General features: G+C 44.4%; 2 protein-coding genes across 3 annotated transcripts in view; both read left to right on the forward strand.

Moving 5' to 3' along the window:
- The window catches only part of LOC311136981 (WW domain-containing oxidoreductase-like), a gene marked incomplete at its 3' end in the record, with an annotated part of 25,659 nt that extends 15,251 nt beyond the window's left edge, over positions 1 to 10,408 (forward strand). The window contains exon 5 of the mRNA XM_084171314.1: positions 10,365 to 10,408. Coding sequence (XP_084027440.1) covers positions 10,365 to 10,408 — 44 coding nt within the window. The remainder of the gene's footprint in view (positions 1 to 10,364) is intronic.
- A 27,180-nt stretch (positions 10,409 to 37,588) lies between these two features.
- LOC311137232 (WW domain-containing oxidoreductase-like) lies at positions 37,589 to 51,805 on the forward strand. 2 transcript variants are annotated; one of them, XM_084171616.1, is made up of 3 exons: positions 37,589 to 37,664; positions 48,487 to 48,672; positions 51,656 to 51,805. In XM_084171616.1, exons 1-3 carry the CDS (start codon positions 37,597 to 37,599, stop codon positions 51,666 to 51,668), a joined length of 267 nt encoding a protein of 88 aa, XP_084027742.1. In that variant the 5' UTR covers positions 37,589 to 37,596; the 3' UTR covers positions 51,669 to 51,805. The 2 variants fall into 2 exon arrangements, with proteins under 2 accessions (XP_084027742.1, XP_084027741.1); XM_084171615.1 differs by lacking the exon at positions 51,656 to 51,805 and having other exon boundaries at positions 48,487 to 48,796.
- Positions 51,806 to 59,370: the final 7,565 nt, after the last annotated feature.

Below are 59,370 nucleotides of genomic sequence, written 5' to 3' on the forward strand. Positions count from 1 at the left end.
CCTGAGAATATAGCTGTAATATCTTAGCGCCTGTGACGCACCCCCAGATTTACGAGTGGGGGAAAATAAACAAGTGGGATGTGTCTGCTGGAGCAGAAAGAATAAGCCATTAGTACTGGGTTGAGGAGGGGGGGGGGGGGGGGGGGGGGGGGGGGAGCGCTCATTGCAGAAAGTGAGATAGACAGAACAAGAGGGAGAGGGATCATAGTGAGAGAAACTGAGAAGAGAGAGGGAGCACTGAGTAGAGAGAGCGAAAGACTGATAGCAGGATGTCAATGATAATAGACCTGCAGTTTCAACTCAACACAGATCTCTCTTCCTAAACAGCAATACCTTAGTTTGTTCTTAAATTAATTTGTTCTTAAATGTTTTTGAATCATTGGTATTAGATTTTAAGTGTAAATGGACAGTGATTTATCCATGGCCAACCATTGTCGGCGTGCTACAGTGTTGACATACACTCCCCTCCGTATGTATTTGGACAGTGAAGATGTCATTTTAATTTGACTCTATACGCTAGGATTTCAGATTTGAGATAAAATGTTTCATATGAGGCGACAGTACAGAATGTCACCTTTCGTTTGAGGATATTTTCATACATGTTTTACCGTTTAGAAATGAAAGCACTATGTATCTAGTCCCCCACATGTGAAGTCATATTTGGACAAATTCACTTATAGTGTATCAAATTAGGGGACCAAATGCTAAACTTTTGACTACTTTAATACACTATATGTGAATTTGTCCAAATACTTATGACTTCTTCAAATGGGGGGACTAGATGCATAAAGTGCTTTCATTTCTAAACGGTAAAACAGATATGTATGAAAATACCCTCAAATAAAAGCTGACATTCTGTGCTGTCGCCTAATATGAAACATTCTATCTCAAATATAAAACTCTGGAGAATATAGCCAAATAATAAAAAAATTGCTTAATTGTCCAAATACATATGGAGAGGAGTGTATACCATCACATTTATGTTTATTTAATATGTATGCTACCGGTCAAAAGTTTGGACACACCTACTCATTCAAGGGTTTTTCTTTATTTTTACTATTTTTTACATTGTAGAATAATAGTGAAGACATCAAAACTATGAAATAACACATATGGAATCATGTAGTAACCAAAAAAGTGTTAAACAAATCAAAATATATTTTATATTTGAGATTCTTCAAATAGCCACTCTTTGCCTTGATGACAGCTTTGCACACTCTTGGTATTCTCTTAACCAGCTTCATGAGGTAGTCACCTGGAATGCATTTCAATTAACAGGTGTGCCTTCTTAAGTTAATTTGTGGAATTTATTTCCTTCTTAATGCGTTTGAGCCAATCAGTTGTGTTGTGACAAGGTAGGGGGTGTATACAGAAGATAGCCCTATTTGGTAAAAGACCAAGTCCATATTATGGCAAGAACAGCTCAAATGAGCAAAGAGAAACGACAGTCCATCATTACATTAAGACATGAAGGTCAGTCAGTACGGAACATTTCAAGAACTTTGAACGTTTCTTCAAGTGCAGTCGCAAAAACCATCAAGCACTATGATGAAACTGGCTCTCATCAGGACCGCCACAGGAATGGAAGACCCAGAGTTACCTCTGCTGCAGAGGATACGTTCATTAGAGTTACCAGCCTCAGAAATTGCAGCCCAAATAAATGCTTCACAGAGTTCAAGTCACAGACACATCTCAACATCAACTGTTCAGACGGGACTGTGTGAATCAGGCCTTCATGGTCGAATTGCTGCAAAGAAACCACTACTAAAGGACACCAATAATAAGAAGAGACCTGCTTGGGCCAAGAAACACGAGGAATGGACATTAGACCGGTGGAAATTTGTCCTTTGATCTGGAGTACAAATTGGAGATTTTTGGTTCCAACCGCTGTGTCTTTGTGAGACGCAGTGTGGGTGAACGGATTATCTCCGCATGTGTAGTTCCCACTGTAAAGCATTCAGGAGGAGGTGTTATGGTGTGTGGGTGCTTTGCTGGTGACACTGTCTGTGATTTATTTAGAATTCAAGGCACACTTAACTGGCATGGCTAACACAGCATTCTGCAGCGATATGCCATCCCATCAGGTTTGGGCTTAGTGAGACTATCATTTGTTTTTCAACAGGACAATGACCCAATACACTTCCAGGCTGTGTAAGGGCTATTTTACCAAGAAGGAGAGTGATGGAGTGCTGCATCAGATGGCCTGGCCTCCACAATCCCCCGATCTCAACCCAATTTGAGATGGTTTGGGATGAGTTGGACCACAGAGTGAAGGAAATGCAGCCAACAAGTTCTCAGCATATGTGGGAACTCCTTCAAGACTGTTGGAAAATTATTCCAGGTGAAGCTGGTTGAGAGAATGCCAAGAGTGTGCAAAGCTGTCATTAAGGAAAAGGGTGGCTATTTGAAGAATCTAAAATCTAAAATATACTTTGATTTGTTTAACACTTTTTTGGTTACTACATGATTCCATATGTGTTATTTCATAGTTTTGATGTCTTCACTATTATTCTACAATGTAGAAAATAGTAAAAATAAAGAAAACCCCTTGCATGAGTAGGTGTGTCCAAACTTATGACTGGTACTGTACGTAAACCCTCATTCACAAAGGATTTTTTAGAATAGGTCAACGAATACTTGAATTTGCAGTCTAAACAAGCTCAGTCAATGTGCTGAGAATTTGCAGTAAAAAAACTAGAGTCCATATTCCTTGCTAAAAGGAAAGGCCCGTTATGCAGGTTAATGAATAAAAGTCACGATATCAGAATAAATCTTGGGAGCAAATTCTCCCCTCTGGCATCATTATTAATAGATGGAGCAGAAGAATGGAGAGGAGGATTAATCTGCCCTATGATGGATGTCTCTCCTCCTCTTCCCATGTACCCACGCTAAGGTCGTTGTGATAAGAGGATATTTTGGGGTCTTCTAGACAAAAGGTCATGAAAAGGTCATCTATTTCCTGAGTTCAGTCAGGGCTGGCAGGAGCTGAGCTGCTGTCCCGATAGCACCTGACCCCTGACCCCCCCACTACCTGCCTGGCCCGCCACACAGATTACAATAGGAGTCTCTGTCTCTCTCTCTCCCTCTTTCTCTCCCTCTCTCTCTTTCTCCCCCAACTCTCTCTTTCTCTCTCTGTTCGCTCAGAATGGGCTACTTTATCATAACCCCAGTGTAGTGGTAGCTGTGTGATGAGTGCTGTGTCATGGAATCCTGACAGTGGGTATAACAGTCAGGTGACAGAAGGATAATACCATGGGTCAAGACAGATAGGCTGGAACACAGGTCAGAGTTCAGGGGTCATATCCCGTTCAGGGAATCACACTCCTCTCTGCTATGCCTGCAAACACACCCACACCACTGGTTCTTGGAAGACAGGATTTGTGGAATTTTCTTTCTCTTTGTAATGTTTGGGACATACAGTATTCTGATGAAGGCCATGATATCCTAACAGTCAAAATGGTATCCGTTTTTGCACTTCAGTATTCTGCAATGCAGCTGTGACGTTTGTCTGCACCTTGACTGGTTGACGCACTGTCCACTCATCTCCTGTAAACTATACAGCTCCATACCACTGTGCCTCTGAAACAGAATCTGATATTCCGCTCACAGTAAAGCAGGTTAAGCTGCTGGTTAAACTGCGTTGGCCCAGTGATTTATTTTTCCTGATTGCCTCTAAAATTCTGCTTATCTTTGGTTCCGCCACCCCCCATGGAGAGGCGTAATGGACTCCCCTGAGATACCACCCTCTGATTGGTGGGCCTACCAAGGCCCATGGCCACTGTGCAGAATATCACTTACACACTTTCTCCTTCCCCTCTGTAGGAAATGCTAATGAGATGTTTTGTGAGGATGTTAATTAGTCAGCTAGCCACTGATTGTCCTGTTCTTGTTGTTTACAGAGTGTATTTTACAGACGGGTTTGTGTGTCGGGGCATTAACATGGCTGTTTGCGGCTGTGGAGGGTTGTGTCAGGGTTGTGCTCAGGAACCAATTAGGGTAAAGCCTACTGTCCACCGGGGCTTCTAGGAGAAGAAAGCCCTCTGCATGCAATGTCAAACAACCACATTAACACCGACCAGGGCCGGGGAGACAGGCAACAAAATAAGCAGACAGACAGAATAGTTAGTCACTGAGGCTGCTATTGTTGTCCTAGCCAAAGCAGTCCATTTTACAGAGCAGGTGTTCAGCCAGGCAGGCAAGGAAACAGAAGTCAGTCATCCACAGACGGAGGCAGATTGAGAGGTACAGAGACGAGGAGGCAGTGAGGTAGCAATAGGGTTGGGCGGTATCCAGATCTTCATACCGTCATCTCGTTTTTGTACCATACTGGGGTATACGGTATTACTGAATGTGCACACAACGGTATTTCGAAATACCCCGGTATACGGTATAAACAATATGTTGCCCAAGCCTAAGCAGAGCTCTCCAGTCCTCACACACAGCTTCACAAACTATATGGCAAAGTTCTACTGGAAAGTGTGTGTTTCTGTGTGTATGCGTGTGAGAGATCTTGTATGTGGTAATGTGAGGCTATACCTGTGGTCATTAGTGCATATGTACAGTATGCATGTGCTATAGGCCGGTGTATGCCACCTAAACTGTAATGCACTTTACTCTCAGCTAGACCCAAACTAGTTTGCAGAGAAATGTGTGTGTGTCTCCCAGTGTGGTAACCTGCTGTGTCAGTCTTTCCCGCTGGCGGCCCTAGTGCCAAGCTACGCTCCTGCCGCATTGGCCAACAGGAAGTGACACATATGAAATGCTGACCTTGACACACACACACACACACCACCCCACAGGGCCTCAGGATGCCTCTCTTTTAGTTAGCACTCCAAAGACTGTCACCTCTCCACTCTGTTCTCCTTGTGCCCCTCTGCTTTTGTATTTTCTTTTTAGTTAGTGCTCAAGACTTCCCCGTGTTCTCTCTCTCTCTCTCTCTCTCTCTCTCTCTCCCCCTCTCCCTCCCTCCCTTTGTTTTTTCTTCTTTCCTACCCAGAACTAGCGAGGAAATCGGCCCTCATTTCCCAGGTCAGTGAGCAGGCCCCTGTGCTCTCTCATTCTCTCTCTTTGTTCATCTTGTTTTATAATAATAATATGCCATTTAGCAGACGCTTTTATCCAAAGTGACTTACAGTCATGTGTGCATACATTTTTACGTATGGGTGGTCCCAGGGATCGAACCCACTACCCTGGCGTTACAAGCGCCATGCTATACCAATTGAGGTTATGCTTTTGCTTACAGGTGGTCTTTTTACTCATTTTATAATCATCAAATTATTGAAGAAAAACTATACTTTGTTCTAAACAGCCCTCTTGCACTTTGAAAAAGGTATTTTGTTGCCCATTCATAATTCATACACAGGGATAACAGTGTCTACTGTAGCTTTAGATGCATAAATCCAGCTCAGATTGCTGCCGGATGTTTAGGCTTGTACATAAGCTGGCTCAGAACCCCCTTTCAGATCCTCATAAACACCCCTCACATTAAAACACACTGTCTTACCTCCTCCTCCTCCCTCCTCTCACCTCTCCTCTCGTCTCAGCTACATGAGCAGAATCATTCATGGGCCTCTGTCCTATTCCCGGGGGCGACACGCGCTGCAAATTGGTCTGTTTCCTCACATATTAGTAGCATGTCTCCTGTTCTCCTGGGATACTTTCACATCTCTCACCTTATTTACTTCCTGTTTACCCTTCCTGCTCTGCCATAAACACCCCCCCGTCCCTGCATTAGTTTAGTGGAGACAGGGATGGAGAGAGGGAGGAGAGGCTTGGGGTGGCGTGATGTAAATGAGATGGGAGAACTCTCCTCGGCCCCTCAGCCCTCTTTCTCTCCCTGATCTCTCCTCAGAGCAGACACACACAGCAACTCACCTACACCAGCCTTACCACCGCACTCTGTAGGGGATTTCAGCAGGATATAACACAGGGGCATAATATGGAGGGATACTGTATAATATAACCAGGTTAGATATTATGGAGGGTTTTACAGAAGGCATTTGGATGACTGTGTGTGTGTGGACAAACATAACTGTGTGTGTGGCTGATGTGTACGTGTCTGTATTTGCGTGTGTTGTTGTATGTGTGTGTGATAGCGAGAGACTGTGGTGTTTGTTTAAATGCTTGATTATGCATTTCTCTTGGCTTGGGACATACATCATTCTCTCCAGACTGCTAATAGAGTGGCCAGGGAGAAGAGGAGTGCCTAAATGAAGCCTAAAGTGCCAAGCAAGCATTCTTCACTCACTCTCCCCACGCAGGAGCAGACTGGACTGCATAGTTATCACGCGTGCACACACACACACACACACACACACACACACACACACACACACACACACACACACACACACACACACACACACACACACACACACACACACACACACACACACACACACACAGTTTGCTGTCTTATGTCTGTCTAGTAAGAAGGAGCCCTCTGTCTTCTGAAGAGGAGAGGGCCAGGTTTTAATTGCACTGACCACACTGAGCTATAGGAACATTTTGTATGGAAAGAGCCGTAGAGGAATAATTTTGAATAAATCAAATAATAACCGGGCCTTATCTTGCTAGATATGCAGTATTTTTTAGGCCTGTCGTGAAGGTGTGTGTGTTAGAGTGATGGGTCACTAGCCAGGGGTCAGATGGGGAGAATATAGATGATTTAGATGACTGATGCTGTCACTGTGGGGCATGGCTCAGACGTTATGGGTATTACACCACCTTGTTGTCTGAACGATATTAGGACTTCAAACTCTCTCTCCATCTCTATCTGTGCTCTGTCTCTCTCCCTCACTTGTTCTCTCTGTCTTCCCCCTTTCTCACCCTGGGAGGGTGCTCCTAAAGACGTCTTAGGTGAAAGGTTACTCACATCTAGAGTAGGCTTTTAACTGCAGGGCCAGTCTTTACTAGTGCTGACCAGAGCAGTAAAGATCCAGCCTGTCTTTAGAACACTACAGAGTCTGCTTTAATCCAGGAGGTGTTGGGTTTAGCCTGGCTGCCAGTCTGTCTGCCTTTGTTGTAGTCAACGTAGGTAACAAGGTGCCAATGTAGTGTTGTGGAATATGGAGACAGTCACACACCCATGCCATATTTAGCTTTTTGTCTTCAATCATCAAATCTAATGGCACCACAACAATATTATTTAGATATCATCAAGGTCTCCAATGTAAATGGAAAGGTCCAGTAGCTTTATCAAAGGACCCAAGACAGACCATTGAATGTCTGACAAGGACTAACATTATGATGTGTCTACATGTGTTCCAAGCAGTAATTAGACCTAATGAGATGTTTGATGTTAGGATAGTGACTGACTGTCTCTCTGAGCTCCATCCAGTCTGACGTTGTCTCTCCTCATCTCCTATTACCAGCACTGAGTCCCTCCAGACACCACCCTCTTCTCTGTCCTCTACCCTGGGTTTTTATATAGAGGTAAAGAGGCTGTGTGTGTCAAATCAAATCACATTTTATTTGTCACATGCGCCAAATACAACTGGTGTAAACTTTACCGTGAAATGCTTGCTTACGAGCCCTTCCCAGCGATGAGCTAAAATATAATAATACAAATAAAATGGTAACACGAGGAATAAAATCAAATACACAAGAATGGAGCTACAGTTGAAGTCGGAAGTTTACATACACCTTAGCACGTTTCGTGTAGCCTTCCACAAGCTTCCCACAATAAGTTGGATGAATTTTGACCCATTCCTCCTGACAGAGCTGCTGTAACTGAATCAGGTTTGTAGGCCTCCTTGCTCGCACATGCTTTTTCAGTTCTGCCCACAAATTTTCTACAGGATTGAGGTCAGGGCTTTGTGATGGCCACTCCAATACCTTGACTTTGTTGTCCTTAAGCCATTTTGCCACAACTTTGGAAGTATGCTTGGGGTCATTGTCCATTTGGAAGACCCATTTGCGACCAAGCTTTAACTTCCTGACTGATGTCTTGATGTTGCTTCAATATATCCACATAATTTTCCTTCCTCATGATGCCATCTATTTTGTGAGGTGGACCAGTCCCTCCTGCAGCAAAGCACCCCCACAGCATGATGCTGCCACCCCCGTGCTTCACGGTTGGGATGGTGTTCTTCGGCTTGCAAGTCCCCCCTTTTTCCTCCAAACATAACGAAGGTCATTATGGCCAAACAGTTATATTTTTGTTTCATCAGACTAGAGGATATTTCTCCAAAAAGTACAATCTTTGTCCCCATGTGCAGTTGCACATATTGATATTGATACTTTTGTACCTGTTTCCTCCAGCATCTTCACAAGGTCCTTTGCTGTTGTTTGGGATTGATTTGCACTTTTCGCACCAAAGTACGTTCATCTCTAGGAGACAGAACGCGTCTCCTTCCTGAGCGGTTTGACGGCTGCGTGATCCCATGGTGTTTATACTTGCGTACTATTGTTTGTACAGATGAACGTGGTACCTTCAGGCGTTTGAAAATTGCTCCCAAGGATGAACCAGACTTGTGGAGGTCTACAATTATTTTTCTGAGGTCTTGGCTGATTTCTTTTGATTTTCCCATGATGTCAAGCAAAGAGGCACTGAGTTTGAAGGTAGGCCTTGAAATACATCCACAGGTACACCTCCAATTGACTCAAATTATGTCAATTAGCCTATCAGAAGCTTCGAAAGCCATGACATCATTTTCTGGAATTTTCCAAGCTGTCTAAAGGCACAGTCAACTTAGTGTATGTAAACTTCTGACCCACTGGAATTGTGATACAGTGAATTATAAGTGAAACAATTGTTGGAAAAATTACTTGTGTCATGCACAAAGTAGATGTCCTAACCGACTTGCCAAAACTATACTTTGTTAACATGAAATATGTGGAGTGGTTGAAAAACGAGTTTTAATGACTCCAACCTAAGTGTATGTAAACTTCCGACTTCAACTGTATATACAGGGTGTACCAGATCAATGTGCAGAGGTACCAGGTATTTGAAGTAGATATATACATGAAGGCAGGGTAAACTGATGTGTGTGTATTTAAACCTCCAGGATCACAGAATCACCAACACGCAGGCACACTCACCATCCGTACACACTAATCCACATTCATTAGGGAGGCCTAGCCAGCGAACAGTACATTAAAATACAATGTGTTTTTTACAGCTCTATAAATCAAACGTGGGGAGGGGGTATTAATATAGACAACACCAGGGTGGAGGTGTGCTTGGTGTCACGTGATAAATGGATGTGTTACTATGATACTTTGATGTACAGTGATTTCATGACATTTATTCTCTATTTATGTCTTGTATTGATGTGATCATTGAGCTGATGTTTGACTAGAAGATAACACATTTTACATTGACATTTTAATCATTTATCAGACGCTCTTGTCCAGAGCGACTTACAGATGCTTGTACAGATGTAGGATGTTAATTTGACCAGTTTCTCACAGCAGGAAAATTATCCTGCAGCAACAGGAAATTCTAATTATTATGTGGATTATAATGAATGGGCATTTTTATAGGGTTTGATAAATTTTTCTTAAAGGTAAATCAAGTCTGACATTTTAAAATAGGAATTACAAACTTTAGAAGCCTTTTAAAACTTAAATACTCTACAAGTTTGCATTTCCTGCTGTACAGGAAAATTCTCTGTGACCACCGAGTGATCAAATTAAGATAGCAGTAAGATATCTGTAATCAGTTGTGTGTGAATGTGAGCACACATGCACATGTGTGTGTGTGTGTGTGTGTGTGTGTGTGTGTATGTACCTTTAACACACAGTTTCGTATCCACTAAATCTGTGTAGAAATGTGCATGATCCATAGCTGGGTATTGCTGTGGTATTGCAACACCATGACAACAAAGCATTGTAGCACCATAGTAGCAGCTGTATTCCAATGACCCTGCAGTCACCCTGTGAGGAGATGAGAGCTACTGCAGGCTTTTAGTCTGTTATGGACGTCAGGGAGCCTCATATTTTTAGAGCAGAATCAGTGTTTTAATGTGTGAAGTGTGAAGCACCACTATAAAATGTTTTGTTGATCAGTGATGTTGTGGCAGCCAGGGCCTAAATGAAACTACAGTTCACATACACACCTCGCCCACACAGCTCAGGATTTAGTATTTTACTGGTGTGTGTGTGTGTGTATTCATATGTGTGTGTTTTTGTGATTGATTGTTTGTGTTTATATTTGAGAGATGTGTGCCTTGGTTCCCTTGTATCCTGGCTTTGTAATCCAAACGAATGTGTGTATCTGTGTGTGCGTACGTGTGTGTGTGTTGGTCTCAGGCCCGAGAGCAGGTGTAATTTCCCCTGTAGTAAAACCCTACAAGCAGCAGCATGGGAGCAGGGAAGATATTACAGGTTAAACTCTGCTCTGCTCTGGTCTGTTCCACTAGACTACAGAGATTACACTAACTACCCAGCACGCCACGACCTGTGACCACAGTCAGTGTCAGTGTGTGTGTGTGTGTGTGTGTGTGTGTGTGTGTGTGTGTGTGTCTGTGTGTGTGTCTGTGTGTCTGTGTGTGTGTGTGTGTGTGTGTGTGTGCAGAGGGAGTCTCAGAGGTGTCAGAGCTGTTTCCTTCAGACCGTAAGCCTTTATTAGGGCCCAGGTCTACTGGGGACCACAGGGCAATATTGCTTTATGTGTGCCAGCGGGGAGGTGTGTGTGTGTGTGTGTGTAACTCTCCTGTGTAGCTCTTATGTGTTATACCTATGAACTTCTAACTCTAACTTAGACTCTGTTTATGAATGAGGCATCGGGGGAACCATGTCTCATAAAGATGTCTACATAGGTGTTGACCTATGACCCCCAACATTGCCCTCTCTTCTCATCCTGGAACACCAGGCAACCATCTAAAGTATACATTTTTTTCCCCTCCCCCTCTCTCTGACTTTACTGTACTGGTTGATTGACGCCGCTCTGTCATTCTCCACGCCTGTATATGTATGGCAGTGAACAGTGAGTTAATTGGTGACTCATCTCCCCTGTGAAGGGCACTGCTGTCCATACTGAGTCATGATGAATTTGCTGAAATAACACAGTGTGTGTGTCACTGCAGCCCATTAATACAGTGTCATGATGAATTAGGCCAAATAAACTCTGGTCTGATGAGGGGTGACCAGCTAACACTCCCTCACTGGGATAACACAAAGACAGAACAATGGGGGCTTACACCCTGCCACATTGTGTGTGTGTGTGTGTGTGTGTGTGTGTGTGTGTGTGTGTGTGTGTGTGTGTGTGTGTGTGTGTGTGTGTGTGTGTGTGTGTGTGTGTGTGTGTGTGCGTGTGCGTGTGCGTGTGCGTGTGTGTGTGTGTGTGTGTGAGATAGATGTGGGATGGGGTGTGTGAACAGAGTGGAAGAAGGCTGGGGGTCTAAAGGTGGAGCAGAGCAGGGAGGGGGTGTCAGTCGGCCTTGTAACCTTTTTTGTAACCAAATCTCCATCAGGTAAGAACTATTAGTTTCAGATCATCACTCATTAAGCCATTACATTGAGGAAAGAGAGGAGGAGTGGATCAGAAAGAGTGGAGGAAAGGAGGGGATAAGGAGCAGAAGAGCGAGGGGAGGAGGTGAGAAGCAGAGGGAGAAGAGGGGAGGAGGGGTGGAGGTGATGAAGAGGTTCATCTATCCATCCTGGGGCAGACTGGTAGACCACAGGTCGTCCTCAGGAAGACTGATGCCTAACCATCAGCTGCAAACTCCATCTCCCATAAATCGCTGATGTGCGTGTGTGTGTTTATGTGTGTGTGTGTGTGTGTGACTGATGGATCTGTGCCATAAAGCTTTGTGGTGTGACATGTGGAGAGCAACAAAGTGAACCCTGAGAACATAATGTACCACTGCTCCAGGTTAATGTCAACGATCCCTGAAAGGGAGGGAGGAGAGGAGAGGCTTTGACATTACACTTGTTCAGCAGGCTATAAGTGTGAGGCTGACCCAATGTTACCTCAAGTGCAGTCATTGAATAGTTATTGTCCTATAGATTTATTGTCCCATGTATCAGAAATGTAGACATAAATGTACCTTTATTATGACCCATTTGTCATTTGTCTTTTATCATTGCCAAACGTTTGTCAAAGGGTGGATATTAGTAATTTAGCTTCAGGGTGTGTGTCCGTGTGTGTTTCTCTGTGTGTGTGTCCATGTGTGTGAGCAGTGTAAGACCAAGATGAATGGCGTTCATTATGTGGCCTAATCATAAAGCCCAGAGAGGAAGTGCAGACCTGTCCAGACAGGACCTGAAGACGTGCACTTCCTCATTAACAGAATCCCATCAGGGTCATAAAGCACCAGCCCAAAATGCTCAATGAAAATGCACCGAGAGGGAGGAAGGGAGGGAACTCCCAAAAGTCATTCAGGATATTAGTATGGGTAGGATAGAAGATATTTGTGGGATTGTTTGAATATGGGGGAATGTGTACAGTTTCGATAATTGATTAAACTCAAATATTCCAAAATGGGCTTTGGGAAATGTGCTTTAAGAGCTTGAAAAATAAGCTAATTTAGCAAGAAAACAAAAAAGGTGTCAGACACAAGACCAATGCCCCTCTCTCTTCTCTCCCTCATCTGTCCCTTCCCTCCTTCCTCCTCCCCTCTCACCACAGGATCTACCTGAGGCCCTGGTGTCCACCTCATTCATCACTTGGGTTTGATTCCCCCGCTCTCCTCCGTTCTCTCCCCCATCCTCTACTCCCTTCTCCAGTGCAGCCAGTAGAGTTAATAGTGCTGTGTTACCTGGGATCATCAGGTTTGCTGTGCTGGCGTGCTGCTCGGCCATATGGTTACCCACTGGGTGAACACTTTGATTAATGTTCCCCACAGCACACTTCCTACACTCATATCTGATCCTGAAAACAGAAACCCAACTCTCTCTCTCTCTCTTTGTTTATATCCCTCTTAAACTCAATAATTCTGTTTATGTTTGTTGGTAAACACTCTACTTTATGTCGCAGTGAGAGAGAGAGGCAGACAGGAAAATACATAGAGAAACTGGTGGTAGATGTAAGTGGCCTGTACAGTACAGTTGATTAGGCCCCTGGTGTGTCGGTGTTATGGTAGATATCTCTATTAGTCGCCTCTCTTCCCCTGGCCTCTCCTGTGTGCTGTGACTTCTGTCTGTCCCTGATGTGCACACACACACACACCCACACACACATTCAGTCAGTCAGTCAGTCAGTCAGTCAGTCAGATAGATAGGAGGCCGTGCTACAGTCTAAGCAGTAACTAACAAGGAGGTGAACAGATGCTGGAGTCACAATATCAATACAGCAGAGTGTGTGTGTGTATTACCCTGGCAGAGTTCAGCCATGAGACAGCACTAACAGGACAGAGACCTCTCAGGTGAGCAATTAACTATCTGCAAATGATACTACATAACACTATCTCAGTTACTCAGCTGCATAAGGTGTGTGTGATTGTGTGTGTGTTGAGCAGCTTTACGAGGTGAAGTCGTTACATGCCTACATTTGCTCCTGAGGAGCAGAGGGACGATGTCCCCATTGACACTGAAATGAACCATCCTCACACAGGGTCAGAAGTTCATACCTGTTCTTCTATTATGGTATAATAAGACATCAGCACAGCAGAAACAATATGCAGACACTGTTATTGTGGATCATCCATTATCACCAGACAGATGCTTTGTTCTGCCCTCATTTTTTTGGGGGGTTCTGCCTGCTAGTTGTCTATTTTGGTCTTCCTCAGTCTTGTTAAGTGCTGCCATTCCCCAGCTCCTGGATGAGGCCCAGAGGGCCCCTAGTGAGACCAGGGGCTGGGAATGGGCTGTCTGCCCCATCCGGAGATGCCCAAGGTGGGCCGTGAGGCACGGTAAATCTCCCTGATTGTGCTGGGGGTGGTACCAAGGTGGCCAGCCCTCCGTAGAGGCTGTTGGACATGCAAATAGTGACTATAACTCAGAGATAATGGCAACACTGTTCCTCTCCTCCTCCTCGTCCCTCCATCCTTCTGTATTTACCACAGAGTTAGGAGCTGAGAGAGAAGGATAGAGAGGGCCCAAAGTCTCATGGTGATATAATATGAAGTGTTGACCAGAGTATTATATAGAAATAGAATTAAGTGCAAATATGAGTTGCTACAAAATAAAGTAGCGCAACCTAAAAGGTGACGCTGTATGTAAATGTAATCATTTTTACTTTTAGCAGACGCTCTTATCCAGAGTGAATTACAGGAGCAATTATGGTTAAGTTCCTTGCTCAAGGAAACATCAACAGATTTTTCACGTAGTTGGCTCAGGGATTCGAACCAGGGACCTACCTACCTTTCTATATCCGTGAGAACAAATGGACACCGTGAATTGAGGGAGGATGGGGACGGTGGAGGAGAGGTGGAATGAACAGGGGAGGAGGAGAAGTAGAAGGAGTAATTGTGCAGTCCTTTGCTGAATTGTTCTGTGGAGGCAGATTTAAATCCCTCCTATTATTTTAATAATCTGCCTTTTACTGCGTCTGCTCGGATAATTTGTTTGCCAACCGAGTTATTTGGAGAGGGAGGCTCATGGGTAATTTCATGCTACGGAGCATCTCTACCTACAAGTTAATGAGGAAAGGACTGTTGTTTCCACTAGTACAGGACGCTGCTAAGAGGAGACCAACTTAGTAGAGTTTAGATGACGATTGAAAAACAGCAATGAGAGGTGTGTGTTAGTGTTATCCTTGGGGGTGTTCTTTTGGTTAGATTGTGGTTGGGAAGATCAGTTCTGTATCAGGTTAAGAACTACAGTGCCTTTGAAAAGGATACCTGAAAGTTGAGTGATCTTACATGGCTTTCATTATACTGTAGCAAAGTGGACATTTGAAAAATTATTTCAGGTAGAGTTCAAAGTTTTATGAATACTTTATTCTATGTTTCAGATCTTACAAATCAAGATGCGTGAATACCTTTACACTCTCTCTCACCCTGTCTGTCTCTCACCCTGTCTGTCTGTCTGTCTGTCTGTCTGTCTGTCTGTTTGTCTCTCTCCCTCTGTCTGTCTCGCTCTCTCTCTCTGTCTGTCTCCCCCCCCCCCCTCCTCCTCTCGCTCTCTCTCTGGGTATTGTTAGTCAATTCATGGCGGGGCAGGGCAGAGTCATCCGTGCGGCCCAGCCCAACTCAATTAACATGGAGCCTGATTACATTTAGATGCAAGACTATAGACAGGCCTATCCAACTCTGCAGCGCAACGCACCGTACTGGGAAATAATAGGCCATTTTAATGTAGTTACACCTCTACTGAGGAGAGGGAGATGGAGGGATAGAGAGATGGAGGGATGAGGTATCCGCCCGCCTCTCACCGCCCGTAGCCTCTCCTCCCTGCCTGTCATTTGTTCATTTGTTTGTCCCTCTGTTCCCAGGCAAGGTGTCCGCTCCCTGTAAATTGAATGAGGGTGCATGAATTAAAACAATAACACAAATTGTTGACGAGGCATGGTTTATTCTCTGTCAGACTCTTGTCCATTGATAGTCTGCCTGACCACCTGACCTTCCCCTGGGTCATGTGACACATATATTACATTGTTCTATGAGCTCCTCTGTGGTTCACACCAGGAGAGAGGAGATTAAGAACACATGAGGAGAATACTTTTATAAAAAACACTATATAACACGATCTAAGGCCTTACATTTTCCACAATCAGGTGTTGAGTTGCAATGGCACTAAATCAGGGAAGGAAATAAAGTAAGATAGTTTAACCCAAAGAGGGAGAACGATCGAGAGAGTAAGAAAAGAGAAAAAAAGAAAACGCTGTGTTTTCATTTTATTTCCAGGCTTAACTATTGCGACAATGGAAAGCACTTAACAGTTTAGTTTAGAACGTTCCTAAACAAAAGAGAGTTTAATCCAAGTGGTTCCAGAACCCTACGGAGAACATTCCCTCATCAAAATACCAATTATTACATTATTCAGATCAAAGACCTCCATGGATCATAATGGCCGGATCCTTTTCTTATTCAATTATGCTACACTTGTGTTTTTATCATGCACACGCAAAGCAGAGCAATAAACTAAATCAAAGGGACTTCATTTATCATCTGTGTGTGAGCGTGTGTGTTTGTGTTAGATTGCCAGCCCTTAAGTTACTGAGATGACAAAGCATATTGGCCGCATCTTTCGGAAGATGTAAAAAAATATATAGCAACCCACTAATTTGGGACAAAGCAATCACGCGGCAAAAGAGCACTTGAAAATAATGCATTATTTTGTATCTTCAGAAAGTGAGCTTATTTGCTGACACTCACAAATAGAAAGTTGTGTGAGTAAAGTGAAGTGGGGTCTTGTAGTTTGACTTCTTTGTTATCTATCCCAGACATAATCAGCATCTAAAGCTGTGTGTGTGCCGTCCGCCACCCCCACCACCAAAGCCCTCTACAGAATTGCAAAATAAGCTTGGTGTGAATATGTGATTGCTAGTGTTTATTGTGAGATGTGGAATATTACTGAGCAATATTGATCACATTAAGACCCTGGTTGTTAGGGTATTGGTAACACAGAAGACACGCATGCCGGGAAAACCTGCACCGTCGGCATAGCTTGTGGAAAGGGGAGGGAGAAGGATATAAGGGAGGGGAAAGGGATGAACTTAGATTTTTTGGCAGGGAGATATACAGGTGTGATGGGTGATTTGAAGGAGTCAGGCACAGGAGAGGCAAAACAAGACAAAACAAATGGAATGATGAGATGAGGAGCGGCAGTGGCTAGAAGGCCGAAGCCTGCCCGAACAGGAGGCAGCCTCGGAGGAAGTCGTGACAGTACCCAACCCTTGACGCGCAGCGCGCCGACGCCGGCCTCGGGGACGACCAGGAGGACATGGAGCAGGGCGAGCCGGATGGCGATGGTGGAAATCCCGCAACAGGGAGGGATCGAGGATATCCCTCACTGGGACCCAGCACTGCTCCTCCGGACCGTACCCCTCCCAATCCATGAGGTACTGAATGCCCCCCACCCGACGCCTTGAATCCAGGATGGAACGGACAGAGCACGCTGGGGCCCCCTCGATGTCCAGAGGGGATGGATGTACCTCCCGCATCTCAGACTCCTGGAGCGGACCAGCCACCACCGGCCTGAGGAGAGACACATGGAACGAGGGGTTAATACAGCAATCTGGAGGCAGTAATAACCTATAAGTAACATCGTTTATACTCCTCAGGACTTTGAACGGCCCCACAAACCAGGGGTTCAGCTTCCGGCAGGGCAGGCGGAGGGGCAGATTCCGGGTTGAGAGCCAGACCCGATCACCCGGTACAAAGGCCGGGGCCTCACTGCGGTGGTGGTCAGTGTTGGCCTTCTGGCGACACACGGCGCGTTGGAGGTGGACGTGAGCAGCGTTCCACGTCTCCTCCGCGTGCAAAAACCAGTCATCCACCGCAGGAGCCTCGGTCTGGCTCTGATGCCACGGTGCCAGAACCGGCTGATAACCTAAAACACATTGAAATGGCGTTAAGTTAGTGGAGGAGTGGCGGAGAGAGTTCTGGCATATTCGGCCCATGGCAAGAACACCGGCCGGTCCTGGCAGTAGGACCGCAGGAACCTACCCACATCCTGATTCACCTATTCCACCTGCCCATTAGATTCGGGGTGAAAACCAGAGGTCAGGCTGACCGAGACCCCCAGACGTTCCATGAACACCTTCCAGACCCTGGATGTGAACTGGGGACCCAGATCAGACACTATGTCCTCTGGCACCCCGTAGTGCCGGAAGATGTGTGTAAACAGGGCCTCCGCAGTCTGCAGGGCCGTGGGGAGACCGGGCAGAGGAAGGAGGCGGCAGGCTTTGGAAAAGCGGTCCACAACGACCAGGATGGTGGTATTACCTTGAGAGAGGGGAAGATCAGTAAGGAAGTCAATACACAAGTGGAACTGGTAAGGGCTGTAACTTACCCGCTGGGACGTGCCTAGGTGCCTTAATCTGGGCGCACACCGAGCAGGAGGAGACATACACCCTCACGTCCTTAGCCAAGGTAGGCCACCAGTACCTTCTGGTCAGGCAGCGCACTGTACGACCGATTCCGTGTGTGCCCAATAGACAGACGGTCACGGACAAGAGAAGGCACGTACTGCAGCCCAGCTGGACACTGAGGTGGAGATGGCTCTGTGCGTAACGCCCGCTCTATGTCCGCGTCCATCGCCCATACTACTGGAGCCACAATGTGGGAGGCCGGGAGTATGGGGGTGTTGTCTATGGGCCTCTCCTCTGGGTCGTACAGCCGTGACAGTGCGTCTGCCTTCACGTTCTTCGTACCCGGGATGTAAGAAAGTGAAAAATCAAACCGGGTGAAGATTAGGGCCCACCTGGCCTGGCGAGGGTTCAGCCTCCTCGCTGCCCGGATGTACTCCAGGTTATGGTGGTCCGTCCAGACGAGGAAAGGGTTTTCGCCCCCTCGAGCCAATGTCTCCACACGGTCAGGGCTCGGACAACAGCTAACAGCTCCCGATCACCAACGTCGTAGTTCTGCTCCGCCGGGCTGAGTTTCTTGGAGAAGAAGGCACAGGGGCGGAGCTTGGGTGGCGTGCCCGAGCGTTGAAATAGGACAGTGCCTATCCCTACCTCGGACGCATCAACCTTCACTATGAACGGTAGTGATGGATCGGGATGGGCCAGTACCGGGGCTGAGGTGAACAGAACCCTCAGGTTACTGAAGGCCCGGTCAGCCTCAGCAGACCAGCAGAGCCGGGACGGCCGACCCTTCAACAGAGATGTGATGGGAGCTGCGACCTTGCCAAAGCCCTGGATAAACCTCCGATAGTAGTTGGCAAAGCCAATAAAGCACTGCACCTCCTTAACCGTGGTTGGAGTCGACCAATTACGCAAGGCTGAAATGCGATCTCCTCCATCTCCACACCTGAGGTGGTAAAGCGGTATCCGAGGAAGGAGACGGACTGTTGGGAAAACAGACACTTTTCTGCCTTGGCATAAAGGTCATGTTCCAACAGTCGGGTCAGCACTTTGCGAACCAGGGACACATGCTTGGTGCGCATAGCGGAATACACCAGAATGTCATCGATGTAGACCACTACACCGCGACCAAGCATGTCCCGAAACACCTCGTTCACAAAGGACTGGAAGACGGATGAAGCATTCATCAAACCGTAAGGCATCACCAGGTATTCGTAATGCCCCGTGGTTGTGCTGAATGCTGTCTTCCACTCGTCCCCCTCTTGGACACGCACCAGGTTGTACGCACTCCGGAGATCTAATTTTGTGAAGAAGCGCGCCCCATGCATTGACTTGATCACAGATGGAATGAGGGGTAGAGGATAACTATAACGTATTGTCCCCTTGTTCAGTGCTCGGTAATCAATGCAAGGGCGCAGACCACCGTCTTTCTTCTTCACAAAAAAGAAACTTGAGGAGGCGGGTGAAGTGGAGGGACGAATGAACCCCTGGCGCCGGGACTCAGAGATGTATGTCTCCATAGCCTCCGTTTCAGCCTGCGACAGGGGATATACATGAGTCCTGGGAGGCACAGCGTCTACCTGAAGGTTTATCGCGCAATCCCCCGCCCGATGAGGTGGTAATTTGGTCGCCTGCGTTTTGGAAAACGTGTGCGCCAAATCGAGGTACTCGGGGGGAATGCGCACGGTGGAGGTAGTGTCTGGACTTTCCATCGTGGTTGCACCAACGGAAACACCTAGACACCTACCCTGACACTCTCGCGACCACCATGTGAGAACCCTCTGCGACCATGAAAAGGTGGGGTTGTGTAGTGCTAACCAGGGAAGACCTAACACAACAGGGGGTGGACTGGGCAGGCCCCTTCCAGAATGTCCTCTAGCTGCCAGCAGGTTGTCCAACCGGATGGCCATGTCCACCAGTTGATCGAAGGACAACATGGTGTCCCGGCAGGCTAGCTCCCTTTGGACGTCCTCTCGTAGATGGCACTGGAAGTGGTCGATGAGGGCCCGCTCATTCCACCCGGACCCAGCCGCTAGAGTCCGAAACTCCAGGGCGAAGTCCTGCGCGGTCCTCGTCCCTTTCCTCAGGTGAACCAGCCGGTTGCCCGTCTCTCTACCTTCGGGTGGGTGGTCGAAGACTGCCCGGAAGAGGCGAGCGAACTCCCCGTAGTTGTTCAACACGGCTCCTCCTTCACTCCAAACCGCGTTGGCCCACTTCAGGGCTTTCCCCGAGAGACAGAAGATGAGGGTGGACACCTTCTCCCACTCCAATGGAGCCAGGCTGATGTTAGAATAATATAGCTCCAGTTGTAGGAGGAATCCCTGGCAGAGAGCAGCTGTCCCGTCAAAATCCCGTGGTCGGGATATATGGATCCCTCTGAGTGCTGGGGTGTGGGTGGCTGGATCCGGTCGTCCAGCTGGTCCCGACAGATCGGGTCCTCTCCTCTCCAGGCATTGGACGACCTGGAGAACCCGATCCATCGCTTCTCCCAAGCTGGCTAGCATCGTCGAATGCTCCAGGTCCCGTGCCACGACTCCCAGGCATGTGTTCCTCTCCTGCTGACTCCATGACGGGTGTGTGATTCTGTGATGGGTGATTTGAAGGAGTCAGGCGCAGGAGGGTAAATCACAGAATAACAGGATTTATTCCGGAATACAGAGTTACGCAGTAAAGCGTCAAAACTGTCCAGTGCGCAAAACAGGCGCACTGGAACCAACAAGGCACACAGGGAAAAATAACCAGGCGATACAAAATACAAGGAGCTCCACTGAGCTTCACTATCCTCACAATAAACAATCACACACAAAGACAAGGGGGCAGAGGGAACACTTATACAGGTACTGATGAGGGGATATGAACCAGGTGTGTGTAATAAACAAGACAAAACAAATTGAATGATGAGATGAGGAGTGCCAGTGGCTAGAAGGCTGGTGACGACAAACGCCAAAGCCTGCACGAACAAGGAGAGGAGGCAGCCTCAGAGGAAGTCGTGACAACAGGATGCTACCCTCCACAACATAACCTTCAGTCTAAACCAAAACTCCAAACCTACAACCTGATTTTGGATGGAATTACCTGGAGGCTTTCTACTACCAAGTATTACTATTCCCAAGCTAAACATCAAATGCTCTGGCAAACAGAAACCTGAAAACACCATCCAACCTGGAACTGAGTGAGTAATGTTTAGTCTGAAGCTATTTTTTACTTTCAAAAACCAAGAAGAACAATACATTACAATGATATATTTTACTTTATAAGGACTGAATGCTAAGGCTACCAAGCTTGCTAGGACAAAGAGATACAAATACAATTAGCACTGACGTGTGAAGTGACAGGTGTCAAAGCCCTTGAGTCCAACAATAGCAGGAGAGTCGCACAGTCTACGCCAACCAAATGGAGAGGCCTTAGAAGCACCCTCCCGCTGTTCAGAGGTAATTAAAATACAGTACCCTCTGTATGTAAAGAATGATAAGACACGAAAAGAGTACAAAACTCCTTATGGGAAATCAGGAAACACTTTTTGCTGACTTTTATAAAAATGGGAACATAAGCAACCTTATCTTCCACACAGACCATCCCCTGGCATGGCACAGTGCTACAGTGGGGAAAAAAAGTATTTAGTCAGCCACCAATTGTGCAAGTTCTCCCACTTAAAAAGATGAGAGAGGCCTGTAATTTTCGTCATAGGTACACGTCAACTATGACAGACAAAATGAGGAAAAGAAATCCAGAAAATCACATTGTAGGATTTTTAATGAATTTATTTGCAAATTATGGTGGAAAATAAGTATTTGGTCAATAACAAAAGTTTCTCAATACTTTGTTATATACCCTTTGTTGGCAATGACACAGGTCAAACGTTTTCTGCAAGTCTTCACAAGGTTTTCACACACTGTTGCTGGTATTTTGGCCCATTCCTCCATGCAGATCTCCTCTAGAGCAGTGATGTTTTGGGGCTGTCGCTGGGCAACACGGACTTTCAACTCCCTCCAAAGATTTTCTATGGGGTTGAGATCTGGAGACTCCAGGACCTTGAAATGCTTCTTACGAAGCCACTCCTTCGTTGCCCGGGCGGTGTGTTTGGGATCATTGTCATGCTGAAAGACCCAGCCACGTTTCATCTTCAATGCCCTTGCTGATGGAAGGAGGTTTTCACTCAAAATCTCACGATACATGGCCCCATTCATTCTTTCCTTTACACGGATCAGTCGTCCTGGTCCCTTTGCAGAAAAATAGCCCCAAAGTATGATGTTTTCACTCCCATGCTTCACAGTAGGTATGGTGTTCTTTGGATGCAACTCAGCATTCTTTGTCCTCCAAACACGACGAGTTGAGTTTTTGCCAAAAAAGTTATATTTTGGTTTCATCTGACCATATGACATTCTCCCAATCCTCTTCTGGATGCACTCTAGCAAACTTCAGACGGGCCTGGACATGTACTGGCTTAAGCAGGGGGACACGTCTAGCACTGCACGATTTGAGTCCCTGGCGGCGTAGTGTGTTACTGATGGTAGGCTTTGTTACTTTGGTCCCAGCTCTCTGCAGGTCATTCACTAGGTCCCCCTGTGTGGTTCTGGGATTTTTGCTCACCGTTCTTGTGATCATTTTGACCCCACGGGGTGAGATCTTGCGTGGAGCCCCAGATCGAGGGAGATTATCAGTGGTCTTGTATGTCTTCCATTTCCTAATAATTGCTCCCACTGTTGATTTCTTCAAACCAAGCTGCTTACCTATTGCAGATTCAGTCTTCCCAGCCTGGTGCAGGTCTACAATTTTGTTTCTGGTGTCCTTTGACAGCTCTTTGGTCTTGGCCATAGTGGAGTTTGGAGTGTGACTGTTTGAGGTTGTGGACAGGTGTCTTTTATACTGATAACAAGTTCAAACAGGTGCCATTAATACAGGTAACGAGTGGAGGACAGAGGAGCCTCTTAAAGAAGAAGTTACAGGTCTGTGAGAGCCAGAAATCTTGCTTGTTTGTAGGTGACCAAATACTTATTTTCCACCATAATTTGCAAATAAATTCATTAAAAATCCTACAATGTGATTTTCTGGATTTTCTTTTCTCAATTTGTCTGTCATAGTTGACGTGTACCTATGATGAAAATTACAGGCCTCTCTCATCTTTTTAAGTGGGAGAACTTGCACAATTGGTGGCTGACTAAATACTTTTTTTCCCCACTGTATATTAGCACACTACCCCTCTGTTAAGAGGGGGTGTTAGCGATGGGTGGAAACTCAGAATACTAGACAACGAGGACTCTGAATCAGCTAATATAAATCTCTGTAAGTCTGGAACAGTATTGGTACAGGGCATCCCCAAACAGATTCAGCTGGACTTTCACCTAATCAAAGAAATAGCTCAGCAGGAGAAGGAGAAAGATACCCCCACCCCGAGCGGGTCAGACCAGACCTTTTCATTAAATAACCCCACAGACGAGCAACCCCAAGTGGAAAGTCAACTTCCCAGCACAGAGTACTACTCCCTCATTGAAATGAAGGATAAATTCACCCAGCTGGAGGTAAGGCAGGTGGAGCTGGAACAGCAGGTGATTACACTCCAGTCAGCACAGACCCAGACAACAGTCCAGCACAACAACACCACCTTAACTAGACCTGGAGAGCTTGAGGTGGAGAGAGACATGTCTGCACTCTGGACTGTAGTGAGACAACATCAACATAAGAAAGAGCAGGAGAAGAACAGAGCACTAGAGGAGAGGATGAGAGTGCTGGAGGAGAGGGTGAGGGGGATGGCGTGTGACAGAGAACAACCCATTAGAGAGCTGGCCACCCCCGCAGAGAAGCCAGCAGAACAGCCCACCTCAGATCCTGACCAAAGTTTCGACACTGCAGCAGAACAGTACACCCTAGACCCTGACCATAGCCTCGACATCACAGCCGGACAAACAAATGAAGAACCCCAAGCCCAGGGGATCCCAACCCCTCTGAGCACCCCCCGTCAGCCACCCTGATAGCCCTCCTGACGACCCCCCCACACCCACTGAGGACATACACAAGCCACAGATTGTACTCCTTATGGACTCAAACGGGAAATACATACAAGAAAATAAACTTTTTCCCAAACACACAGTGTCTAAACTCTGGTGTCCAAACACCCAGCGCGCCTAGACCTTCTGTCTGAGGACCAACTAGGATCACGCAGCCACAAAATAATACACACAGGCACAACCGACCTGAGAACACAGCAGGAAAGGGTGGCCATAGCACTCAAGGGAGTGATATAAAAAGCTTCTTCTACTTTCCCCAACGCACAAGTAGTTATTTCAACCCTGCTACCACGAAAATACTTCTACCCTGTTACCATACAGCAGGTAAACGCAAGTATTTCCCGTGACTGTGCCTCAAAACCAAATGTCTACCTGGCCCACCCCTCCACCCTGGACTTGAACAGCCTTTACGACCAGGTCCACCTATGCAAGGCAGCTGTGCCCACCTTCGCCCGGACCCTAAAGGATATCGCCCTCAACCGCAGACCCAATACCTCACACAGGAGCAACAGCTCAACAGACACCCCGCCCAGACCAGCGAGACACTCTCCCAGACATGCAACATTAGACACTTTATGGAACACAAAGCCTTCACTATCTCATCCTGGATTTTTATTTATTTATATTGTACCTTTATTTAACTAGGCAAGTCAGTTAAGAACAAATTCTTATTTACAATGACGGCCTACACCGGCCACCAGAGATGTAGTGCCTTAGACCACTGTGCCACTCGGGAGCCCAATATATCCAAGGCCTGAGGTCATCTGCCTTTGGCCTAAAGAGCAGGAACCTGGACTTCACCAAAGAAATCAGAAATACAGACATTGTCATCCTACAAGAAACATTGTATAGTGGAGATGGACCCACTGGTTGCCTTCTAGGTTACAGAGAGCTGGTAGTCCCATCCACCAAACTACCAGGTGTGAAACAGGGAAGGGACTCAGGGGGTATGCTAATTTGGGAAAGAGTAGACCTAACTCACTCTATTAAATTAATCAAAACAGGAACATTTTACATTTGGCTAGAAATTCCAAATGAAATGATCTCAACAGAGAAAAATGATGTCCTCCTGTGTGCTACCTATATCCCCCCACTAGAATCTCCATACTTTAATGAAGACAGCTTCTCCATCCTGGAGGGGGAAATCAATCATTTCCAGGCCCAGGGACATGTACTAGTCTGTGGCGACCTAAATGCCAGAACTGGACAAGAACCTGACACCCTCAGCACACAGGGCGACAAACACTTACCTGGAGATGACAGCATTCCCTCTCCCATATGCCCCCCTAGGCACAATTACGACAACATAACCAACAAAAACGGGTCACAACTCTGTCGCATGCTGGGTATGTACGTAGTCAATGGTAGGCTTCAAGGGGACTCCTATGGTAGGTACACCTATAGCTCATCTCTTGGCAGTAGTACTGTAGACTACTTTATCACTGACCTCAACCCAGAGTCTCTCAGAGCGTTCACAGTCAGCCCACTGACACCCCTATCAGACCACAGCAAAATCACAGTCTACTTGAACAGAGCAATACTCAATCATGAGGCATCAAAGCCAAAGGAACTGAATAATATTAAGAAATGATATAGATGAAGGAAAGTAGTGTGGAAACCTACCAAAAAACAATTAGACAACAACAAATTAAATCCCTTTTAGACAACTTCCTGGACAAAACGTTCCACTGTAATAGTGAAGGTGTAAACTTGGCAGTAGAAAACCTAAACAGTATATTTGACCTCTCAGCTTCCCTATCAAATCAAAACATTTCAAGCAGAAAACCTAAGAAAATTAAGAACAATGACAAATGGTTTGATGAAGAATGCAAAAACCTAAGAAAGAAATTGATAAACCTATCTAACTAAAAACATCGAGACCCAGAAAAACTGATCCTTCTCTATGTTGAATCACTAAAACAATACAGAAATACACTACGGAAAAAGAAGGAACAGCATGTCAGAAATCAGCTCAATGTAATTGAAGAATCCATAGACTAACCACATCTGGGAAAATTGGAAAACTCTAAACAAACAATAACAAAAGAGCTGTCTATCCAAAATGGAGATGGATGGGTAAACCACTTCTCCAATCATTTTGGCCCTATAACAAAGAACAAACAGCAAAAAAATATACATGATCAAATGCAAATCTTAGAATCAACTATTAAAAACAACCAGAACCCACTGGATTCTCCAATTACATTGAATGAATTACAGGACAAAATACAAACCCTACAACCCAAAAAGGCCCGTGGTGTTGATTGTATCCTAAATGAAATGATAAAATATACAGACCACAAATTCCAATTGGCTATACTTAAACTCTTTAACAGCATCCTTAGCTCTGGCATCTTCCCCAATATTTGGAACCAAGGACTGATCACCCCAATCCACAAAAGTGGAGACAAATTTGACCCCAATAACTACCGTGGGATATGCGTCAACAGCAATCTTGGGAAAATCCTCTGCATTATCATTAACAGCAGACTAGTTCATTTCCTCAGTGAAAACAATGTACTGAGCAAATGTCAAATTGGCTTTTTACCAAATTACCGTACGACAGACCATGTATTCACCCTGCACACCCTAATTGACAAACAAACAAACTAAAACAAAGGCAAAGTCTTTTCATGCTTTGTTGATTTCAAAAAAGCTTTTAACTCAATTTGGCATGAGGGTCTGCTATACAAATTGATGGAAAGTGGTGTTGGGGGAAAATATACGACATTATAAAATCCATGTACACAAACAAGAAGTGTGCGGTTAAAATAGGTAAAAAACACACATTTCTTTCTGCAGGGCCGTGGGGTGAGACAGGGATGCAGATTCTGTCAGACCTGGGCCCTGACAGTAAATCTCAGTAAGACAAAAATAATGGTGTTCCAAAAAAGGTCAAGTTGCCAGGACCACAAATACAAATTCCATCTAGACACCGTTGCCCTAGAGCACACAAAAAACAATACATTCCTTGGCCTAAACATCAGCACCACAGGTAGCTTCCACAAAGCTGTGAAAGATCTGAGAGACAGGGCAAGAAGGGCCTTCTATGCCATCAAAAGGAACATAAAATTCGACATACCAATTAGGATCTGGCTAAAAATACTTGAATCAGTTATAGAACCCATTGCCCTTAATGGTTGTGAGGTCTGGGGTCCGCTCACCAACCAATATTTCACAAAATGGTACAAACAACAAATTGAGACTCTGCATGCAGAATTCTGCAAAAATATCCTCTGTCTACATGAAAAACACCAAATAATGCATGCAGAGCAGAATTAGGCTGATACCCGCTAATTATCAAAATCCAGAAAAGTGCCGTTAAATTCTATAACCACTTAAAAGGAAGCGATTCCCAAACCTTCCATAACAAAGCCATCACCTACAGAGAGATGAACTTGGAGAAGAGTCCCCTAAGCAAGCTGGTCCTGGGGCTCTGTTCACAAACACATCAGACCCCACAGAGCCCCAGGACAACAACACAATTAGACCCAACCAAATCATGAGAAAACAAAAAGATAATTACTTGACGCATTGGAAAGAATTAACAAAAATAACTGAGCAAACTAGAATGCTATTTTGCCCTAAACAGAGAGTACACAGTGGCAGAATACCTGACCACTGTGACTGACCCAAACTTAAGGAAAGCTTTGACTATGTACAGACTCGGTGAGCATAGCCTTGCTATTGAGAAAGGCCACTGTAGGCAGACCTGGCTCTCAAGAGAAGACAGGCTATGTGCACACTGCCCACAAAATGAGGTTGAAACTGAGCTGCACTTCCTAACCTCCTGCCAAATGTATGACCATATTAGACACACATATTTCCCTCAGATTACACAGATCCACAAAGATTTCGAAAACAAACCCAATTTTGATAAATTCCCTTATCAACTGGGTGAAATACCACAGTGTGCCATCACAGCAGCAATATGTGTGACCTGTTGCCACAAGAAAAGGGCAACCAGTGAAGAACAAACACTATTGTAAATACAACCCATATTTACAGTACCAGTCAAAAGTTTGGACACACCTACTCATTCAAGGGATTTTCTTTATTTTTACTATTTTCTACATTGTAGAATAATAGTGAAGACATCAAAACTATTAAATAACACATGTGGAATCATGTAGTAACCAAACAAGTGTTAAACAAATCAAAATATATTTTATATTTGAGATTCTTCAAATAGCCACCCTTTGCCTTGGCATTCTCTCAACCAGCTTCACCTGGAATGCTTTTCCAATAGTCTTGAAGGATGTTCCCACATATGCTTAGCACTTGTTGGCTGCTTTTCCTTCACTCTGCCGTCCGACTCATCCCAAACCATCTCAATTGGGTTGAGGTCGGGGGATTCTGGAGGCCAGGTCATCTGATGCAGCACTCCATCACTCTCCTTCTTGGTAAAATAGCCCTTACACAGCCTGGAGGTTTATTGGGTCATTGTCCTGTTGAAAAACAAATGATAGTCCCACTAAGCCCTAACCAGATGGGATGGCGTATCGCTGCAGAATGCTGTGGTAGCCATGCTGGTTAAGTGTGCCTTGAATTCTAAATCAATCACAGACAGTGTCACCAGCAAAGCACACCCACACCATAACACCTCCTCCTCCATGCTTTACGGTGGGAACTACACATGCGTAGATCATCCGTTCACCCACACCGCGTCTCACAAAGACACGGCGGTTGGAACCAAAAATCTCCAATTTGGACTCCAGACCAAAGGACACATTTCCACCGGTCTAATGTCCATTGCTTGTGTTTCTTGGTCCATGCAGGTCTCTTCTTCTTATTGGTGTCCTTTTGTAGTGGTTTATTTGCAGCAATTCGACCATGAAGGCCTGATTCACACAGTCCCCTCTGAACTGTTGATGTTGAGATGTGTCTGTGACTTGAACTATGTGAAGCATTTATTTGGCCTGCAATTTCTGAGGCTGGTATCTTATCTTCTGCAGCAGAGGTAACTCTGGGTCTTCCATTCATGTGGCGGTCCTCATGAGTGCCTGTTTTATCATAGCACTTGATGGTTTTTGCGACTGCATTTGAAGAAACTTTCAAAGTTTTTGAATTTTTCCATATTGACTGACCTTAATGTCTTAAAGTAATGATGGACTGTTGTTTCTCTTTGCTTATTTGAGCTGTTCTTGCCATAATATGGACTTGGTCTTTTACCAAATAGGGCTATCTTCTTTATAACCCCCCCCCCCCCCCCCCCTTTGAGAGAATGCCAAGAGTGTGCAAAGCTGTCATCAAGACAAAGGGTGGCTATTTGAAGAATCTCAAATATATAATATATTTTGATTGGTTTAACACTTTTTTGGTTACTATATGATTCCATATGTGTTATTTCATAGTTTTGATGTCTTCACTATTATTCTAAAATGTAAAAAATTGTAAAAATAAAGAAAAACCCTTGAATGTGTAGGTGTATCCAAAGTTTTGACTGGTATTGTATGTTTTTATTTATTTTCCCATTTGTACTTTAACTATTTGCACGTTGTTACAACACTGAATATATACATAATATGACATTTGAAATGTCTTTATTCTTTTGGAACTTCTGAGTGTAATGTTTACTGTTAATTCTATTGTTAATTTCACTTTTGTTTATTATCTACTTCACTTGCTGTCACGCCCTGACTCAGGGGACTCGTATATGTTGAGTCAGGGTGTGTATATTCTTTGTTATGTAGTATTTTCTATGTGGGCATGCTAGTATGTGTAGATCTATGTTGGCCGGTGTGGTTCCCAATCAGAGGCAGCTGTCGCTCGTTGTCTCTGATTGGGGATCATACTTAGGCAGCCGATTGGCACTATTGAGTTGTGGGATCTTGTTCCTTGTAAGGTATGTTGTGTGTTCTACCTTGGACTTCACGTTTCGTTTCGGTTGTTGTTTTGTCGTTGTGTTTATAAGTTAATAAACATGTACATATATCACGCTGCGCCTTGGTCTGACCCGTCATTCAACGAACGTGACACTTGCTTTAGCAATGTTAACATACGTTTCCCATGCCAATAAAGCCCTTAAATTGAATTGAAATTGAATTGAATTGAAATTTAAATTGAATTGAGAGGGATGAGAGGGCTGTGGGGAGAGGAGGATGAGAGGAGAGTAGAGGGAGATGGGGAGTAGAGAGGAAGAGAAGATGAGGAGGAGAGAAAAGAGTCAGTCTGGATGTCTGTATGATAACATCGGCACCTTATTTAAATCTCTGTCACTTTCTGATGCAAATCTGAATCTGCCCTGAATTAGAAAGATGAATATGAGAGAGGGAGGAGAAGGAGGAATAGAAGAGGAGCAAAGGGCGTCCGTGTGCACGTGATCTGTGCCTGAGGCTCCATGGCCCTGCTCTGTCTGCATCCGAAAAGCAAACTCTGCAATTATGATGAACGCCCTGTCCTCTTAATTTCCCATCTCTCTCTCTCTCTCTCTCTCGCTCTCTCTTTCTTTCCTGTGCAGTACTTCCAGTTTTACCAGAGCTAGAGGATAAAGAAACAGAGGTCTCTCCAAAAGACCTCTCTCTGCTCAGACCTCCTCCATTCCCTCCTCTGTCCAGAGAGACAGTAACACTTCTGTCTTTTCTAAGACATACTAATAGCCTCTCTCAGTCCTGATGTATCTTTCTCTTAGTGTCCTCTCAGAAGGCCTGTTCTCTTGTTAAAGTGACTGAAACAACTATAATGCGGTCGTATGTCATCTCCTAGTAGACTAGCCCAGGCTGGCCTAGACCTGGTATATAGTGGTGATTATTCACCAGACTAGGAGCTGTAATCACAGGACACCAGTAAAACACACACTGCTCACACCGCTTAACTTTCATGTCAGAGAGAAATAGGAAATATTTGTTTCTATATCTAACTCTTCCCTTTTCTCTCTTTTCCTGTCCTTCTATTATCTCTCTCACTTTCTCTCTCCCTCATCTCTCTGAGCACAGTTCACACCACTTGAATTAACACATTGAAGCTTGAATTAGTTAATGTGTTTAATTAATAACAGTCGTAATTGCAGGGTTTACCAACAGGACCCTGTCTAGCCCTGATGATAGACAAAATACATTGAATTGTAGGCCAGTGAAACACAAATGACAAAATACTAAAAAGTAATTCAGAAGTAATTAAATACATATTTCATATACATGGAACAGAAATACTGCCCATCTGTGTGTGTGGTGTGTGAGCTGCTCTCCATTGTCTGTGTTGAGAGTATCAGCACGTACGGTATGTGCCTCATTCTCCATGTTCCTCATCTGGAAAATCATCCTGTGTCCTTCCTTCACCTTTCCCATATCAGCTCAACAGTCGCTTGATTTGTAACTTGATTTCAGGAAAGGGAAAACCTGTAGATTATCCTGCTTTCATTAGGGGGGAAAAACCCTGTCTGTGTCAGACAGTAAAGAAATCAATTTAATACAGACTTAACGGGAGGAAATTGCATATTCAGCCTCTATGTGCTGAACAGGCACTTTCCCCTTCCTACCAGAGACTGGCCTCACTATTAATTGTGATGTGTGTGTGTGTGTGTGTGGGGGGGGGGTATAGAACCGAGAAAGGGAGCTCAGTACTTAGACTCAGATCCTAAGTAGAGACGCAGCCAGGTGGAGTGGTGTGTACATGTATCCGTGTGTGTGTGCGTTCGTATGTATGCGTGTGTGCCTGTGTGACTCAGCCAGGTGGAGAGGAGATTGGTGGGTATTTATGAAGGAACGTCATAATTCTGACAGGATGATTTATGACCAGCTCACGCTGCCGTTTCCCTCCTTCCCCTTTTCTCTTTCTACCCAAAATATGTACACTGAGCCAAAATATAAAGGCAACATGTAAAATGTTGGTCCCATGTTTCATTAGCTGAATAAAAGATCCCAGAAATCTTCCATATGCACAAAAAGCTTATTTCTCTCAAATTTCTTGCACAAATTTGTTTACATCCCTGTTAGTGAGCATTTCTCCTTTGCCAAGATAATCCATCCACCTGACAGGTGTGGCATATCAAGAAGCTGAATAAACAGCATGATCATTACACAGGTGCACCTTGTGCTGAAGACAATAAAAGGCCACTTTAAAATGTGCAGTTTTTGCAGGCATAAGCTACGCACAACGAACACAATTGCATTTTATCGATGGATAAAATCCTGAGGCCCATTGTTGTGCCATTCATCCGCCGCCATCACCTCATCTTTCAGTATGATAATTCACAGCCCCATGTCGCAAGGATTTGTACACATTTCCCAGAAAATGAAAATGTCCCAGTTCTTCCATGGCCTGTATACTCACCAGACATGTCACCCATTGAACATGTTTATGATGCTCTGGATCGACGTGTACGACAGCGTGTTCCAGTTCCCACCAATATCCAGCAACTTCGCACAGCCATTGAAGAGGAGTGGGACAACATTCCACAGGCCACAATCAACAGCCTGATCAACTCTATGCAAAGGAGATGTGTTGCGCTGCATGAGGCAAATGGTGGTCACCAAATACTGACTGGTTTTCTGATCCACACCCCTACCTTTTCTTAAGGTATCTGTGACCAACAGATGCACATCTGTATTCCCAGTCATGTGAAATCCATAGATTAGGGCCTAATGAATTTATTTAAATGACTGATTTCCTTATATGAACTGTAGCTCAGTAAAATCTTTGAAATTCTTGCATGTTGTGTTTATGTTTTTGTTCAGTATGTCTCTGATCCAATACTGTCTTAAAAGCTGATGACCAAGTGGAGTGGTCAGGACAAGGTCATGGAGGTTTTATTCTGTTCTGTTCTGTTCTCTTCCTCCCAGTCAGGCCTGTTCTAGTCTATGGCCAGGCTGTGGCTGACTGAGCTGTTCAAAGCCAGCTCTCTTAATTGCTTTTATAAGGTGCCCTTTTCACATGGGGACTTCTCTGCTCACTCACTTTCACACATACAGTAGAACTTAGTATCATTTTACTTTCTGTTAACAGTATTAACACACAACATTACAATTGTTACAGATTTTGCCTGTATGCTTATAAACTGCTAATAAAATGTTATAACTACTTTGTTATGATGATTATATCATTATTTCATATCATCCCACTCCATCTACCTATCTCTATATCTCTCCCTCATCCCCTGTCTGCATCCTTTTCTCCATTACTCCTGATAGGGGTGTGAAGATGGAGGTGGGGGGGGGGGGGGGTTGATTTCTTAAGTGTCCTGGATCCTGTGGGAGGTCGTTGGCGGGGGCAGGTGATGTGAGAGGGGCAGTATGGGTGAGGGGGGTGAGGGCAGTGAGAGGGTGCTAGTGCATTAACCCAGTGCATTATTTGGCCGTTCTACTCTTCTAGCTCCATTAGGGCTGGCTTCAACACTATTGAAGGGGTCAGTGGTGTGTGTGTATTGAAGGGGACTGTAGAGTGGTCTAGTGTCTTACTGAACAGGAAGGGGCTCGGTCCCCTCATACCTCTTAATTTGATTGGATTGGATGGCCACGCTTATAATTATATTACAGCCCCCACTCTCTTTCCTATTGCTTTCCTCTCTCTCTCCCTCCTCTCTCTCTTAAATCTCTATGCATCTCTCAACACACATGGGAGGAGGTGTGTGGTACCTGTGTAATTTGTCTCAGGTGTGTGGTACCTGTGTAATTTGTCTCAGGTGTGTGGTACCTGCCTGACTTTACTTTCCTTCTCTGCTCATCTGTGTAATGCAGGAGGGTATGTGATTTTATATTTTTATAAGAGAGAAAGGAACCCGTCATCCTCTCGTTCTATTTTAGCATATTTAGCTATCCCTCCATCCCCTTTCTTGCGCTTTCCTCCCCGATCTTGCTCTTTCTGTATCTCTCTCGCTCTTTTCTTTCTCAATCCTCCCCCTCTCCCCACGCACTCTCATTCTCTCTCTGTCTCTTTCTCTCTCTCTGTGTCTGTGGTGAAAGTCAGAAAGGTCATAGTGATGTAACAGACAGCTGTTCTCTAGGGGTGATGGGTGGGGCAGGGTGTGGAGTGGGATCTGAAGCTCGTGTTGTCATCATGGTGACCTTGTGCTTTGAGTCCTCACCATGTACCTGTTTTTGCCGACAGACAGACAGATGACAGAAAGACCCCAGTCCATCTTGCTCTGTCAGTCTGCTACCAAATCCACCCAAAACCTGAGTGTAAATTGATGCATTGACTTTATGATTCTGTTTTTAGTATTCAGCCAAAGTCAAATGAATAATAGTTTCAAAGTCTGAGAATTTAGCCAGAATTTGTATTTCACCAAAGTCAGAGTTAGTATCTAACAGAAGTCCAAGATGGTATGTAGCCAACAGCGTGTAGCCCTGTCACCCCTCCACTAGCGTCCCCTGGTGTAGCCTAGTCAGCGTTAGTGCAGTCAGTGTTACCAGAGCAGCTTCACTGGCTCTCACTTCCTCAACGCCCTTCAAGAGACCACGACTTGTCAGCTTCCTCGTAAACCCCCTGAACGATTGCGTCCGCATGTTCTCCCTTGCTCTTTCTGCCTCTCTCCTTTTTCCCCCCTTTTCTCCTTCTGAAACCTGGCCATCTGTCTAATTGTTCATCTCCATCGCTTTAATGCTTTTTACATGCTTTTCCCCCTCTTTCCAGGCAATAAAGTTTATTTTCTTCGCAAGACTTGAATCTGTATAGGGAGGGTAGGCAGGCGGGAGGGAGGGAGGGAGGGAGGGAGGCTGCTCACCTCCCTCTGCTAGATTTGCTCCAGTACCCCCCTTCCCCCATACCCCCATTCCTCCATCTCTCTGTCTCTCGCTGAGGATCTTCAGACACCTTCTCTGTCACTGAGAAACAGGAGTAGATCCATTTATCATATTGTATTCATATTGAGCATTTTAATACATGTCCCATATTGCTTTAACCCCTATAGAACAAGGATAAATGAGTGGTCAGGAAAAACTCCCTAGGCAGGAGGAAACCTTGAGAGGAACCAGACTCTAGTAAGGGAAGCGAGGGAGGTTTAGACCGTGTGTTTGTTGTGTGCCACTTTTACAGGGTCATTAAAGGAGATGATCATACTCTCTCACCTGTGATTAATGCTATGTGTAGATCATATGAAACATCCCCTATATCCCTATAATCAGACATATATAAAATGGCCATAATCACCTCCTTAACTCTGTGTAATAGCGGCCCTGGAATGGTATATCATAGCATCAAGAGAACCATTCAGATTAGATCATTCTAAGCTGGCCTGGTTTTACCCTTGAGTCACAGAATTGAACATTTGTGTGTATTGTGTGTGTATTGTGTGTGTGTGAATGTGTAAATACTTATAGGGGCAGTAAATGCAAGTATAAAACGCTTGAAAAGTGTTCCTTAAATATGAAGGAGATGTTAACCCTTGGCGTGTTTTGCTTGACTGGTGGGTATTGTTCCATGTGTGTCCTTGCTGTGGGTGTCATGTACAGTTACTCTCTACAGAGACAGATGCATGAAGGAAAGACGCTCCCTTATGACGTTCCTGGGATAGAGATGAGATGTGGGAAAAGGCTGACGGGGGAGTCGGAAGCGGAGAGCGGAACATTGAACGCTCTTTCCTGGGGTAATGTGAGCTGACAGTGCTCTCTAGGGACAAACAGCGGGGGAAGTGTGTGTGTGTGTGTGTGCGCACATGCATCAGGAATAGCTGATATTCCTGATCCCAGACGGTGGAATCCCAGGAGTGATGTCTCTCTCTGGCTTGAGGGACCATTGTTCTGAGAGGAACACACACAGGATTGGGCGACATACCATATATACCGTATACCGTGGTATTTTGAAATACAGACAGTATGATTTTTAATACCGTAAAAATAAAAAATAACTATAAGTTATAACTAACTATAAGTTAACTACCTAAGACAGACCTTTTGGGGGCATGTGCTCAAACCAAGAAAAGGGCAACCCCAAAAAAGTTTTTGAGCAATTATTAGAAGACGAGGGGAAAGCAGCACAGTCTGATGAGTGAAGTATAATGCAAAACTATTTTCGTCTGGAATAAATGCTGCACTTATTAACAATGACCACACAATTCCTGTCAAAATAGAAGATTGTAAGAAATACTGAAGCCTACCATTACTATATCCAACCCAATTCCATGTACCCCAGTGGTTTTAAAACATTTTAACCCGCTACCCCCAAAAAGGAGTTGTACAAAACTTGCGACCCACGCACATGTGCACACAATCGCTGCGCAAATGTAGCCTGTCATTACAGCCATAAACGTTGATGAATTTTCAAAAAGCAAGATAGGCTACAGAAATAAACTGTGTTTTACACCTGATGCATTTGGAAATGATTTAATGTTAGCATCCAATATCAACTAGCGATATATCATTTCACTTCTTTGGAGTCCAGAGCAAGCTAAATCATACAGCCTATTTGTAGCAGAGGTTGCAGGATCGGATGGAAAGCATGTTCTGTCCGCACCACGCCATCACTTTGGAGGCCTGCAGAGTGCTCGTTGCCAGCCGTTGTAGCCCTGTTCTTCCTCACAAATATCATGATAAATTCAGAATATGTTAGATCTTCGTCCTATAATGTTGAAGGCAGTGCCATGTATTTTATATAATATAAACGTAGGACTACTCTGTTTTTGTCATGCAAAACTGGAGAAAATGAAACAAGTTCTTTCTGGTCACTAATCTGATATGTGCGCCCACCTTTGCGCGCCAACGCTGATGACTGGTCATTGGTCAACAATCAAGACACAACTTTTTGGTTCTGAAGCATAGATGAGAATTTAACGACAACTTGCGGGCAGTGGGTTCAGAACAACAACGAGAAAAAAATGTATGCAAAAAAAATCGACCACAACCGAAAAGGGCACTTTGGAGACTGGAAGGGCAAAGGGGCATGTGCTCTGCCCAGGTAGAGCCCTATCTGTGCACATTGTGCCAAATATCTCCAGCTCAGGGAATCAGCTATGCATTTTGTTTGCTAACTTGCTAGCTAAGTGGCTAGCTTGCAAGATCAAGCTTCTTAGTTACAGCAGACAATCAATCCCCTCCTGGATCAAGATCCCTGCTGCCTAAATTTGTGAGCAATTTTATGTTTTGAAAGAAATAGCGCCCCTTGTGTGCACTGCCGGTAATAACGTATACCTTGGTATGGTACAGGAATGGTATGAAGGTATGAACATTTGAATAACCCTACTTGTATGTTTTATGGAGAGCAGAGGGCCTGAGTTAACACACTAAGAACAAACGCATGACTGCTGTGAGGGGACAGGGCAGAGGTCTGGGTTCTATACCTGGTCATGGTAATACAGCTCTGACAGGATCAGATGTGTGTGTAGACTGATCCAGTCTGATAGAGTAGATGATGAGTAGTCTGAATTCAGTGTGTAAATGCAGCTATGTATTTAGCTCTATAGGAATCTATATTTCACCACTTCTTCTCCTCTCCACTCTCCTCCTCTCCCTGTCTACCAGCATATGGTGGGTGATGAGCTACACACGCACTCTCTGACAGCAGACAGACAGAACCGACAGTACCATGTGAACCTGAGACGACATCCTGAGACATAATAGTGTCTGTCTGCTGTAGATGGGCTGTGCTCATGATGTCTCATCAGATCTGCAGGCATCTGCACGCTGTCTGGTCTAACTCAACATCAGCTGATGTCAATCTAAATGTCTGCTTCTGATTTATGGGTGTCAGGCCAGGAGCTAGTGGTTGTGGGACTGATTCTCTATATGCCGTCATGAGGAGGAGGATGACTATGATGACGTGTTGTGTGTGTTCTCTCTGCAGCATAAGGCCAGGGTGGAGGCCATGATGTTGGACCTGGCCTCTCTCCGCAGTGTCAGAGAGTTCACTGACTCCTTCAAGGCTAAGAAACTGTAAGTACACAACTCACCACCCCACCCCTCTCACTGTAAACCTGTCTGTCCCATTCTCCTACTCTGTGGTTGTTTTTGTTTATTCCAATATAAATCAGTTATCCTGTAGCAATATCATCTGCCCCACCGGTGTTCAAAAACAGAAAGCAGCCTGATCGTCTGGTTTGGACCTCTAAGAAAATTTATCCATACTTAGGTTTTGATTAAATAAGATCATTAGTGTTTTTTTCAGAGCAGTTAAATCCCTCATGCTTGATACAGTATAGTACATGCCCAGATGAGTTAGACATAATGAAGTCTGTCATTTGATGAGGTCTGTGCATATCAGTCGTTATTCTCCTACCTTAGGGATGTATCTCCCCTGATGTTGCTGTCGCTGCACACACGCACACACACACAGTCTCAGCTGCCCTAATAACACTTTAATTTGGCTTATTCCCTCTGCTCTCAGCACTCTGATACACTCTGACAGTGTGTGTGTTTGTGTGTGTGTTTGTCAGAGGAGATTAGAAAAGGATAAGTGAAAACGGAGGATGTGTAACCTGAGCTACCCACAATGCAAGGCTCTTTGAGACCGAGCAACAGCTGATATTGGTTTGAGTCACCTACTCTTACACCACATAGTCACACAGGACATCCTGACCATGAGCCTCTGTCGGACACCATATGGGCACGTACGTCCATGCGATGTGTGTGGATGACATTGCTCCACAAGAGACTTTGTAACACTTATTCTGTGGTGGTCAGCGTTTATGGTGTGTGTGTGTGTGTCGTCACTCTGTTACTGTCTTGGGTTCACGTTCTGTTCTGGCAGCCATGCTCATATTGTGTGTGTGTCTGTGTGTGTTACGTTTGTGCACAGGGTGTATTGCTGGCCCTAGGGGAGTTTTAGGGCTGTCATTGCCCCTAGCTGCCCTGGGGCAGGGTATGGCCATCCAGGACATGTGACTTCGGCTGCAGCCAAACCCTTCCAGAGCCTCCCCTTACCCCCCTGCCCACCTCCAATCTCCTCAGACCCCCTCCTTATACTCCATCCCCAGCAACTCCCCCAACCCTCCAAGCTGGTGTCTCCTGTTCCCCCCACCACACACCACTTGCACCCCACTGCTTCTCCAGCTCTCCTGCACCCACAGCCTCTCCTGAAGTGGTGTAATGGGTACCAGACCAGTAGGAGTAGTGAGTGACCTATCCTTTGCTCTGTGATCAGAGTGTGATGGTGCTTAATGGTAGAGACAGATTAACCCCACTCACTTCTCTTCCCTTTTCCCTTTCTCTATCCTTCCCTTTATACCTCCCTCTATTTCCCTCTATGTAGCCCTTTTCTCAATCTCTTTTCCCTCTTTTTGTCTTTCCCTCTCCCCTCTCCCCCATCCCTATATCTTACAATCTCCCCCTCTCTGTGCTCCTTCTTTCTCCCATCCTCTCTTCCTCTCTCTTTGTACTCCCCTCTCTCTCTCTCTGTCTCTCTCTCTCTCTCTCTCTCTCTCTCTCTCTCTCTCTCTCTCGCTCTCGCTCTCGCTCTCTCTCCCTCAATCCTCCTCTTTTTCTTACCTCTCTCTCCCCATGTTTTTGGCAAGGCTGTATTTCTTCATTAGGGGTGGTGGTGGGGGTAGTGGGGGAGTCTCCGGGGGACGTCAGAGTACATTAATTCTCATCAGAACAGGAGAGCAGAGGGGAGCGGAGTGAAGCAAAGTGGAGGGTAGAGGAGAGAGAAGAGGAGTGGCTGTAAGCTGTGAATGGCACGGGGCAGCTGTCTGAATGCTCAATTACAGAATGCATGTCTTCAGGCACAACACACACACACACACACACAGATACACACTCACACACACACACACACCAGTACCAGTAGCAGTGCGTGTAAAAAATCACTGGGGAAGCCAGGGAAAAAAAGCTTATGTGTTGTGATAATTGTGTTGTTTGCTCTATAACATTTTAGTTCATATGCCTTACCAGAATAAATGAAACCACACCTTTGTTTCATCACAAAACCAGAGAGCAACATCTGTCCAGGCGAGTCCACAAAGCATTTTGCATGTACCAAATAGTTACATGACCTACACATGGTCAAGCAAGTTAATCTTTCCGACATTTTTGGACTACTAAACAACCATTGATTTAGAACCACGGAGAGTTATCGCAAGTCGAAAAGAAAACAGAAGCTGCCTTCACTATTCCAGCACCATTTCAACCTTAACAGTTCAACATCATCAAATCACCTATGCTTAATTTAATAGTGACAAACTAAAAAATACCAAAAACGATTTAGTCCAATCAATGTAAGCTAAATATGATGTGGCTGTACATGGTACTAATTTGTGTGTGCGTGTAAGTAGAAAAAAACGATGCGCAGGACAGCTAAATGACGTAAATGTAAATTGAACATATTGAACAGACATCCTCTCAGGCCAGGGGCACAATGTTAAAATGAATGGTTGGATCAGAATCGCAGTTATAATCATTGGCCATACAGAAAATTACGTAAAACCACAAGTCCAAATCCCTGTCTCCATCCATGGCTAATTTAGGAAAGGCACTGGGGAGAGTTTTTTTCTGTGAATGACGTTCTGTTTTTGATGTGATGTGATTGGTGTGAAGCCAAATCCAAACCGGCTTCCCTTGACCCTTTTTTTGGTGCGCCATGACCATTCGCAGTTGAGCTCACTCAGTTTAGCTCACCACTAATTGGCAAATATTATATTATTTTTTAATCAAGGGATGCCAAATGCTCGCTGGCTTCCCTTGCATTTAATGCTACGGGCGGCAACAATGTCATACTATTTTTGACCAGACAGCATCAGATAGATGGTCTACACATACTGAGACAGAGGGGGCGCTGTTTCGCTCGCTCAGGGGCTTTCTCCGGTGAGATACTGTCACGACTTCCGCCGAGGCTGCCTCCCCTCCTTGTTCGGGCAGGTTTCGGCGTTCGGCGTCACCGGCTTACTAGCTACTGCCGATCCATTTATCATCACTCCATTTGTCTTGTCTTCAATCACACACACCTGGTCCTTATTCCCTCATTAGTCATGGTATAAGTGTTCCCTCTGCTTCCTTGTCTGTGTGGGTGATTGTTTATTGTGGAGGTTTGTGAAGCTCGGTGGAGCTTGTGTATTGTGTATCGACGGGAGTATTTTTTCCCGTGTGCCTGTTTTGTGCCCTGGAGTGTGTTTGACACATTTCTGCGTAAACCTGTATTTTTGCGAATTAAAGCCTGTTATTCTGTGATTTACCCTCCTGCGCCTGACTTCTTCAACACCACCTCATCACAGATACATTCAGCTTTTTTCGAAATGAAGGAAAATTATGAAACGCAGAGAGACGAAGATACGTTATTTTCTTTTTAACCTTTTCCATTTGTACATTTTTGGGGGAAGCCTGGAGTCCCTTAGAATCCACTGACACACACACACAAACACACACACTCACACACAATACATACTAGTGTTGCACGGTATACCAAAACTTCGGTACTTTTTCGATACTAGAACATGAAAAACTGTTCGGTACTAGAATTTTTGTTGCTTTCGGAATTATGTGTCTCACGGATCAAGCCTGTCTATCAGCGCAGTTGATGTCCCCCTTATAGTGGCAAAGCCTGCTCCACTTAACCTTAGTCTGGGCTGCATCATGTTAGCTCCCCACTCACGCTGTCCCAAATGGAAGGGATTGTTTGATATCTGTACCCCCATGAAATCAGCCAAAATGAGCTCAGTAACTCAATGCATACACACACTTCCATTTAATATGCATTCACCTGTACAGTGAGGGAAAAAAGTATTTGATCCCCTGCTGATTTTGTACGTTTGCCCACTGTCAAAGAAATGATCAGTCTATAATTTTAATGGTAGGTTTATTTGAACAGTAAGAGACAGAATAACAACAAACAAATCCAGAAAAACGCATGTCAAAAATGTTATAAATTGATTCGCATTTTAATGAGGGAAATAAGTATTTGACCCCTCTGCAAAACATGACTTAGTACTTGGTGGCAAAACCCTTGTTGGAAATCAGAGGTCAGACGTTTCTTGTAGTTGGCCACCAGGTTTGCACACATCTCAGGAGGGATTTTGTCCCACTCCTCTTTGCAGATCTTCTTCAAGTCATTAAGGTTTCGAGGCTGACGTTTGGCAACTCGAACCTTCAGCTCCCTCCACAGATTTTCTATGGGATTAAGGTCTGGAGACTGGCTAGGCCACTCCAGGACCTTAATGTGCTTCTTCTTGAGCCACTACTTTGTTGCCTTGGCCGTGTGTTTCGGGTCATTGTCATGCTGGAATACCCATCCACGACCTATTTTCAATGCCCTGGCTGAGGGAAGGAGGTTCTCACCCAAGATTTGACAGTACATGGCCCCGTCCATCTTCCCTTTGATGCAGTGAAGTTGTCCTGTCCCCTTAGCAGAAAAACACCACTAAAGCATAATGTTTCCACCTCCATGTTTGACGGTGGGGATGGTGTTCCTGGGGTCATAGGCCACATTTCTCCTCCTCCAAACACGGCGAGTTGAGTTGATGCCATTTTGGTCTCATCTGACCACAACACTTTCACCCAGTTCTCCTCTGAATCATTCAGATGTTCATTGGCAAACTTCAGACGGGCATGTTTATGTGCTTTCTTGAGCAGGGGGACGTTGCGGGCACTGCAGGATTTCAGTCCTTCACGGCGTAGTGTGTTACCAATTGTTTTCTTGGTGAATATGGTCCCAGCTGCCTTGAGATCATTGACAAGATCCTCCCGTGTAGTTCTGGGCTGATTCCTCACCGTTCTCATGATCATTGCAACTCCACAAGGTGAGATCTTGCATGGAGCCCCAGGCCGAGGGAGATTGACATTTATTTTGTGTTTCTTCCATTTGCGAATAATCGCACCAACTGTTGTCACCTTCTCACCAAGCTGCTTGGCGATGGTCTTGTAGCCCATTCCAGCCTTGTGTAGGTCTACAATCTTGTCCCTGACATCCTTGGAGAGCTCTTTGGTCTTGGCCATGGTGGAGAGTTTGGAATCTGATTGATCGATTGCTTCTGTGGACAGGTGTCTTTTATACAGGTAACAAGCTGAGATTAGGAGCACTCCCTTTAAAAGTGTGCTCCTAATCTCAGCTCGTTACCTGTATAAAAGACACCTGGGAGCCAGAAATCTTTCTGATTGAGAGGGGGTCAAATACTTATTTCCCTCATTAAAATGCAAATCAATTTATAACATTTTTGACATGCGTTTTTCTGGATTTTTGTTGTTGTTATTCTGTCTCTCACTGTTCAAATAAACCTACCATTAAAATTTTAGACTGATCATTTCTTTGTCAATGGGCAAACGTACAAAATCAGCAGGGGATCAAATACTTTTTTCCCTCACTGTATATAGTGAATAGGCCTGGGCTACATATTGATTTACCCAGTTTATTAATAAATGTACCATTCAAATAAATGATTGCCATTATGTTGTTATGTAGTTAGATTGGTATAAACAAAGTCAAATTGATTCTATGATTGTATAATTGATTGGCTGTCTCTGAAAAACGTTGACGTAAAAAAAATCGAGTGTAATGACATTGAACTCAAAAGATACTTAACAATTGAACAGTGCAGTAGCTGAGTTTAAATTCAAGCGCCATTCTGTGACTTTGAAAAATACCGTAAAACCTCAATTAATAGCCCAGATGTTTATTTGCTTAAATCACTGAACACAACAGGCACTTATTAGAGACGGGCTTCTATTTCAGCCAGGTGTCTATTTCCTTAATGCACACACGTTTTGCTCAATTGTTTAATTCCAGCATTTACTTCCAGCATTTTAATTGATTTCTTCATTTCCTGCACTAATGTGTTATCATTTACACATTGTGTCACATTTATTTTGTCTTAATATGCCGCAAAAAAAGTAATAAATCCTTGACAATAAATATTCTCCTCTTTGACTGTGCATTTTCGGTAGTTCTTACTTTCGCCACTATCGGACGATTTCTAGGATTCTGTACTCCCAAAGTTGTTGACTGTTTTTGTGCTTGCCAGTTAGCAAGCAGTTCTCAGCTGTTAGCAGCCAATGACTAGCAGTTTCTTACTGGCAATAAAAATGGATGATTGCCATCATTTTTTCGAGTCATTACTGAATTATTTAATGCAACAAATCAAACATTAAACCTCGTAAACAATTCATGGTAATTCATGGTAACCTCGTAAACAGTTCATTTAGACCAATCATTTATTTGAAACAGGAGTTTATTTCCTGAAATGTATGCCATTGCCCAGCTATTAAAAGGGACAGGCGGCTATTTGAGACTGTGTTTAATAGAGGTTTTACCGTATGCCTTCTTTTTTGCCGTGGTATCATTTTGGTATTGAGTATCGTGATGGTATCGAGAATCGTGATACTAAACCTGGTATCGGTATCGAAGTCAAAATTTTGGTATCGTGACAAGACTTATACACACACATTTCTACCTGTTTGTTCCAGTTCCTGTCCCGGTATGGCCAATAAAGCCCTAATGACAATTGGACAGAGCCTAGCTGCACCCAGAGCCAATCACCTCCTTCAGGCAGGTTATCATAGAGGTCAGGCCAGGGGGGGCTAGTTACACTAAATATACAATTCACTCATCTCTTCCTGTTTAGTACTTAACACCCCCACTTGACCAGCGCTAAGATAGCAGTTAGGGCCAGCAGTAGGCCCATTAAATATCATTACATTAGGGCTGTGGTTATGAAGATGAGACCCTGGGCTAGGAGCTGATGTCTTCTTCTGAGGACGAGGGGTTCTGACCGCTGAGAGATAAACAATAAGATCAAGTGGTCTCTCCTTAACTGCTCTTTAAAAAACAGATGTCTGTGGCTTCTGACCAATTGTACTATTTTGATAATTTTTTTGTACTGGTATTAACTTATTTTGTACATATTGTTTCCACCATCGTTTCGTTTGACCGAAAAGAGCTTCTGGACATCAGAACAGCTATCACTAACCTCCATTTGGCGAAAGACATATTGATTATCACGGACCAGGCCCAAATCCCCAACACAGCACTATAAGTGGGGTAAGGGGAGGCTCTACCCTGCGTTCTATTGGCGAACGTGGAGAATCACTGGAGAATAAACTGAATGAGCTCCAATCGAGACTATCTTATCAACGTGATCTTAAGAACTGTAATATCCTATGTTTCTCTGAGTCTTGCTGAACAAGTACATGATAAATATAAATCTAGCTGGATTTTCTATATACATCGGCAGGACAGAACCGCTGCAAGGGGGAAACTCAAAAGGGGTGGGGGGATGTCTCTTTGTTAACAATTACTGGTGCGCAATCTCAAATATTAAGTATGTCTCAAGGTTCTGCTCGACTGAGATATAATACCTCATGATAAGCTGTAGACCACACTATTTACCTAGAGCTTTTTCATCTATATTTTTCGTAGCTGTCTATTTACACCACAAACCAATGCTAGCACTAAGACCACACTCAATGAGCTGTATAGGGCCATAAGCAAACAAGAAAATACTCATCCAGAGGCGGTGCTCCTAGTGGCTGGTGACTTTAATGCAGGAAAACGGAAATCCGTTTTTACCTAATTTCTACCAGCATGTCACCTGTGCAACTATAGGCAAAACAACTCTAGATCACCTTTTCTCCACACACAGATGCATACAAAACTCTCCCTCGCCCTCCATTTGGCAAATCTGACCATAACTCTATCCTCCTGATTCCTGCAGGAAGGACCAGTGATGCACTCAATATGGAAGTGGTCCGATGAAGCAGATGCTAAGCTACAGACCGTTTCGCTAGCACAGACTGAAATATGTTCCGGGATTCATCCAATGTCATTGAGGAGTTTACCACATCAGTCACCGGCTTGAGGACTCTACCTGACCAAGTCTGTAATACCTACATGTTTCAAGTAGACCACCATAGTCCCTGTGCCCAAGAACGCCAAGGTAACCTGTCTAAATGACTATCGCTCCATAGCACTCACATATATAGCCATGAAATCCTTTGAAAGGTTGGTCATGGCTCACATCAACACCATTATCCCATACACCCTGGACCCACTCCAATTTGCATACCACCCTAACAGATCCACAGATGACACAATCTCTATTGCACTCCATACTGCCCTTTCCCACCTGGACAAAAGGAACACCTATGTGAGAATGCTGTTCATTGACTACAGCTCAGCGTTCAACACCATTGTGCCCTCCAAGCTCATCACTAAGCTAAGGACCCAGGGATTAAACACCTCCCTCTGCAACTGGACCCTGGACTTCCTGAAGGGCCGCCCCCAGGTGGTGAGGGTAGGTAACATACCATCTGCCACATTGACCCTCAACACGGGGGCCCCTCAGGGGTACCTGCTTAGTCCCATCCTGTATTCCCGTTCACCCACGATTGCATGGCCGCACATGACTCCAACACCATCATTAAGTTTGCAGACGACATGACGGTGGTAGGCCTGATCACCGACGACGATGAGACCGCTTACAGGGAGGAGGTCAGAGACCTTGCAGTGTGGTTCCAGGACAACAACCGCTCCCTCAACGTCAACAAGACAAAAGAGCTGATCGTGGACTACAGGAAATGGAGAGCCAAGTACGCCCCCACCACATCGACGGGGCTGTTGTGCGACAGGTCAAGAGCTTCATGTTCCTCTGTGTCCACATCACTAAGGAACTATCATGGTACACACACATCAACAGTCGTGAAGAGGGCACGACAACGCCTCTTCCCCCTCAGGAGGCTGAAATGTTCTACAGCTGCAACATTGTGAGCATCTTGACTGGCTGCATCACCGCTTGGTACGGCAACTGTTTGGCCCAGTACATCACTGGGGCCGAGCTCCCTGCCATCCAGGACCTCTATACCAGGTGGAAGGCCCTAAAAATTGTCAGACTCCAGCCACCCAAGTCAGACTGTTCTCTCTGCTACAGCACGGCAAGCGGTACTGATACACCAAGTCTGGAAGCAACAGGACCCTGAAAAGCTTGTACCCCCAAGCTATAAGACTTCAAAATAGTTAGTTAAATAGTTAACCAATAGCTACCCGGAATATCTGCATTAACCTTTTTTGCACTAATATCTTTTGACTCATCACATACACTGCTGTTACTGTTTATTATATATCCTGTTGCCTAGTCACTTTATCCCTACCTATATGTACATATCTACCTCAATGACCTTGTACCGCTGCACATCGACTCGGTACTGACTAGTACCCCGTGTATATAGCCAAGTTATCGTTACTCATTGTGTCTTGTATTTGTATTTATTAAGGATCCCCATCAGCTGCTGCAGCTACTCTTCCTGGGGTCCAGCAATATTAAGGCAGTTATAAACAATTTTAAAACATTACATGACATTACATTTCATAACACCTTTCACAACACATTAAGCATGTATTTATTCCTTGTGTTATTATTCTTATATCTTTCCACTATTTCTCTTTTTTTCTCTCTCTGCATTGTTGGAAATGGCCCGTAAGTTAGCATTTCACTGTTAGTTTACAGCTGTTGTTTATGAAGCATGTGACAAATACAATTTGATTTGAACAGTTAAGACAGAAAAACTGCCTTTCCAAGGTGACTGTAGAGTTCCCAGGCTGCAGCAGCAGCAGTCAGAGCCAGTGTTTCCTGGCAGAGGTGATACAGAGGAACAGAGGCCAGGGCTCTGAACTTCATGCTTTATTAAACAGAGGCCTTCTTATTAACCACCAACCTGTTTTCTGGCTCTGTTATAAAAGTTTGAGTTTAAGGCTTGACTTCCAACGCACTGACTGATGCTGGTTACATTTCAGGCAGTGGATTTGGAGTTCAATCTAAAGATTACTTCTTACTTTGGGTAAAAAACTCTGGGTTAATAGTTTTTTTAATGATATATAGCAAGTACAGTATGTCGTATTTATGAAGTGTATGATTTGCATACGTAGGCATTCGGTAGTTAGTGTGGAGTGAGTGTGACTCTCAGTAATGAACCCTGTGTGTGTGCATGTGTGTGTGCATGTATGTGTGCGTGTGTGTTAGGAGGCCTGAAGGTGAACGTTCACTCCAGTCCTCTCTAACAGCGTTATAGGGAAGACTCATTAGAGCCAGGGATAACAATTCACACATTAATTTTCCAGCATCCAGTTTTTAATTAATCCAGCAGGCAGTCTTAAACACAGGGTACACAAACTGCCCTGGGCCTCATAATGAATTCTAATGGAAGAAATTAAAAATTGGTGGGGTGTGTTTGGATTGTTCGCCTGTGTTACTGTGGTTTCGAGCTCGCTGGAGCGACGCTGTCACCGACAAGGATCTCTCACCGCCGAGGCCGACACGGCAATCTCCACTTGCTCACACACACACAAGAAAGGGAGGCCTGAAAGACACATTCCCAGATGCGATGTGTATGTGTATATGGTGAGTTTGATTGTATGGGAGTGTGTGTGTATGAGTATATATTATATTTTTCCTCTCTCTCTCTCTCTCTGAGGTTGATATGATGACTATTCAAGGTGTTGGTTGTTTCTGTTGGCGGGTGTTGAACTGAATTCATTATCAATCAGTCAGACCATGGGGGAGTAAGAGAGGAAGCCCTCTATACAGTATACATACAATCATATCACTAATACCCTGTCTCTGTCTCTGACATGGTCTACTGAGGTCTAGCAGCTGCACACAGGAATAGCACACCTCTCTCCTACCCTCCTCTCTTTCCCTCTCTGTTCCTTTCCCTCTCCACCATTGTTCCCTTCTCCCTAGATCTCTGGTTACAGTATGGAGAATAGGTCACAGTGCCAATAACTTGTAATACTGGCCCTCAATGTGTCATTGCTCTGTATGTTCCTCTCCTCTCCCCGTAGGCCGCTCCACATCCTGATATGTAATGCGGCGGTGTGTACCCAGCCCTGGCGTCTGACGAAGGACGGCCTGGAGTCCACCTTCCAGATCTGCCACCTAGGTCACTTCCTGTTGGTACAGTGTCTACAGGCCGTCCTGCGAAGCTCTGCCCCCGCCCGCGTGGTGGTGGTGTCCTCTGAGTCACACAGGTCTGTATTCACTGACTAAACAAATATTATTTATAACCAGGAGTTGGAACCGGTTCAGGGAACAAAACCAGAACCGGGAACGACCGTGATCTATACTGTCCCGGAACAGAACCGTTATTTTAAAAGCATGGGAACCGGTAATAACGTTATTTTACGTTCTGTAATTTTTATTCAGTCCCACAAAAAACGCAACAAAGCACCTATGCAATGCCCTCACTCTCACTCAGAAACGTATTCCAGTGTCTGTCTGCCTGCCAGCTGAAAATCTTTGCCAGTGTGTGTGCATGTGTAGATTACCTGCCCCTCCCCCTCTGAAACATAGGCCACTGTAGCCTACTGACATTACAAGCGTGATTCAGAAATTAGGGAGAGATTTTTAATTAGAGAAGAATGGATTAACTTTTTCGATGCTAGTTAAGGATACTATAGTTATCATGTTTCACATTGGATTTATTAACTACAAAAAGGTAAGACGTGTTTTTAGTTCTGGTGCCGCTCTGCACACACAAGCTAGCTAGCTAGCGCTGGTCCAACATTAAGCAAACTCCCGGACGTTCAAAGACATTCAAAGTTCCTCCATAAAAGCAGCTCCTCTGTAGGTATACTGTAATTCAGTGGGCCTAATTTGGATAATGCATGTCATAACAAGATGCCCAGCGCTTTAAGCCAAGCAGCCTCCTCCACCCTCTTGCTTTCTCCCCACCTGCAAAATTTCAGTCGCATCTCTCGCCCTACACTTGTATGTCCATCGCGCATGTAAACAACTAGGCTTTCCCGCTCCATAGCAAGCTGCTCTATCCGCACTGATAGGTGAAGTAATCAATTTCAGAGGTTTAAAAAGGAACAGAAAGGAATGTTATAAACTAGGCTGGGGCGATACCCCGGTATACGGTATAAACAGTATATTATAGATTCAATCACAAAGACCAGGGAAGCGTTCCAAAGTTTCTTAAAGAAAGGCACCTATTGGTAGATGGGTAAAAAAACAAAAACAAACAGATATTGAATATCCCTTTCAGCATGGTGAAGTTATTAATTACACTTTGGATGGTGTATCAATACACACAGTCACTACAAAGATACAGGTGTCCTTCCTAACAGTTGCCAGAGAGGAAGGAAACCGCTCAGGGATTTCACCTTGAGGCCAATGGTGACTAAAACAGTTACGGAGTTTAATGGCTGTGATATGAGAAAATTGAGGATGGATCAACAACATTGTATTTACTCCACAATACTAACCTAAATGGCAGAGTGAAAAGATTGAAGCCTGTACAGAATAAAAATATTCCAAACATGCATCCTATTTGGAACAAGGCAAAACATTGGCAAAGAGATGAACTTTTTGTCCTGAATGCAAAGTGTTATGTTAGGGGAAAATCCAATGCAACACATTACTGAGTACCACTCTTCATATTTTCAAGCATGGTGGTGGCTGCATCATGTTATGGGTATGCTTGTCATCGGCAAGGACTAGGGAGTCTTTTAGGATAAAAAGAAATGGCTATAAGCACTGGCAAAGTCCTAGAGGAAAACCTCGTTCAGTATGCTTTCCAACAGACACTGGGAGATGAATTCACCTTTCAGCAGGACAATAACCTTAAACAAAAGGCCCAATCTACACTGGAGTTGCTTACCAAGACAACATTGAATGTTCCTGAGTGGCCTATATACAGTTTTGACTTAAATCGGCTTAGAAATCTATAGCATGACGGTCAACTTGACAGCTTGAAGAATTCTAAAAAGAGTAATGGGCAAATATTTTACAATCCAGGTGCTCTTAGACTTAGACTTACTCAGAAAGACTCACAGCTGTAATCGCCGCCGTGCATCTACAAAGTATTGACGTAGGAGTGTGAATACTTATGTAAATGAGATATTTCTCTATTTCATTTTCAATACATTCTAAAAACATGTTTTCACTTGATCATTATGGGGTATTGCGTGTAGAAGGGTGGGAAAATATATATTTAATCCATTTTGAATTCAGGCTGTAACTCAACAAAATGTGGAATAAGTTAAGGGGTGTGAATACTTTCTGAAGACACTGTGTATCTCATTTTATCATCAATGTGTATATTATGTCCAGGCCTTCTCAGACCCCCTGACTCTAGCTCTCTTTCCCTCCTCTCTGTCGCTCTTTCCTCTCTCTCGCGCTCTCTCTTGTCTTTATCAAGCATGTCCATATGTATACAGTGATCCCCGGCTGCTACAGTATGTTGTCCCGTGTGTATCCGAGGCAGTCAGTATGCATGGGACACATTGATCCTGGCTACAGTCAGTCAGTCAGCTAGTCAGCCAATCACAATGATTGATTAGCCCCTAGCTCAGAGGGACTGGACATATAGGCAGAGTTATTCTAGCAGATCAAACACCAGTCATAGTGCAGCCCTGCTCTGCTAGACATAATATAGTGTAGTAGAGGCTGACAGGCATGAGAGGAGAGCAGTAGACTCATTGACAAGAGGTCAGTCCCCATACACTGACAGGGAGTGAAGAGAGTGAAATGTGATTTGAAATAAAAAAAGTGGAACGATACAATATGATTGATACAGGGCATATAAAGTTACAATTAGACCAGGCACTTTCCTCTCAAACCTGTTTTTCCTCTTTCCATCCCCCCGATTTCCCCTTCTTCTTCTCCTGTTTTCGCTCCCCTTCTACCTATTTCCCCATATTTTTGTCTCTCCTCATCCATCCCCTCTACCCCTCCCTCCTGTGCCTCCCCTTCCTCCTTAGTTTTGCCCTCCTCTCCCATCCCTAATCAATGGTGCCTATCCCCTTCAAAGAGGGCTTAGCAGTGACAGAGAGAGTCAGTTACACACTGGTCATAGAAGAGGTGATAGATACAATATCTGATATTACATCTGCCATTCTGCCCGCTCCATTCCACACCTATATTGCATTTGTTGAAGTCGCTCACTTTTTGGTTTGTGTGTTATTTCCTATGACTTCCTGGTTATTTCACTTAGCTTCTCCCTCACAGGCTCTCAGTCTGACCCCTGACCCGGTGGTGGATTATACTCCCTAAGCCCCCTGTTGTAATGAAAAGCTGTGACCTACAGCATATAGCAGACAAGGTGGGAGGGATGAAAAGATGGAGAGATGGAAAGGAAGAGGGATGGAGACAGATGATGAGGGAAAAGGCTGAAAACCGTATCACCCCCCAACACCAGGGCCAGCAGTGTAATTGGCACAATACTAATAGGTGAACTGTCTCTTACTGCATTACACCTGCTCAAAGACCAGGAAACAAGTCTATTATGAAATCTCTCTGTTACACTGTATCTAAAACCTCCTATTGCACCCTCTCTGAAAGGGTTAGGGTTTAGATGGCTGAAATTGTGTCCAAATGTTTTTGGTTAGTTTTTCTAAGTAAACCCAGACATTTTGCTATTTTTGCTATTTTCTAACCTAAAAAAAGACCATTTATATTAATAGAAGTGTTGACAAAGTGGCATAGGTCACTATGAAATCAGAGTGTAACTTCATTTAAATCTGGACAGGCGCAAGTTAAAACAGAGCATATTGAATTATCAAACATCAACAAACTTGCTTTGAGAGAAACATTTGCATATTTCACTCAGCCAATTGATTTATCAACCCCACCACACGCTAAAGCAGTTGTGAAGTTTCCTCACATAAAATATAAAGCCTGCAGATGTTGTAATTTAGCCAAGCAAGGATGTAGCCGAGACAGGGCGGTAAACAAACACCAAGCAGGCAGCTTGTAAAATCACAACAAGGAAACCAGGTGACATGTTGATTGGTTGTTTTCTAATGACTGGATTAAGATGTACACACACACACACACTTTGAGGCAGGAGGAGGGAGTGTGTTTGACTGTGGTGTGTCTCTGTGTTATTTTGACTGCATAATAACCCAACAAGCGGTGTAATGTTCAAGGGCCTTGTCAAACATCTGGGTATTAACTGCTCTGTCGCAGACAATTAAAGAACATCATGTCACGCCTTGGATTTGTATTCAGTCAGGACCACGCTGCTATAAAAACTCTACAGAATGTATTCACACACATGCACACACATACATACACACTTAAATGTTTTACTTAAATGTGTATAGCCAATGGAGATGAACTCAAGTGTACTTTCAATAAAGTTATCCTTGACTGGACTTGTTCCTGTAAAATGTATACTTTTCTACACTGAACAAAAATATAAATGCAAAATGCAACAATTTCAAAGTTTTTACTGAATTGCAGTTCATATAAGGAAATAAGTCAATTAAAAAACATTAATTAGGCCCTAATCTATGGATTTCACATGACTGGGAATACAGATATCCATCTGTTGGTCACAGATACCTTTAAAAAAAGGTAGGGGTGTGGATCAGAAAACCAGTTAGTATCTGGTGTGACCACCATTTGCCTCATGCAGCGCGACACATTTTCTTCGCATAGAGTTGATCAGGCTATTGATTGTGGCCTGTGGAATGTTGTCCCACTCCTCTTCAATGGCTGTGCGAAGTTGCTGGATATTGGCGGGAAGTGGAACACGCTGTCGTACACGTCGATCCAGAGCATCCCAAACATGCTCAATGTGTGACATGTCTGGTGAGTATGCAGGCCATGGAAGAACTGGGAAATGTTCTGCTTCCAGGAATTGTGTGCAGGTCCTTGTGACATGGGGATGTGCATTATCATGCTGAAACATGAGGTGATGGCTGCGGATGAATGGCATGACAATGGGCCTCAGGATCTCGTCACGGTATATCTGTGCATTCAAATTGCCATCAATACAATGCAATTGTGTTCGTTGTCCATAGCTTATGCCTGCCCATACCATAACCCCACCTCCACCATGGGGCACTCTGTTCACAACGTTGACATCAGCAAACCACTCACCCACACGATGCCATACATGCTGTCTGCCATCTGCCCGGTACAGTTGAAACCGGGATTCATCCGTGAAGAGCACACTTCTCCAGCGTGCCAGTGGCCATCGAAGGTGAGCAATTGCCCACTGCAGTCAGGTCAAGACCCTGGTGAGCATGATGAGCACGTAGATGAGCTTCCCTGAGACGGTTTCTGACAGTTTGTGCAGACATTCTTCAGTTGTGCAAACCCACAGTTTCATCAGCTGTCCGGGTGGCTGGTCTCAGACGATCCCGCAGGTGAAGAAGCCGGATGTGGAGGTCCTGGGCTGGCATGGATTTGCGTGGTCTGCGGTTGTGAGGCCGGTTGGACGTACTGCCAAATTCTCTAAAACAACGTTGGATGCGGCGTATGGTAGAGAAATTAACATTCAATTCTCTGGCAACAGCTCTGGTGGACATTCCTGCAGTCATCATGCCAATTGCACGCTCCCTCAAAACTTGAGACATCTGTGGCATTGTGTTGTGTGACAAAACTGCACATTTTGGAGTGGCTTTTTATTGTCCCAAGCACAAGTGCACCTGTGCATTGATCATGCTGTTTAATCAGCTTCTTGATATGCCACACCTGTCAGGTGGATGGATTATCTTGGCAAAGGAGAAATGCTCACTAACAGGGATGTAAAAAAATGTATGCAAAACATTTGAGAGATATACGCTTTTTGTGCGTATGTACAATTTCTGGGATCTTTTATTTCAGTTCAATAAACATGGGACCAACACTTTACATGTTGCATTAATATTTTTGTTCAGTGTAGTTAAATAAAGTTAATCTTGGTACCTCCCTCTCCCAGGTTTACAGACCTGCTGGACCAGTGGACCTGGCTGTGCTGTCTCCTCCTCAGAAGGACTACTGGTCCATGCTGGCCTACATTTACATTTACATTTTAGTCATTTAGCAGACGCTCTTATCCAGAGCGACTTACAGTTAGTGCATACATTATTATTATTATATATATTTTTCATACCCCATGTGGGAATCGAACCCACAACCCTGGCGTTGCAAACGCCATGCTCTATCAACTGAGCTACATCCCTGCCGGCCATTCCCTCCCCTACCCTGGACGACGCTGGGCCAATTGCGCGCCGCCCCATGGGTCTCCTGGTCACGGCCGGCTACGACAGAGCCTGGATTCGAACCAGGATCTCTAGTGGCACAGCTAGCACTGCGATGCAGTGCCTTAGACCACTGCGCCACTCGGGAGACAAGCTGTGTAACCTCCTGTTCTCCAACGAGCTCCACCGATGCCCCTCGCCCCACGGCGTCACTGCCAACGCAGTGCACCCTGGGAACATGATGTACACGGCCATCCATCGTAGCTGGTGGCTGATGACCCTGTTCTTCACCCTGGCTCGCCCCTTCACCAAGTCTATGGTAAGGAAGCAGATAATTAAGACTTCTGGTGTTAAAAAGATGGCCATGTAGCATGGCTGTCACTATGTGGGGTAAACTAGATATGACTGAGTTATTTGTGTAATTTAGTAGATGGCTACTTGGATATTGAGTCAGTTGTTTGCTTTATGGCTACTGGAACTGACTGGCTGTTTTGGAGAGTGGGAATAGATGCTACTGTTCATGGTCCTAATACTTTATTCTGTTGTCTCAACTGTCCCTCATTAGTCCAAATATTTGTCTTGGCATCTATCTGTGAGAGGAGAGGGAATGATGGAGGAGAGGAAAAGGAAGGAGCAGATCTCTAGAGAAGTCAGGGTTCAGGGAGAGAGTGTGACTTTCACAGAGATGGCGAGAGAGAGATATTCACTGGCTTGTTTTTCCTTTTTTCCTCTTCCTCCTGTCTTTGTTAGTTTAGCTCTGAGAGTGTGTCCGCTCTTCTCATCGTGAGGGTAGATATCATAAACCCTTACTGCTCTGAGACTATAGTGTTACGGTATAGTATTCCTACTACTCTCTTTTCATACAGTGCTCACATATGGCTTTCCAATCATAGATGTTTTATCCATAACCAGCTCCCGTGAGGAGAATATATACATTATAGGTTATATTAGCGAATTTGACACACACCACTCTCTATATCCCCCCTCTCTATAGATATTATTATTATAGGCATCATGAGGAAGGAAAACTATGTGGATATATTGAAGCAACATCTCAAGACATCAGTCAGGAAGTTAAAGCTTGGTCGCAAATGGGTCTTCCAAATGGACAATGACCCCAAGCATACTTCCAAAATTGTGGCAAAATGGCTTAAGGCCATCACAAAGCCCTGACCTCAATCCTATAGAACATTTGTGGGCAGAACTGAAAAAGCATGTGCGAGCAAGGAGGCCTACAAACCTGACTCAGTTACACCAGCTCTGTCAGGAGGAATGGGCCAAAATTCACCCAACTTATTGTGGGAAGCTTGTGGAAGGCTACACGAAACGTTTGACCCAAGTTAAACAATTTAAAGGCAATGCTACCAAATACTATTTGAGTGTATGTAAACTTCTGACCCACTGGGAATGTGATGAAATAAATAAAAGCTGAAATAAATCATTCTCTCTACCATTATTCTGACATTTCACATTCTTCAAATAAAGTGGTGATCCTAAGTGCCCTAAGACAGGGAATTTTTACTAGGATTAAATGTCAGCAATTGTGAAAAATTGAGTTTAAATGTATTTGGCTATGGTGTATGTAAACTTCCGACTTCAACTGTATGTACTTAAATACTTTTAACTTATTACTGGCATGGATATTTACAATGTCATTACTATGGTGAATGGTTTCTGTAATACTTTCACGCTGATGATGTGAACTATAAAATGTACCACTGTGATTTATCATCAACTAGCCTATAGGCCTAACACACACAGGCTCCTGCTCTTCAAGGCTTCTCTACTAATCCTGCCACTCTATAGCTTGTAGGCCACATGCTGCTGTTATATAGGCTTTAGTTTGGACTGTTACGTCACTGCATTAGCCCCTCTAGTGTTTTCACTGCAGGCAGGATGGGATGTGGAGAGAAGCGGTGTTTTAGTGAAGTGTGGTTGTGATGAATGATGTTCGATAGACAGAGGGAGTCAGGCAGAGGGAGTCTCTCTCCTGACTCTGGTCTCTCTCCTCAGAGATGCTTCTCAGCAGGTTTTACTAAACACTACTCTGTTCCTCTTGCTCAACTATTATCTGCAGCTAGCTGTTGGCTCGCTATGTTCCCCTATGAGTCCTGTATGTGCAATTAGCAGTCTAGTTTCTCCTCCAGACCATACCAGGGCGGGGTGTTTTCCTAATTAGCTAACTAACTAACAGTGGTGTAGATGTTTGTAAATATTAAAGGACAAAGGTAGCTAGCAAGCACTAGTAATTAAATCCTGGTGTGCTGACACAGCGCTTAGCTTAGCGTCCTGTGTCTGATAAAGACCACACACACACACACCATATATACATACACACTACACACCCTTAAGCTAAGCATTTTGCTGTTATTTAAATCAGAGGTTGATAAGGCATCTGAACGGGTATCCTCTTTAGCGCCCCAGCCCTCTCCCCTCTTTCCCCACATTAAGGCTTAATAAAACAGTGATATTATTTCAGTTATTGGGAGCAGGGATATGAAGCAGGGATATGAAGATGCTATCGTTTTAATTGCTAGCGTTCGCTTGCGGGATCCGTGGAGATTGTTCCAGGATGCAAACATAAACAGAATGTCTACTCCAAAAAAACTATCCAAAAGCCTGTGTGTGTGTCTGTTGTGCAAGTAACTGAGACCTTGTTTAAAACATAGGCCTGATTTATAGGACCACAGGTGGAGTGGTACACACACACACACACACACACACACACACACACAAGGTACAGACAATCACTGAAACACCTGGAGCTACATGTGGTCTTAAAATGTTTGTTTTTTTTATAGTTGTTGTTAAAGCGGGTTAATGTCTTGGATCATTAGATGCTCTCACAGACTGTTGTATAGAAGGGTTGGTTGTTTAGCAACAACTATGGGGCAAAACAGACAGGGATGGCTTAGATTGTTGACAACATGTAAACTATATTTCGTCTCCAATGTTTATTGAAAACATAAATAAATGTGCACAATGAATGAGCACTTGATGGCTCTCAAATACATCGCTACAGTTGTTGGTTAGCTAGCGAATTTTTGTAATATTAACATTGACATGATACAGTGCCTTCAGAAAGTGTTCAGACCCCTTGACTTTTTCGACATTTTGTTAAGTTACAGCCCTATTCTAAAATTGATTAAAACAATTTTCCCTCATTAATCTACACACAATACCCCATAATGACAAAGCAAAAACAGGTTTTTAGAAATTTGTGCAAAATTATACAAAAATGAAGAACTGAAATATCACATTTACATAAGTATTCATACCCTTTACTCAGTACTTTGTTGAAGCACCTTTGGCAGTGATTTACAGCCTTGAGTCTTCTTGGGTATGATGCTACAAGCTTGGCACACCTGTATTCTCCTCTGCAGATCTTCTCAAGCTCTTTCAGGTTGGATGGGGAGTGTCGCTGCACAACTATTTTCAGGTCTCTCCAGAGATGTTCGATCGGGTTCAAGTCCGGGCTCTGGCTGGGCCACTCAAGGACATTCAGAGACTTGTCCCGAAGCCACTCATGCGTTGTCTTGGCTGTGTGCTTAGGGTCGTTGTCCTGTTGGAAGGTGAACCTTCGCCCAAATCATGCCCAATCAATTTAATTTACCACAGGTGGACTCCAATCAAGTTGTAGAAACATCTCAAGGATGATCAATGGAAACAGGATGCACCTGAGCTCAATTTCGAGTCTCATAGCAAAGGGTCTGAGTACTTATGTAAATAAGGTATTTCAGTCTAAAAATAAATACCTGTTTTCACTTTGTCATTATGGGGTATTGTGTGTAGGATTTTTATTTATTTAATCAATTTTAGAGTAAGGCTGTAACGTAACAAAATGTGGAAACCGTCAATAGGTCTGAATATTTTCCGAAGGCACTGTATCTGTCAAAACACCTCAGAACAATACATAGTATCAAGACCAAGATGAAACAAGATGAAACTAGCTGAATCTAGCTTACGATTCCCCACATGGCAGTTTCTTGTCATTCCTGCTAGAAATCTGGCCATCCAGAATCACAACAATACACGGACTCTGCCCCATAGAAGTGTGCACATTGTTTTCGTGATATTGTCAGCTAACCCATATATAGCCTAGTTCAGTGGGCTGTAGGCACTGTTAGTTGATGTAGGCCCATACACTCAAATGAATGAAGAAATTCAGTGATCATTTTCATTAAATATACAATATTATTAATGTTCTCCTAATCAGTCAAGTGTTGTATTTAAGTTGCTTCTACATGTACAGCAGTCATCTGAGGAGAAAGAATAACAAAATATATTCCTAATATTATCAAAGCAGGGTATTGCAGCACCTTCCCTCACTGTGATCAGAGTGGAGCAAGGCATCTATAAAGAGCCATGAACTGAATACTCTAGCCTGCAGTGGTGTGTGTGCGTGTGTGTGCGTGTGTGTGTGTGTGTGTGTGTGTGTGTGTGTGTATGTATGAGAGGCTAAACACATCTCTTATCGCTAGCTTTATGATGTGAGGAAAAATGAATGTGGAAATATAGAGCATTCTGGGTGAGCTAAATCCCACACAGCACGCATGTCTACTGTCTAGCTCTATAGTTTAGTTCATATTGTGCTTGTGTGTGTGTATACGTAACATTTCAGTCTTAAGACTTGTCTTGTCAGTCAGCAGTGTTGACATGGTTGCGTGACATTTTCTTCACTAGCATCTTCACTACTGCTTCAGGAGCTTCTCTGGGTAGAAGTTGCCCTTAGACACTGATCTAAAATCAGCT

This window comes from Coregonus lavaretus, assembly GCF_964263955.1.
Source record: "Coregonus lavaretus genome assembly, chromosome: 11".
NCBI lineage: Eukaryota > Metazoa > Chordata > Actinopteri > Salmoniformes > Salmonidae > Coregonus > Coregonus lavaretus.

Bases quoted from the DNA above. Each gene is read 5' to 3' on its own strand.
- LOC311137232 (XM_084171615.1), top strand. From the start codon at position 37,597: ATGATGTTGGACCTGGCCTCTCTCCGCAGTGTCAGAGAGTTCACTGAC. The intron at 37,665-48,486 runs GTAAGTACACAA...CTCTCCCCGTAG, and splicing joins TCCTTCAAGGCTAAGAAACT to GCCGCTCCACATCCTGATAT.